Genomic DNA, 72,089 nt, shown 5'->3' on the forward strand with positions numbered 1-72,089 from the left:
CAGGTGCACTGGCACCGGGTGAGTGAGAGGCCACTTGGATCCCAATTATATGTCTTTTGCTAGCTAAATGAGGGAAGGGGGCCCCACTTCAGCTGCTTGTTTGGGGTCCTGTGGCTATGGCGCTATAGCTCTTTGTAAGAACCGACTGAGCTTTACATCGATGGCCCTGAGTCTCCTCTCTGCCAAAGCAGATGGGTGCATTTAGCGCAAACAACCAAAAAAAAAAGATGTACTAACATTAGGAATTGCGATTTCCACATTGCAATTTTTACCGAATCACAATTTGGAAACTGCAATTCCTAATGGATGAAAAGTTTAAATGTAAAATAGTGATGCCTGGTGTGTCGCAAATCTACCGAGCTAATGAATATTAGATATTAATGATGCAGATTGCTACCCATTAGAAATGATAGCCATCACAGGGATCACAGTCATGGTGGCCTCCTGAAATCAGCAGACCACCATGTCTGTAATTGCTTTTAAATAAAGCATTTTTTTAATGAGTCCCGTTTTTCAAAAGGAAGTGGGGATGCATTTAAAAACAGAAACATGAAAAGTGTAAATTTCAGAGTAGGCAGTTGTCTGTGGGGCCGACTACTCTTAAAAATATATTTTTTAATTTTCTCAAAGCCAAAGAGATCCCTTGTGGACCTATTCCTATTTGCAAACGTTACCACCTTCTGTGAGGTGTCAGTAAAATATCACGACAAACCACTACGATTTAGAAGGGACTCTCTAAACATGCCCCTTCCAAATACCGCATTGCAAACCCAAAAAGCGATTCTGTAGAATCGCAGTTTGGTATTGTCCACAACTAAAATATATTTTTGCGGTGGCAACAATGCTTTGCACATCTGGCTCCTTCTCTTTTGATACATTTCTTAGATTTCAAGAATCAACATCACCTGCAACTAGAGGTGAGGAGGAGAAGATATAGGGTGTGTTTGTGTTGCTCCCAGTCTGCTGAGAAGCCTAGTCCAGATTTTTGTTCTGATATGGCTACCGACCTGTTTTTATGAGACCATACCAGTGATAGAGTTGTAAAGTGGGCCGATAGAACTCACCCATATACTTATAATACAGTCAAGGAGTCCTGGTACTGGAGTGGTAGTTGTCAAATACCTTTATTCAGGCACAATGAACTCTGGTTGGGTAAACCATGGTAACTCACCTGCCCCAAGGGTTCATTGTAAATTATGGTCCGTCATAGTGAAAACATGATGAGAAGCAGTTCACTCATAAAAGCAGCTGACAGCTTAACTTTTTGCAGTTCACAGAAAGCTCAAAAACCAAAGGAAAAGGAGACAAGCATATTCAAGTAGAAAGCTATCAACCTCTAACATTTTCCATATCAAACAGGAAACACAAAGGTGATAGATGGAATGCTTGCAAATAGTGTCAGTCACTGGCAATCATACAGGCTGCATTTCAGTCTATCATTTTCCCCCCACAAACTACTGCAGATGTACACAAACTATATGCATATCAACGTTGGTCTAAATCCAGTACAAATAGTCAAGCTCAAACTACCAAGACAGTTCTCTTCTGTACAGGAATACAAGCAGCTCCAGAGTGATTTTGACCTACATAGGCCTCATCAATGAGGTATAGGTCTATAGCTTGAGTGCTGCGGCACTGTGAGCATTGGCCCACGTTTTGGGCATTTCATTGCACTCGAGAAAACATATAGGTGATAGGTGTCATTTTTGCGAATAGTCTCAGCCACAGGAAATCGCTCAACATCACATCCCAGTGCATCCTTTTTAACCCACTGTGCTACTCCAGAGAGAATCGATATACAAAACAACTTTAGTTCTTCTCCAATAGGAAGGAACCAGCTAAAATGCTAAACCAGATCTCCTCTCTACAGAAACACAAGCAACCCCAGACCAGTTCTGGCCAAAATATTTACTGTGGGACTTTATAGTAAAAGTAAATACATTGTGCCAAGCAATTTTATGGTCGGTAAGGCTATGAACTAAAAAACCCAATAACGATTCAGGAACATGTTAGTGAATTTTACTGAAGCTCTAGCTAATTGTGTTTAGAAATAAAAACAGATTTGGCATTTGGAAGGGTCTGTTAATGCCGTCCCTTCCAGGTATTGTAACTTTAGGTTTTGTATTATCATTTTGCAAATTAAATCTGGTTGAAAACATTTATATTTTACCACCTCCTCAAGTGAGATGCTAAGTCATTCTGAAATGGCAAGGCTTCCCCTTGGACCCATTTCCCTTTTGTGAAGGTTGGCAAAATCATTTTTTTATGAGCAGGCAGTGGTCTTGAGACAACTGCCTGTTCATAAAAAGGGCTTGTGTGATATTTATATTTCTTTTTAAATGCAGCCCACTTTCCTTTAACCCAGTGTGTGCGCATGATGGAATGGTTCCGTCACGCACCACGTTGCTGGTGTGTTGAGGACGGAACCATTCCATCCTCTGCACACGCCACCCAATCCCTCTGCTTTAAACAGCAGAAGAATTTCCTCTTCCTTTTTTCAACCTCCCAATGCTAACGTCATTACACTGAAAGTGAAAGTGAAATGAGCTGATTGGCTCTTTTCACTTTCACCACGTACGTGCTCGTAGGAGTATCTCAGCCCCCCAAGCACCTAGGCAGATGGTGGAGGTACCATTGGGATGTTTGGAGACTGATGCAGGAAGACATTCCCCAAACAGGGATCCACTCCATTAGGGACCAGGGAGGGGAGAGGGGACCCTTGGGCAAGGGCTTTTGCCCCCTCCATATTTTTGGCCAGATCAGTCTTCCTACCCCGCTGGAGGGTAGATGATCTGCCCCCTCGGGAGGACAGAAAGCCCACCAGGCCCCAGGGATTATTCTCTTTGTAAACATAGGGGTGGGGAGTGCACAAAATGGGCATGCCAATGCTCCCACCCCCAAAAAAACAAAAAGGACAGTCTTTCTGCCCCAGGGGGCAGAAAGCATACTAGGCAATAGGGAATATTGTTTTTTTTTATGAAAGAGGGGTGTGGGCTACCTACAATGTGTGTAGAAGTGGGGCTGCACAAAATGAGCATGCCAATGCCCCCAAACACAAAAGGGACAGACTTTCTGCCCCCCTGTGAGGCCGACGGTGGTTATTACCCTCGATCTGCCCGCAGGGAGGATAGAAAGCCCGCTAGACACCATGGATTTTATTTTGTTTATGAAAGAGGACTGAGGGCTGCCCAGAATGGGCATGCCAATGCCCCCCCCACCAAAAAAAATGTGCACAGTCATTCTGCCCCCCAAAGGCATATGGGGGCAATAGCCCCCTTATGCCCCTGGGGGGCAGAAAGCCAATTAGGCACCAGGGACTATTTTCTTTTCTTAGTGTATGGTGCAGTCTGCCCAGAATGGGCATGCTGTGTCCCCTCCTCTCCATACAAAATTGGCACAGTCTTTCTGCCCCTGGAGACATATGGTGTCAATAGGCCCTAATCTGCCACCCCAGAGGGGCAGAAAGCCCACAAGGCACCAGGGACTATTTTTTTCTTCTGCAGGGGTGAGGGCTGCCCGGAAGGGGCATGCCAAATTCCCCAACCCCCAATAAAATGGATACCGTCTTTCTGCCCCCCTGGGGTGGCAGATATAGGCAACAACCCCTGATCTGACTACCGGGGGTGCAGAAAGCCCAACAGGGACTAGTTTTACTTTGTGTATGGTAGGGACTGCCCACCCCCCCATAAAATTGGGCACAGTCTTTATGCCCCTGACGAGGACAAATGGTGGTTTTGCACCCCAGAAGAAAGTCCACTAGGCAACAGAGATATGCTTATGGGCATGTCAGGGAGCAGCCCCATAGTCAAGGGTCACTCCACCTTTTTTTAGGCACACATTATGGGGTGCCTACCCCTTGGGGGATGATCAGCAAGATGTTTAGGCTCATCAGCCTCCAAGGGGAGCAGAAAACCACTAGATACCAGTGAAAGCTTCTGTGTGTGAGTTCGGCTGACGGTCTGCATGTACTTGTATTTTGCTGGTGATGTACTTGGACTAACGCTTTGCTGGGGGTGCGTGTGCACTAGTGCTTGGTAGTGGTGTATGTGGACTAGCGCTTGCCTGGCTGTGTGTGTGGACTGGTTCTTGACTGGCGGTGTGCATTGGATGGTGCTTGGTTGGTGGTGTGCATGGACTGGCACTTGGCTGGCTGTGCGGGGGAACTGTCGCTTGGTTGGGGGTGTGGCTTGTGTGGATCTTTCAGCATTTTCTTACCCAGAATACACTGCAAATATCAATCACACTAGCACACATTTCCTACCACCCAGTGTTTCCCACAATCACCTGATTAACATGATACCTCACTTGTGTGGGTGCCAAAGCAGAGTCAGCCTAAAAACATATTTTAAAAAACTGCCCTTATGGACATGCTTTGGTTCCCCCTCAGGTTTTCATTTGATACATTTTACGCCAACTTTGCTTTGGGCACCCATAAAAGTGAGGTATAATTTTCATCAGGAAACAGAGGGGAACGCTGGGTGGTTGAAATTAGTGCTGGCATGCTGATTCCACATGGAAATAGGGGGAAAGTGTGGTTTTATTTTAGTTAGATTTGAGGTTTGCAGGGGATTTTGGGTAAGAAACATTGGGAATCCACACAAGCCAAACCTCCCTGGACTCCCCTGGGTGTCTAGTTTTCAGGAATGTCTGGGATGGTAGGTTTACCTAGATGGCCGCCAAGCCTGGCACAAAAACCCAGGTTCCCCTTATCGATCACAAAACAACCTGTTTTTGCAAAGGAGGCTCCTGCGTTTTAGTCCCAGGCTTGGCAACCATCCATGGAAACCTACCAAACCCAGACATTTCTGAAAACGAATACCCTGGGGAGTCCAGAGAGGTGTGGCTTGCGTGGCTCTTTCAACATTTTCCTATGGTGGATTTTATTAAGTATGGGCGAAATTTGCGAACTTGCGTTCCGCGAATTTCGCACGAAATCGAATTCGCAATCCACAAAATCCGCGAATTCGTGGATTCTTGTTTTTTTGCGGGTTCGAGAGGTTTTTTGCATGTTCGTGGGTTTTTTTGCGTGTTCGCGGTGCTTTTTGCGTGTTCGCGGGCCGCTTGCATGGCGAAGTTACCCATGCGGTCGTGTATGGGCACAGCACCCTCTGGTTCACCACTGCCACCCTCTGGTTCACCACTGCCACCCTCTGCTTCATCACTGCCACCCTCTGGTTCACCAATGCCACCCTCTCGTTCACCCCTACCACCCTCTGGTTCAACCCTGCCACCCTCTGGTTCACCACTGCCACCCTCTGGTTCAGCACTGCCACTCTCTGGTTCACCCCTGCCACCCTCTGGTTCAGCAATGTCACCCTCTGGTTCACCACTGCCACCCTCTGGTTCACCACTGCCACCCTCTACCGAGACCTTTTGTGACGCAGCGGCAGCACAAAAGATGCGCCATGGTGCTGGGTATTAACAACGTGACGCATCTGAGAGATGCGTCACGTTGTAAAGCCCTGCGCCATCAGAAGGCGTGCCGGCGCAGGGGAAGGCGATCCTGCGCAGGAACGCCTCCTAAAAGTGGCTGAGTGAAATCTATAAGATTTCACTCAGTCACTTTTAGGCCAATGCTGCGTCAAAACCCTGTGCCTGCTTGAAGCGGGGTTTGAAGATAGGGCCCCCCAGAGCATTGCTGGACCTGCGTCGCAAGCGCGATGCAGCTCCAGCAATGCGCTGCTTTTACGGCACAGATGCGTCACGCATCTGTGCCATTTTTGCCACATGGTGCGCCGCATTGTAAATGCGGCGCACCATGGGTGGCGGAGCTGCGGCGCACAATAACTGGCGCATTCCTGGGGATGCGCCAGTTATTGTAAATCTGCCCCTATACATTTAGCCAACAAGGGAGCACCTACTGATTAGACAGTAGAAAGTACTCCAGTTGAGTAGAGGTATTGCACAAAGAGGTGGCATCTTCGTGGACAAACACGCAGGGCGGGATTCATTCTGCCCCCTGTTAGACTCGTTTTTTGTGCCCTTCTGCCCTCTGCTTGACTCGTTTTTCCCTTGTTGTTCTGCCCTTCTGCCCTCTGTTACACTCGTTTTTCCCTTGTTTTTCTGCCCTTCTGCCCCCTGTTAGACTCGTTTTTTGTGCCCTTCTGCCCTCTGTTAGACTCATTTTTCCCTTGTTTTTCTACCCTTCTGCCATCTGTTAGACTTGTTTTTTGTGCCCTTCTGCCCTCTGTTATTCCCTTGTTTTTGTGCCCTTCTGCCCTCTGTTAGACTTGTTTTTTGTGCCCTCTGCCAGACTTGTTTTTTGTGCCCTTCTGCCCTCTGTTATTCCCTTGTTTTTGTGCCCTTCTGCCATCTGTTAGACTCGTTTTTTGTGCCCTTCTGCCCCTTTAGACTTGCTTTTTGTGCCCTTCTGCCCTTTGTTAGACTCGTTTTTCCCTTGTTTTTCTGCCCTTCTGTCCTCTGTTAGAGTGTTTTTTGTGCCCTTCTGCCCTCTGTTAGACTAGTTTTTCCCTTGTTTTTCTGCCCTTCTGCCCTTTGTTAGACTGCTTTTTGTGCCTTTCTGCCCTCTGCATCACCACATCATCACTCAGCGCTACCCCAGCATCACTCAGCACAACCACATTATCACTCAGCACCACCACATTATCACTCAGCACCACCACAGCACCACTCAGCACCACCACAGCATCACTCAGCACCACCACAGCATCACTCAGCACCACCACATCACCACTCAGCACCACCACAGTACCACTCAGCGCCACCACAGCATCACTCAGCGCGACCACAGCATCACTCAGCACCACCACATTATCACTCAGCACCACCACAGCACCACTCAGCACCACCACAGCATCACTCAGCACCACCACAGCATCACTCAGCAACACCACAGCACCAATCAGCACCACCACAGCACAACTCAGCGCCACCACAGCATCACTCAGCACCACCACAGCATCACTCAGCACCACCACATTATCACTCAGCACCACCACAGCGCCACTCAGCACCACCACAGCATCACTCAGCAACACCACAGCACCACTCAGCACCACCACAGCACCACTCAGCACCACCCCAGCATCACTCAGCACCATCCTAGTATCACTCAGCACCACCACAGCACCACTCAGCATCACCAAAGCACCACTCAGCACCACCACAGCACCACTCAGCGCCACCCCAGCATCAATCTGCGCAACCATTCAACAACAACTGGTTCAAATATGTTCTCTCAATGTTTCAAACTTTATTACAAATGTCACAAAAAGATGTTAATATTTCACTTCTGTTCTTGGATTTTCGTCACAATAAAATACACTGAACATAATCTTCACAAAAGTTATTTACAAAAGTTTAAGCTATTGCCATTATAAATTAAAATCTGTAGGACAAAAAGGAAAGCTAGAACTTTAGCGATAAAAAGTAAGGACCCCGTAGCAGTCAGTATGGCCAGAAAGGAGTATCGTAGTAGTATAAACTCAGCTAAAAAGGAATGGGAGGAGGAGCATTGGCAGCAGCTAAAGACTGCAGCCAGTGGCAAAAATTTGGTTATTTTTTGGAAACTGATTAATGCCCTTGATAGAAGGGGGGAGAGCCTATTTTAAATCATATAACAGAACAGCAATGGTTCTCTCACTTCTTAAATCTATATTGTGAAGAGAGTCTTAACAGTACAATAACATCTGCAGCCACTGATCTCCAAAGTAAGATGGCCATAGAGCAAAGTCCCACGGAAGGCCAATTTACCAAGTTAGAAGTGCAGGACGCCATTTCTAAAATTTTACCGGGTAAGGCGGCTGGCCCAGATGGGCTACCAGGAGATTTACTATTACATGACCCCAAATTATGGGCAGATTTTATAGCGTGTTTGATGAATCTTATTCAGCAGGGCCATCCCGTTCCAGAATCCTGGAAAGGAGCAGAAGTGATCACCATATTTAAAAAAGGCAATAGAGAGGACCCTGCCAACTACAGACCAATAAGCCTAATAGACACTATCCAAAAGGTAGTTGGCAGGGTCATAATAAATCGTACAGAATCATGGCTTATGGATGAGGATATTGTATCCCACTTCCAGGCGGGGTTTAGGCGCAATGTTGGTGCTATGGACCAGGTCTTTCGATTCTGTGCAGTCTATTGGAAGTCTGTGTTAATTGCCAAAGGTAGTTTATATTTGGCTTTCATAGACCTCAAAACAGCATTTGATGTCATTTAACGAGCCAAACTCTGGTCGGTCCTTTATGATATGGGTTTCCCCAGCTATTTGCTGCAATTCATTATTAAACTCCACGAAGGGAACTTCGCAAGGATTCGTTGGGGAAGCCAGGGCCAACTAACAAGGCCGATACCGGTCAATAGAGGAGTAAGACAGGGATGTGTGATGGCCCCTACTCTCTTTTCCCTTTTTATAAATGAGGTGGTGGACCACCTGAGGGAGGACCCTGCGGATGCCCCAGTTCTTGCTGGTGATAGAACACCAACACTCCTCTTCGCAGATGACACCCTCCTGTTATCTAAAACCCCGATGGGTTTGCAAAGGCTACTCGATCGCTTTTGCAGCTTTTGTCAAGACTGAGATTTGACGGTCAACACCAGCAAGACTAAGTTGATGGTGCTGTCCGCCAACAAAAAGATCAAGAGGGTTAACCTCTCTCTTAATGGCAGCCCCCTGGAGGTAGTGGCGGAGTTCGACTATCTAGGAGTAAGGCTCAGTAACACCATGAATTGGAATTCTCATATATCTAAAATGGTTCTGAACCTTAAAAGGTCATCTGGAGCTATTCTTAAAAACCAGCGCCTTTCCGTCAGTAGACCTGTAGCTCCTGCCCTGGCGGTCTACGGGGGAAAGGCGCTACCATTGGCAGTATATGGCTCTGAACTTTGGGGTGCGGAGAATACTAAAGCATTGGTAGTGGCAGAAAATACATTTTTGAGAGACATTGTCTCGCTACCCTCTTCGACCCCTCTGAAACCATTATTCCTTGACATGGGCCAAAAATCTATTTCTGATGTAGTTCAAATCCGCCCCTTGTTATTTTGGGGACGCCTCAGAAGGACCCCTGAACTATCTAGTTATGCATTAGTACTAGATGAACTCCTTAGTTTGAACACTGCGAATAAAATAAAATGGCTTAATAATTTAAAAAAATTGGTTGTATCCATAGGTCTGGGTGAGTCCTGGGCCTCCCAATCCCCTCCCCCGAAACAAACTTTTAAAAAACTATATTGGGATTGGATTGAGGCAAAGGATCAAATGAACTCGAAATGGGGATCCTTGACGAACAACTTCCTTGAACACAAGTCCTTAAGGAAGCTTGAGCCATTTCTAGATTTTATCCAGACTCATCGGGATAGAACCTTGTTTCTTAAACTAAGACACGGAACCCTCCCCCTTAATACTTTCAAGGAAGGGTGGAAAGATAGGAGGGAGGTAGACCTGAAATGTCCGGGTTGTTCGTGCTCAAAAGAATCACTTGGCCATTTTTTGTTTGCTTGTACTGCATATAAACAACCCAGATCTAAATGGTTAAAACCCGTTTGCAGAGTTCTTGGAGTAAGGGACCATAGATTAGCCATGCGTATTATTCTAACTAATGTCTCCACTATGTACATTGTCTGTGGGGTCGCTAAATATGTGTCTTGTGCCTGGCTCATCAGATCCAAATTGTTATCCAATGGGTAACCTGTATTAGCTGTTAATGCTTGCTTCTGTGATGCCTTTTCTCGCTTTTTAATAATATTTAACTATGGGAATGAAATGTTAGTAATACTGTTTTAGGTATTTTTATATGTGTGACTGTTTGTACTTTTATGGAATTTTTTTTCGAATAAAGTATTACCACATAAATTAAAATCACTTTTATTTAAGTATTATTTATTTAAAAAATTAAAAGCTATTGTAATTTGTAATATCAATACAGCTAAGTCACGTAAATACAAAACATGTTGCAATACAAATGCTATAGGTGTCACATTTGCGAAAGTTATAAATATTGGCATTGTAAATGACAAAGCTATTAATTTAGCTATTTTCAAAACCAACACATAAATAAAAAAAAATGTCATTTACAAGACCAATAGTTCAAACTTTCCTAATGCGATACCTATTGCATTGCAAATGCTTGTTTTTATATCTGTCAGTGCTTCCTGTTGAGGTTTAATTTTCGTGACCGGCGCCTCATTGCCTACTTGTAACTATTCTCTGACCCTGCTTCAAGGGTCAGAGCCGGGTCAGAGAATAGTTGCAAGTAGGCAACAAGGCGCCAGGAAGCACTTACAGGCTTACAGCAGCAGGCGCCCAAGTTGAAGTTAATTTCTTTGTAACCCTTTTGTAAAAGGTTACAAAAAATTAGCTTCAACTTTTGCACCTGCTGCTGTAACCCTGTAAGTGCTTGGCTGAAAATTAGTCCCCGCTGATTTTACCGCGATTTCGCAAATTCCGCGAGCGGAACGAATTTTCAGCCCATGCTTAGATTTTATGTACAACAGGGACAATTCACTTCACTGTTACTTATATAATGTTCATGTGAGATGGGATAAAATAATATCCTCAAAGACTTCATGTCAACATACTTTAAGTTCAGAGTACCTAGGTAGGACCCTGCCAGACCACAATCTTATTTTGGCAACTATGCAAATGAGAAGACCAATACAGCTGAGCCTCTCTTGGAGGTATCAACCTAGCCACGTTAAAGGTCTTACGTAGGAGGCAGAGGGTATGGCAGCAGGAGGACGATACAGAGTTGATCTGGCAGTCCATTTTGATCTCTGAGTCCAGGATGATTCCCAGGTTGCATGCGTGGTCCGTGGGGGTAGGCGGGCTTCTGAGGGTGGTGGGCCACCAGGTGTCATTCCTGGCATCGGGGTTTGGGCCCATGATGAGTACTTCTGTTTTGTTGGTGTTTCATTGTAGACAGCCATTTTTCATCCATTTGGCAACGGCTTCCAAGCCTTCTCAAAAGTTATGTCTGCCGGTGCTGTGTTTGTTGGATAGGGAGAGGATGAGTTGGGTGTCGTCTGCGTATAACACAATGTTGAGTCCATAGGTTCTGACAATGGGGGCGAGCAGAGCCATGTAGATGTTGAAGAGCGTAGGGCTAAGGGAGGACCCCTGGGGTACTCCACAGGTGGTTGGTGTAGGGTCTAAGAGGAAAGGGGGGAGTCTGACCCACTGCGTTCTGCCAGAGAGGAAGGAGCGGATCCAGTCGATGGCCTTGTCTTGGATCCCTGAAAGGTTTTCTTCAGGATGGGGTTGATCTCAGCGTCTTTCCAGTCGTCAGGGAAAGAGGTGGTTGCCAGGGAGCGGTTGATGGTGTGGCAGTGCATGGGTGCAATGGTGTTGGTGGCTCTGTTGAAAATGTGGTGGGGGCAGGGGTCCACAAGGGCTCCGGAGTGGAATTACTTCATCGTCTTCAGTGTGTCTTCAGTAGTGAGGGCTGTCCAGTTGTCGATCGCTAGCTTCAGGGTGTCGGGGTGTTTGTTGAGGGTTTAGTGTATTGGTTGTAATTCGTCAAGGTAGTCGTAGATGCTCTTGATTTTATGGTGGAGAAAGGTGCTGAGTTTGTCGCAGAGGTATTGTGAGGGAGGGATGTCGGTGGACTCGCTGGTGGGTTGGGAAAACTCCTTGATGATGTTGAAGAGTTCTTTGCTGTTATGTGCATGAGTGGAGATTCTGTCTTCAATCATTTTTTCCTCATTTTTCTGATGAGTTGGTGGTGAGCGTTGGTGGCGGCTCTGAAGTAGTTGTTTGCTGCTGTGGATTTGGTGTTCCTCCAGCCTTTTCGAGGTGGCAGCAAGTGCGTCTGAACTCTCGAAGTTCAGTGGTGAACCATCTAGATTTCTTGGTGTGGGTGTTGTTGTTTTTCTTGAGGGGGCCATGGTGTTGGCACTGTTGGAGATCCATCTCTGCAGGGTTTGGGCTGCGGTGTTGGGGTCTCCGTTTTCCGCGATGGTTGGGGTTGAGTTGCTGAGTGATGAGGTTAGCTGGTCGTCGGTGACTCTGGTCCAGTTTCTTCGTGGGAGCAGGTGCTGGTGTCTGTGAATGGTGGGTGTTCTGAAGTTGAAGTGGACGCATCGATGGTCAGTCCATGGGAGATTGGTGGTATGGCTGAAGGTGATGGAGTTTCCTGTTGTTAAGAGGGGGTCGAGGGTGTATCCTGCTGAGTGCGTGGGTTCGGTTATGATCTGGCAGAGTCCAATATTGTGGAGGTTGTCCAGGAGGGATGTGCTGCTGGGGTCCAGTTAGTTGTCGAAGTTGAATTTTGAGGTCTCCCAGTAGGGTGTAGTTGGTGGGTGTGATGGCATGTGGGGAGATGATGTCCTTGATGGAGTTGGCAAAAAGTCAGCAGGGTTCAGGGGGTCGGTATATGAGGGTATCTCAGAGAGTGGAGGTAGGGCTGGCCAGTATCTTGAAGTGAAGGTGTTACATCAGGTCTGTGGGCTCGTCGGGGAGTATGCTCAGGTGGAGGGTGGATTTGTAGACAATGGTGATTCCTCCTCCCGGGCGGGTGGGGCGGTCCTTCCTGGAGATCGTGTATCCTTGGCAAATGGCAATGGCGATGTCCGGTCCCGAGGTTGTGTTGGTCCAGGTTTCGGTAAAGAATGCTACGTCCGGGGTGGTGCTGTAGAGGAGGTACCATGTTTGTGGAGGGATCGGACTTTGAGGAGGATGCATTGCAGGGTCTTCGGTTAGGTTGTGTTCTTGCGGGCGGGTGGCGCTGGGTCTGTGGTCTTGGCTGTGAGACCAGCAGACATCCCAAACCTACCCATCTCAGGAGAAACTATCCAAGTTGTAGGAGTGTCAAATAAACAGATTAGAACCCCAGTTACAAGACCAATGGAAGTGCATATTGGAAATTTTAAAGTCATGCATTGGTTTGTAGTTTGAGGCTCACACCCAGTAAATTTGTTAGGAAGAGACCTACTGTGCAAAATGAACTGCACAATTTACTGTACGCCTGATGGTGTTGCTTTCCAAATACCTGATGAGGATGTTGTTTACAAGATGATGTTAGCTAAGCAAGTTGCAGAAGTGGATGAAATGTTTTCATTAGTTATTGAAAGTGAAATAACAAAGGAATTGAGAGACACTGTAAATCCAGAGGTGTGGGATTTTACAGGAAAGGATGTAGGGCTAATGGTGAATGTAGATCCTGTGAAAGTATTGGTAAAAGAATGTGCCATTCATCCATACACCCGACAGTACAAAATGAGCCCAGAAGTAAAAGCAGGAGTTGCTCAAGTAATTGATCAAATTATTAAACAAGGAATGTTGAAGGAAATAATGAGCAGTCCTTGTAATTCGCCATTCATGGGACTCAAAAAGCCTAGTGGAAAGTACAGGATAGTGCAGGATTTGCGAAAAATAAACAATATTGTACTGCCTTGTTGCCCAGTGGTGCCAAATCCAGCAGTGATTCTTTATCAAATACCATGGAATGCAGGTTGATTTACAGTGATTGATTTGTGTCAGGCATTCTTTTCCATTCCTTTACACCCAGAAAGTCAGTTTATTTTCGCCTTCTGGTTTGAAGATCGTGTTTTGGCATGGTGCAGAGCTCCTCAAGGGTACACAGAGAGTCCCTCAATTTTCAATAAAATCCTGAAAAAGTGGAGTCATTAGTAATGCCCGGGAAATCAGTTCTGGTTCAGTACATTGATGACCTATTAGTGGCATCAAAGACACAAGAAGATTGTGTCACTGACACAATTGCATTACTGAACCATTTGGCCAAAGGAGGACACAAGCTGTCTCCCGAGAAATTGCAGTTTAGTCAACAAGAAATTAGAGATTTAGGGTGTTGGGAATTAGCTGGTAATGCTTTCGTACCTTTTCCCCTTTTGTCCTCTTTCTATGGACATGCATCATAGAACACCAGGTCAGCTGGTGTAGCACCGTCGAATCAGCGTGCTTCATAAAGGGAGCCTTTTGCTGATGTTCCCTGCTGGGTTTCTATACCCGGTCTTTTTACCAGCAAGTTTTCTCCCCTTCTTCGTGCTTGTTGTGGACCTCGAATTAACTTGCCTCATTGGATTTTGTGGAGTCTGCAGGATTGCGGGCTTCGCCACGCGACGATAGTACGGGTTAATACCCTAGCATATCCTGACGTTTCTGGGATAGTTACGAGTCCTGTCCTTTTCTGCCTGGCTAAGCAGTGGTTAATTGGAGCCTTTCTAGTGCATGGCTGTGTGCTGGAGTCTTGGCGGTGCCTCGGCAGATTTTTTGGAATATCACTTCCTGGATTTTGGTATCCAGTCACCATCGTTGTGTGGGTTTTGGGTGATTTCACGGATTGGCTGTCCCAGTGGCATTTTTTGCACTATGTTTTAGTTTGTGGCCACATGTTATCGTGTTTTTTGAGTCGGAGCATACATTTATGGACATATGTCATTAAATAGGGTTTTTTGTGTCTTTTTCCCCTTCAATCCTTTGGTGGGTTGTATATTTGCTATTTTTGGTAACTTTGCCTTTATGTGAGGAGATTGGGAAGCGGCAAAGCACAGAAGGAATACTGGTAAGCAGGTTACGGTGCAGTTCACGCTAATTATTGTTGATGCATGTCCCTGGGGAGATTGACAAATATATGTTTTCTCATTAAGGTATAATGTTGTTTGTCCATTGATGCAGGTACAGAAGTCAAGATCTACTTGTGAGGATTGAACAGGTGGAGCTAAGACGAGGTATTTCATGTCTTCCCTTCTCATATTTCTCCCACCCTCTCCCTGTGCCCGAATAGCAAGTCTACTGGTAGTTTGTTCAGTGACTGCTTTCGGAGTGGGGGTAGGGGACTGTGCTCATCATCGCTTCCACAGTGTGGGCAAAGGTCGGGCGGTAATCTGATATAGGGCATAAAAAGAAAGAGGAGTTAGAAAAGTGACACCGGAAAAAATAAAAATAATCAAACAGATGCAACTACCTCAGACACAAAAAGAGATGAGAATGATTCTAGGAGTAGTTGGGTATTGTAGGCAGTGGATAAATAGCTTCTCCCTGCTATCAAAACCATTAATACCATTGACTTGGAAAAGAGCGAAAGATCCAATTGATTGGAATGACGAATGTTTGGAGGCATTTGCGAAATTGTGAAATTGTCTGTTTGAGGCCCCTGCCTTAACCATGCCTGATTATTCAAATAATTTGCGCTGCTTTGTTGTGAGAGAGAAAATTATGCACTTTCAGTTGTAACACAGACATGGATTGAGCCGATGTCGAGTGGCGTATTTCTCTGCCACCTTGGATCCAGTGGCTTCAGCTTTACCTGGCTGCTTAAAAGCAGTAGCTGCTACTTGTATGAGTCTGGACCAAAGTGAGTCATTTGTGATGGGACATCCTGTAAAGGTATATGTTCCACACTCAGTTGAGATTATTTTGACAAGAACGAGAACACAGCACCTCACTCCTAGTTGAATGACTATGTATGAAAGAGTGATTTTGGGAGCTGAAAATGTGACAGTGATAAGAGGTACAATACTGAATCCTGTCACATTATTGCCAGATCCATGTTGTGAGGAAATGAAAGATGAGATTGATCATGATTGTTTGGATGTGACTGAATTATGTACTAAGCCCCACCCAGATATAAAAGAAACTCCATTGAAGGAATCTGATCATGAACTGTGTGTGGATGGGTCATGTCTGAGAACGGGAAGAAGGAGGGGTAAGTGCTGCATATGCTGTTTGTAAAATTTCAGGAGTCATTGAAGCATCCTGTTTACCGGGAGTCAAGTCTGCACAAGTAGCGGAATTGGTGGCCTTAACCAAGGCATGCATAATTGGGAAACATTGGAGAATAACCATATTTACGGATAGTCAATATGGTTTTGGGGTTGTGCACGACTTTGGCCAGCTTTGGATGCAGAGGGGATTTCTGACTTCTTCTGGATCTGCTATCACAATTAGTAAACATGTAAAAGATGTGTTGGAAGCCTTACAATTGCCAAAAGAAATAGCAGTGGTCAAATGTGCTGCACACCAGTCAGAAAATGACTATGTGACGGCGGGCAATAGATATGCCGACTAAATTGCTCGATACTGTGCAAAAAATAAAATGGCAATTAACAGAAAAGTGGAAACAGGTGAAACCAGCTGTCAACTTATGTTTTTCTCAGTTCCAGAAACATGGGATGAGGCCAGACATTTGCAGGAAGAAGTTGAGGAAAAGGAAACCTGGATAAAGTCAGGTTGCACAAAAAGGACAGAAGATGAAATGTGGGTGTACCTAGATGGCAGACCAGTCATGCCAGATTGCTTACTCTCTGATCTGACTATTCACACAGAGTTGGTATAACCCGAAGTTTAGGGTAGTTGCAGAGAGCTTTTGCCAAAGATGCTTGATCTGTCAACAGCAAAATCCAGGCATTAAGACAGTGGTCTGTTGGGAGAAAATTGTAAAGGCAGAAGGACCATTCACCAGGCTGCAGTTAGATTTCATAGAGTTGCCTCCGTGCAACGGATTGAAGAATATACTTGTCATAGTGTGTCAAGATGGGTAGAGGCATACACCACAAGAAGAAATGAACATCTCACAGTTGCTAAATGATTATTGAGGGAGTTGATACCTCTCTTCGGTTTTCCATTTACTTTGGAATCAGATAGAGGACCTCATTTTAATAATGAGAGAATTCGATTAATCTGTGCTACATTTGACATTGAACAAAAACTACACTGTGCTTATCATCCAGAGGCCTCTGGAATAGTTGAACAGCTTAATGGCACAATCAAGTCCAGGTTAGGGAAGGTGTGTGCATCCACAATGCTAAAATGGCTAGAGGAGTTGCCTCTTGTATTGATGGGTCTCAGAAGTATTCCTGACAGGAACACAGGCTTGAGCCCTCATGAAGTGCTCATGGGAAGGGCAATGAGGCAAGCATTTATTTCTGGAAATAAATTAATGAATATAACTGATGTACTGGTATTGAACTATTTTGAAGTATTGGCTGAAATGGTGTGTTCTGTCTCTCATCAGGTTGGAGAAGATGCAGTTGCAAGGCAGCCATACCAAGCACGTGATTTGAATTCTGGAGACTGGATGTTAGTGAAGAAACACGCAAGAAAATTGTGTCTAGCACCCAGGTGGGATAAACCATGTCAAGTCATACTTGTCACTTCCACTGCAGTGAAGTGTGCAGGTTTACCCAATTGGATTCATGCTATCCATACCAGAAGAATTCCGAGACCATCTGAAGAACAAGAGCAGCAATTGACCGAACCAGCTGAGACACGAGAAGCTGAAGGTTGTGAAGTCAAAGAATCTAAGGTGACAGATTCTGAAAGACAAATAGATGATGAACAACCCAGTAAAAGTCATGAAGACTGGATACCAGAGATTGAAATACCTGAAGTTGTTATCAAAACACGAAGAAGAAATAATCTAGAAAGACAGGAAAGTAGAAAGGAAAAGACAGGGAAAGAAGAATATACTCAGGAAAAAATAAACAAAGCTTTTGAGAATCCTGAGCATGGACAGGAAGGAGAAGAAGAACAAGTTCAGGGGGAAGAAGAGCAAATTGAAATAAGACCTGAACAGGATCAGATAAGGGTAGAAGAACAAGTTCAGGAAGAACAAGAGTAAACTATAGAAATACCTGAACAGGACCCGTTAGATGTAGAGGGACAAATACAAGAACAAGGGAAGGAAGAAAAAAATTCCAAAAACACAGAGCAAAGACAATTAGAAAGTGATAAAGAACAAGATCAGATTGTCCTTAGACTTATTGAAAATAAAAGAACTTTAGAAAATGACAAAGTAGGTGAAATGCAGATCAGGTCAAAAGTTAGAAAATGAAATAATTGGACAGGTGGAGTTAAAAGATTAAGATACTACCTTAGAAAATCAGGGGAGAAACCAGAGCAAGTGAAGTTTCAAGTCAAACTTGACCCAAACAGCCAGCAGTAAAACTAACATGAAGAAGCCCAAGATTGAGAATTCTGAACTGAAAATACATGGGACCCTGAGTGGACCGATGTAATTCTAGAGAATTTGAAAATTTAGATGTACGTGAGTAATCAGAGGAAGTTCATGTTGCACAAAGTGATGACAACAGATTAAGACCACCTTAGAAATAAAAAAAACTTTAAAATATTTGTGAATAAAGAAAGAAAAGAGAAAAATACATTTTCTCAAATTAAAATGGCAGAAGTTGAAGTCACTGCCCAACCGAAAAGAAGGATTAAATGAAAATGCCTTAGGTTTTGCTTATGTAGTATTATATTAGTAGTATTAGTGTGGTTATTTCTAACAGTAGGAGTACCTTTATTAATTGAAACAAGTAACTAAAATAATACAACTACTAATAAAAAAGTAGGTAGAATAAAGGGAACTAAAATAAAAATAGGGGTAGAAGATGAGATAAACTATCCCCATAATGAAACACAATAATTTGTCTTTAAATGTGTTTACTAAGTTGGTGTTTCAGTATGTTAATACAATGGGGATTAGTAATTGTTATGTCTGTATGAAGTTACCCTCATCAGTGTCAGAAGGAGTGACCTAGCACCATATACCTTTAACATATAGTGTATCAAGTTTATTTTATGCAACCGGAAAGCTTCAGTATTTTTATTCAAATTTAGATGCCTTCATAAATGAAGCGTTAGTTTTCTACACAAACCTCGATCTGGCTATCTTAGTAAATCTGGATTTATCTCCAAACTGTGGTTCTGTCTACTGATTTGCCTCAGTATTGTCCCTTTGATGGGAAACAACACAAACTGGTGCAAAGCATCCTTGTATTTCTTTGCTCTGAGAAAAGTGTGCCTTTCTACTTTAGTAAATACCATGTGTTGCTCTACATTGCTTGGCGCTGGTGAAAAGCCTTAGTAAGACTGGCGCTAAGACTTTGTGAACGTTTGGATGTTTATGTTTATCTTTGTTCACTTCTTGAGGGAGAAAATCTAGTTCAGAGAATTAGGATTAAATTAGATTAAGAATGGTGTTATGAGCGAGTGATATCATAGACAAGACTGTGTTATGTATATGTCAATGCAGATGAGAGAGTGAGAATTGTGTTTACATTTTTTATTGCTTTCCCCAAAAAACTTTCAACATGATGATTCTGGATGTCTTTTGATATTTGATGTAAAACATCCTTTTATGCTTAGGAAATACTATAAATTAGCATTTTTGTAAATCTGCATCAAAATTAATTTTGAGAACAGATGGTTGCAATAGTTTCTTATTGTGTAGGACAAGTAGTACACAAGGCCTTCGTAACTGGTGTGTCCAGACCTGAATGTACCAATACCTCCATGCAAGGGAGGAGCCAGAATATTAAAATGCCCTCGCTTGAACCATTCCAATAATCATGCCCAGCACCTGAAGCAAGCAAGCCCGGCCCTCAGGAAAGTTCACTTCACTCTTTCATTCTCCTTCCAGCCTTTCTCCCTTCAATCTAGTAATCCATTAATTTGTCCATCCTTCAGCTGTCCATCCACCCATCCATCGATTCTTTCATCCATTGGTGTATGCATCCACCCTTCCGTGCAATTGTCCATCATTACCACCATGTATCCATCTATCAATTCTTTCACTCTTCCCTAGTTGTCCATTCTTCATCCTTTGATCTATTCACCCTTGCACCTATGTGCCCGTTTACTATTTCATCCACCCTCTAACCCTTACGTCCCTTCTCAAGCCTCTTTTCATCCTTCCATGCGACCTTTGTCCTTTTGGGCCAGATGTACAACTGTTTTTACGGTCGCAAAGCGGTTTAAGGCCCGTTTGCGAAAGCCAAAAACGTGTGGCCAGTGTACCAACCATATTTTGCGAGTCGCTAAACAATTAGTGAATCGTAAAATAGGGTTAGCGACTCGCTATTAGGAAGGGGCATTCCAAGGGCGTCCCTTCCTAATGCCGACTCCAAAACTTATCTATGAATGTTTTGTGACCACAATTGCCGTCACAAATAAGTCGCAGTTTACCAACCTTTTCAGAAGGGTAGTAAGGCACTCGCAAATGGGAAGGGGTCCCCAAGGGACCACTTCCCCTTTTGGAATGCATGTGCAAATATTCTTTAAGGGCAGGCAGTGGTCCCAGGAACCACAACCTGCCCCTCAAAAAAATGTAACTGAAAAGTTTCATTTTTATTTTTATTTTTTAAATGCATCCCGTTTTCCTTTAAGGAAGACGGGTTGCATTTGTAAAAAAATGCTTTATTGGCAAAGCAGTCCCAGACATGGTGGTCTGCTGCTGTCTCAGACACCGTTGTACATAGTATTTTGTGACTCACAAATTGCGAATGCTATGGCCATACAGCTGGCCCTTTATTCCTTATTCCAGTCATATTTCCTTAATTTCTCCTTCTATTTCTTTATTTATTTATTTGAACAATTTATAGAGCCCACAACTACCCGTGTCTTGGCGCTCAGGAAGTGTGTAGGTAAAAAGCAGACTGCTATTATTGAGTGAATAACCAGGGGGCATATTATTAAGGGATTTATCTCCGCATTTTTGGCTTTAAAAGCCAAGAAAGCGGAGATAAAATTATCTCCCTATTACCTAGCTGTCGCTAACACCAGTTAGCGACAGCTAGTAGGAGATAGCGACCATCTTGGGCCCCGATTTGCATGTCAGAGATATTTATCACTAATGACATGCAAAGTGGGCGTGCCAAGATGTTAGCGACTGGAAACAGTCACTAACATCGCTATCTCCTATTACCAACTTTTGGAGATATTCGCGCTAAGCGCGAATATCTCCAAAAGCTAACACCTGCCCTGAGCAGTTCTTAGCCATGTTATCCAATGGGAGGTGGATAACATGGCTAAGAGCATTAGCTCGGTAATGCATGAATATCGCTGACTTTACAGCGATATTCATGCATTTCAGCCGATTTTTATCGCTTAGGAGATAAACCTTGATAACAGCAAGGCTCCTAAGCGATAAAAATCGCCGCAACACGGCGATAAAATTATTGTCGCTAAGCCAACATAGCGATAATTATCGCTAGTTGTTGGTAATAGGCCCCTCGGTCTTTAGTAGCTTTCTGAAAGAGAGTAGGGTGGGGCAGGTTTTGATTTGCACCCATCTTATGTCTTTCACCTTACATCTGCTTTTTTTCTCTCTGATGCTCACTTTTTCTATTTGTTCTTTTCTATAATTTACCCTTTGTCATCACTTGAGAATTTCTCGTTGGATTGCCGTGCGGTACAGGCAAGCATATTTCCCACTTGTCATGGTTCTCCCTAGCAATACTGTTTATGAGCACTTTTTTTCAGACAGAAAATGCCCATCAACATGTAATTAACGTTTAGTGGAACCTAGTTAACCCATGGCACCAGTTGCTGCCCCTGCTTAAGTTGCTCAAGTGGGGGCTTCACTATTCCACTGATTCCTTGTAAGAATACCATTCTATTATGCGTTTTGCTACCATAAGTCAAAAATAACAACTGGATTCAGTATTTCCGCACTGATCCCAATATGTTTTTCCGCCTTCCAGGCCTGTTATCAGTGAAAAAAGCTCTCCTGCACATTTAGCTTGCGTTTAGCATGCGGATATATGGGTCAGAACATTTGTTTTCTGGAGACACCTAAAATTGCTGGTTCGGCTTTTAATTCATCTTATTGAATTTGGAATAAGCCCTGTTTTACGATGCCTACAGTTACTAATCAGGTTTTGCTATAAATGGGCAAAGGTTCTATCAGTCCAAGCGGGAATATTGCATAGCATGACATAGTTCATCTTTTTGTTCTCTAAAACTGTGCAGCAGTGCTTAATTTGTAAAAAACATAAGTGTCAGGGCCGTTGTGAAGAGACGACTGCAGCTTACACCAATCACTGCCCCTGCCAGCCCTGTCAATGACAGTACTAACACAATTGATAAAAGTGTGACAATTCTGACTATTCCAGGACCCCAAATCTGTAAGACAGTTTTTAGGTTGCAGGCATTCATCTCATTGTTAATGTATATTGATTTATTACATTCCAGTTGTTGAGCTCATCGCAAAATTAAACAAACCGCACCACCATGAGGCAGATTGTCATAAGTGCCGAAGTTCACAATTAAGAAAAGGTACAGAGCACCAGAAACCACCAGCTCAAATGAAGCACTCGTTAAGGCATTCTGAGGGTTCTTCATTTCAGAAAGGTAGATATGGGTTCATGGGAGTGATCGGGAAAGAAATACAGAGCAACTGCAAGCATTTGTAGTACTTCTTACTTTTTTAAGCACTTTGGGGACCTTTAGAGTGCAAAATTACATTTTAGGAGTCAGGCTGGTTGGAAGAATTGTTGGTCTGAAAAGTCTTTTTTGTGCGGCTTGTCTTCTTTTATATCACAGCCCGACCCACCTCAAGGCTTAGCCCCCACCCTCAGAAGAGACTGCTGGCATATTTATTTATTTTCTTACTTATGTTGTTTTATATAGTGTGGACATTACCCAAAGGTTTTAGATCGCTTTACAAATAGAACAGGAGTGGTACATAAAGTTCATGATTATCATTACGTAGGGCATAATTATATTGCACAAGGTGCATGATTATGATTACAAAGGACGTAGAGTTACATTAGGCTGCAGGGGTGGTAATACTCATAAAGTATTAATAGCAGCAGTACTAGACTGAACACAACAGGATTTTGATTAGAGTCGAATGTATGTTGTAGTCTATTGAAAGTGAGGTAGAAGAATAAGTATCAGAGGTACAATTATTGACCGAAACTGGGGAGGAGAAATTAGTTAAAATGTCTTTGAAAGAGAAGAGCTTTCAGTTTACTTTTAAAGACAGTGATCAAGTTCAAGTTCAACTTCAAAAGACCATTATTCGAATTTCATAAAATTCATAAAAGTACCACAATAAAAACAATACATTTACACAACAAATACAAGTTTACAGAAATTCATGAATTATTAAGATCTAATACATTTCTTCATAAGACTGTTTTCAGGGGTTTTCCATCATTTTACGTGCGCGTGTTATATATCTCAAAAAAGTGCTAGTGCGGTAGATTAATTTGTCAGTGTCCAGGGAAAGTAACATTAAATAGGACTCCCCTAACGAAAGGGGTCTATATTTCTAAAATACGGAGTTAAAAACCAGTTAATATATTTTAAATAAAATTTACAGAGAAATAGAAAGTGCAAATCATTCTGTTTACTAATACCGTCACACGGGCATGGATTATGATCTGTTGTGTGCTGGTAGCCCAAGGGAAAGCCCAGCAAAAATCTGATTGAGCCCGCCCTTAGCCGAAACAACAATGATCTCTCCCAGTTGGACATGGGTAGGGGGAGGTATTGTGCAAGAGTTCTCCTACTTAGATCATTCCTCAGGTAAGTCACAACAGTTGATTTGAGATTTTCCCTTTCCATTCGTTCTGAATTATAAAGTGCATACATTGCATGTTTGACCTCAGTTTTATCTTTAGGTTCAATCTTACTTGGATCGGAGAAAAGATCTTCCCTGTTCACGTTGCTTAGTGTTTTTAAAACTCCCGCGAGCCAGGGGATCAACATGCCGTGGTCGCATTTAAGACAGTCTTTTATGATGTTTTGCGTTAAGACGGCTGAATTCTTCCTCCAGATCCTAATCCAGAAAAAAACTGGTCTAGATCTAATAAATTTCACATACGTGGGGGAGATTAAGTTCCTCATGGCAAATCAATTCGGAGGATGAGAATGGGGCACCCAGTATTTTCCTGCAAAATCGGCCTTCTTCTCGCTGGATACTGGGGCTTTTTCTCAGTCCCCAAACCTCAGCCCCGTATGTGACTACTGGTAGGCACTGTAGCTTAAATTTTTTTAAAATAGCTCTAGTGGCACCTATTTTCTTCGGTCGGGGCAAACTCAAAATAGAATTGTTGGCTTTCGAGAACTTGCCCATGGCGTGGGCTGTATGCCCACTCCATGAGCCGTTCGCAGCGAAAGCCAAACCAAGATACGGGAATGAGGTTACAGATTCTAATTTATCTGTCCCTATGTGTATAGTGTTGAGCTTGCGTTTCCCAGGGCCACATGGCATAATAAAAGATTTTTTTAAATTGACGCGCAAGTCTAAGCCCTCAATATGTTGAACAAAACCTTTAACAAGTAGGCGGAGGGCATTTGGTGTTCGTCCCATCAAGACTGCATCGTCTGCATATAATAAAACTGGCAGTGGTTGCCCCTGGATATTTGGTACATCACTAGTCACTTGTTTAAGAGCTTGGGCCAGACCATTAATATAGATAATAAACAGCAGGGGTGCTAAAACGCACCCCTGTCTTACCCCTCTACCGATGTTAATGGGTCCAGATACTTCTCCGCCCGCCCCAATCCTAACTTGTGCTTTGTGGTCAGTATGGAGGTATGCCAGGAAATTGACAAGAACCTCATCTAGTCCATAGTTCAGAAGAATTGCCCACAATTTGGATCTGTTCACTAAATCAAAGGTGGATGAAAGATCCATGAACGCAAGGTAGATAGGGGACGATCGGGCAATGCTATACTTGTCAATAATCAGTTTCAGATTCAAGCATTGCTCGACCGTCCCCACCCTGCTACTGAATCCCATCTGGCACGGGTTTAATAGACCCGTGTCTTCAGTCAACTCTACCACCCGATTATAGATTATTCGCCCCAAAATTTTTAAGGTGTTATCCAAGAGGGAAATCGGGCGATAGTTCACTGGGTCTGACCTCTCGCCCTTTTTAAAAATTGGAACTATGGTGCTGGTAGCCCAAGTGGTGGGCATAGGTGCTTTAGGGAGGCTGTTAAAAACATTGAGCAGGATTGGTGCCCATAGGTCCGGACTGTGCTTAATTATATCTATGGGCAGGCTATCAGGGCCTAGGGCCTTATTTCCGAGGCTCTCTTTGATGGCTGTCACCACCTCATAGAGATCAATTTCCTAGCCGTGGAGCTGACCACAGGAAAAGGCAGATAATTCTTCAGGTGGGGCGGCGTATATTTTAGAGAAATGGGCCTCCCAAGAGTAGCTAGGTATGTTGCAGCTGATTGGGGTTAGTTGTTTGCCCATTTCGCGCATTTTTCTAACAGCTAACCAGAAAGGGTCTCTGTTTTTCAGGTTGGCGCTCCCAGCCAGCGACTCCCATTGTTCTGCTAGTAATGCCGCCTTCCTTTCAGCTATTTTAAATTTATAGAATTTCCTAGCTGCCTGTACCTCTAATATGCACCTTGGTTTAGTGGTTAATGCCCTGCGCAATTCCCTGTTCGCTAGTGAGCAGGCAGAGTCAAACCACCTGGGTTCTTTCTGCTCTTTTGGTAATGGAACTGACAAGGAGGTTTTTATTGCTAAACACAGTTTACCAAAATCATCAATTGTCCTATGGCAGTTCCCATCTGTAGTTAGGCAAGAGTTAAATAGCTTGTGATGTTCCCTATTTACGCTTTCTAATATTGCCCCACTATCGACTCCCCTCCATTTCAGGCGCAGGCCGTCACCTGTGGGGGTAATATCTCTTGCCCCATTTAGATTGGCGTATACCTTGTTAGGGCCTAATTTTAAGGTCACAGTGAGAGGATTGTGATCACCAAACGAAGTTTCTACCACTGTAGATTTTATCACGCAGTCTAGTAAATGGGGAGACATAAAAATGAAGTCGATTGTGGAGGAACAATCCCGCCCTCTGAACGTAGGAGCATGAGGTACACTAAGAGAGTGGGTTGTGTCCATAGCATTACTGAGAGTATACTCAGTTAATATGTTAACTAGTTCAATACCCCTGCGTTCAGCTTGGTCTAGGTGATTCCTAACCTCAGTCCTACCATTCTTAGGAATTTTCGCGTTAAAATCCCCCCCAATTAGAATCCCTGTTTACTCCCCAATTGCAAAACTAGTTTCAAGGTTCCGTAAAGTCTTGGTGAGTGCTTCTAAATTTTTATTGGGTACAGAATAAAAGTCATTGTTGTAACAATTAATTGAATAAATCCAGGTCTTTCGCTTGAACTCTAGAATATGTTTGTTTGGGTTTCCTCTTAAAAGATCTGTAATTATACCACCGGCCAGTGTCCTGATACCAATAAACAAGCCTCCTACTGCACGCCCTGAGTCAGGCTTGGGTGCTGTCACGCTGAAGCAATGGTAGCCATCAATATATAGGTTCTCCACAGCCCATGTCTCCTGGAACATGATGTTGTCTTTACCATCTAGTAACTCAACCCATTCTGGATTTGACAATCTTGACTCTAGCCCAGCCAGATTCCAGCTAAGAATAGACAAGTCACAGTGATTACTATGTCTAATTAGTTTACTTCTGTCATTCTTAGCTGTACTCTGCATAAGGTTAATTGGTGTAGGAAACACAAACTCTTGTGTAGTTGCAGATGTAACGATATTGTGTTGTGCTAATGTTTCCTGAGTCAGAATAATTGATATTGAGGATAAATGTTCCTCATTATCAACACTTTCATCTTGACATCCATTGCGGCTTTCCCTTATCCCTAGTCAGTCCTGATCTTCTAGGTTTGAGAGGGCATATTCAAACCGATTGTGGGTTGGGACGTTATATAGGGGCCTCAACTCATTCTGACCAAAATTTAAGTTTGAATTAGCACTGAGGTGTGATCTCTCACTATAAATATGCGGAGGCATAATAGGGAAATGTGGGTGTAGCATAGGGTGTCCCATGAATTTAGCCTGATGGCACTGGGCTGGGCCGTTCCTAAAGTCAAAATCTTGGTCCAGTTGGAAAGCTGGATATAGTTTCCTGATTCCAAGGTTTTGTTCCTGATGCCACGCGGCCGGGTTAGTCATGGAATTAGGCATTGGGGCCAGATGTCTATAAATATAACCCAGGGGGAGCAAGGTCGTATTGAATTCCCATGGTGAGGGTAATGGCGCGTTAGCAAGGGTTTTTTGGGCCCATTGAGGGGACCAAAAGTTTATAACTACGCAGTCTCCCTCAAACTTTTTTCTCAGTGGGCCCACCCATCCAACTCTTTGTGTTTGAATGATCTCCCTTGCACCTTCCATTGGGAAATTACAATTTGTGGATAACCAATGGAGAGTCCTATTTTTGAGAATTGAATGATTTTCCTCTTGGTCATTCTTTAATTTAGGCACATTGACCAAAATCAGCGCATATGCCCCGCATTCAGGCGGCAAATTGATGCGGGTGGGGATCTTCCTCGTATTGGTTGTCATGTTAAATACAGGTTGAGCTGTAGGGCGGTTTTGGGGATCATTCTTAGATTGGTGGGTTAGGACCCTTTTGCTTTTATCAGCGTTAGGATCCGTCCTTGCCACACTGGCTACCTTAGTTGTATTTAAATTGGGGGCATGTTTAACTAGAGGTTGGATTTTACTTGTGCTAGGTGCAGGTGGTTGGAGTTAATTTGTTATGGCCAACTGTTTTTAAATTAGTATTAGCACCACTGTTTTTAGCCTTAGTGCAACCTAGTGTCCCAACATTAGGTTTAGTTATTAAGGTCTGCCCTATACCCAATTTTGATACATGATCGTCCAGCGCTCTCAACCTCTTATCCAAATTTAAAATTTGTTGATTAATTGGACCTAAGAGGGTGGACAATAGAGTCTCCATTCTCCCCCAGAATACCTCATTTCCCAATGCCGCACTAGCTTCTGTGGGTGGAGTGTTGGTTGCCAAGAGTTCATCTTCTCCCTTGTCCCTTTTCCGCTCTGGGGGGGCAGGGATCCTCCAAATTCGCTTGCGCCCCCCCTTATTTCTATGTGTTTTTGGTGGTAACTCAGTGTCTAGATGCTTCAATTTTTTTTGGGCTTTTTGGCCCCGGGTTCGACAGGAATGCTATCGCTTTTGTCACCCTCAGAATTTGACATATCAGGATTCACATATGAATCGTTACCATCTAAATGTAGATAGTCATTTCCCAATAGTGCGCAGGAATCTTGACTGATAATCATGTCAGACCTGAGCAAGGTGGGTGTTGATGATAACCTACTACCTGGGGTGAATTGTGCCAATGGGGCCGTGTCCAACAATTATGCAGTTCTCATTAGAATCAATACCTGGTAGACCTGCATAAGAAGCAGCAAGTAAGGAATCCACTGAGTTATCCTGATTTAAAAGATGCGGGGGTAGGCTTGATGGAAGCGAGAAACGCCTTTCAGTGTTCTGAATGGCAGTAGCAACAACATCAATTGTCTTCTGAAGCATTTTATCAATGGCGGTCAGTGTTGGCCGCGGGGTGGTAGTAGTTGTGGTTGGCTGGGCCGATTTGTGCACGACTTTTGGCCTGGGTATTGCCGGTGTCCTTTTCCCCATGATTCTGAACTGTTAGTTTAGCCACTAAAATAACTTTGTCACTGACCTGGTGTGAGTCCCAGGGATGATGTAAGGGGCTGCCAAGAGATGTGGCCCAGCCAAGCCTCTTCTGGCCTCTGAGGGCCACAGAGGGCCCACCCTTTGCCCGGGCTTAGCCCGGCGCTGCCCGCGCGCGTCCCACGGGGCGGGAGGCGTTCCGGTGCTTTGTAGCGCCTCCGGTCACAGGTGGTGTCGTCGGGAGTGCGCCGCGGGTCCCGGGGCACCTGGGGCTTGTAGTTCTCACAGCCGTTTCCCTCACGGCGCGAAAATGGAGCCGCTGTCCCCCAGCAGCAAGGAGGGAGCACTGCCCGCAAAGCCGTTGCCCTCACAGCTGGAATCTGCAACTGGACCTCAGGTAGGTCCCCCCCACAGACAGTGATCAAATTATTGGTGCTGTCTGGAAGTGAGGAGTTCCACATTCTCTTTGTGCTTCCTGAGAAGGATGTTGACATAAGTTATTCCTTTTTTTAAATTGGAGGATGTAGCAGCTCTACTTCATCATTCTGTGATGGCCTAGTTCCCCTGGATAGCTTGAGTTTGTCATCCAGGCATTGTGGAGTAGATGTATTCAGGGCTTTGTGAGTGAGGAAAGCTGTCTTGTATATGTCCCTGGCTTCAATGGTCAGCCGGTGCAGAATGGTCATTATTGCTGAAATATGGTTGTACCGTTTGGTTCCACAGACAAAGCGTCTTGCCAAGTGTAAAATTGACTTAACGGGGGTGAAATGAGTTTTGAGGAGACCAGTCAAGAGCGAGTTATAGTAGTCGATTTTGGACGGCATCAGAGATTGTAAAAGAATGTTTAGGTCATATGCAAGAATATAGCAGCACATTCCCCAGCAAAGACACAGTTGAAAATGGACATTTCAGGCCGTAGTGTTGATCTGTGATTGTAGGCTGTGGCCTGCAATGTAGGTGATTCCAAGGGATTTTGCATTGTCAATAAAGATGAGTTTTCTGTTGAGGATTTTGAGTGTGTCCATCTAGGATTGTACCCGCAGTGGTGATTTTGATGAGGAGATGAAGAAGAATTCGGTTTTGGCAGAGTTCAATTTTAAGAGAAGGGAATCCATCCAGTCTTCAAATGGTTTTAGGGTGTTGGCAAGGTGCAGGATGTTGTTGAGAGAGGAGACCTTTAGACCTTGGATGTCAGTCGTACAACAATTAAGCCATTCATAAAATTCAGAATGAATGTCTTTACTACCCTGATCTGGCAGGGTAGTAAAGACATTATTTCTGAATTTTAAGAATGGCTTAATTGTTGTACGACTGACATCCAATTTACAATGAAGTTTGATAACATGAAGATAGACTTTTTGGACATTCAGATTAAGGCAGAGTCTGATACGTTGTTCACGAGTCTTTATAGAAAAAGTAGTGAACGGAACACGCTTCTAAGGTACTCAAGCCATCACCCCCGCAACCTCAGAGATAATTTACCGTTTGGTCAATTTCTGAGGTTGCGGAGGAATTGCACTAAAAAAAAGAGGATTTTTTTGATGAAGCGTCTCTGCTGATTGCCAGATTGAGTGAACGTGGATATCCAATGCGTCTGTTGAAAAAGGCACGGAAACGTGCGTGGCATAATCACCGTGAGAATCTTCTAACGATTTCAGAAAAAGCCCAGAAGAAAGAAAGATTGGTATGTGTTACCACTTTCAACACTAAGAGTAACGCTACCAAGAAGGTGATCAATCGCCATTGGCATCTAGTAAAGGAAGCAGTGGGTGGTTTAGAAGCACCTCTACATGCATTTCGCAAAGGGAGAAACATCAGAGACCACTTAATAAAGTCTCTTTTACCAACACCGTTGAAGGAGACCCAAACTACATTATGGGGGTTTCCCCCAGTATTGGGCCATAAGAGATGTGGTACTTGTAAGGCGTGTGGACTCACCAGGGAATGCACTACATTTACCTATAACAATCGAACAATCAACCTGAAGGAACACAGTAACTGTAACTCGACAGGGGTGATTTATGCGATCATATGCCCCTGTGGCTTCCTATATGTGGGGCAAACGATCCAAAGGGTTAAATGCCGTATCCTGCAACATACCAGTAGGATACGTTGTAAGACAGTTGGTGCCCCTCCAGTTGAGCATTTTACGTCCTTGCAACATGCGCCAACTGATTTTCAGTGGTGGGTGATTGAAAAGGTTATGGTCAATCCCAGGGGTGGCGATTTCAGACAGACACTCAACCTTAGAGAATGCAAATGGATACACCTTTTGGATACCGTCAAGAATGGTTTGAATGAATTGGAAGAAACAAATAGACAGGTGTCACTACTATAACCAAATACTATGACTCTGTAAAAGTATCAGATCAAATGTCCTATACTCTGTGTCTAATGATTCTGTGTAAATATAAATGTAGAATGTAATGTTTCTGTTGATATGTTTTGTACATATGTATATAATCCTAGTTGCATCGCACGACAATTGAAAATGTTGAGGCAAATGGTCTGTTAACATACTATTTAGAAACATTTTTATTCTCTGGGTCAAATGATTTTGTGTAAATATAATATGTATAATGTAATGTTTTTGTCAATATGTCTTGTACATAGGTATATAATCTTAATTGCATTGCATGGCAATTCGAAAATGTTGAGGCTAATGGTCTGCGAACACACCATTCCGATTCGCTGTCCATCATGAACCATTCAAAGATGTCTGCCACAGTTCTGCCAAAAAAAGTTGTATAAGGACTATGTACAGATACTGGATCTAAATCTTTACAACATGCTTGTGTTTCAAAGAATCTGTACTAATGTTTTATGTATATATGCCTTAACTAATGAAGTGGCGATAGAAAATTAGAATAATTTTTGATAATGTACCCATTTCAAGATGTCCGCGATATTTCGGCACGAAATTAATGTGTGGTTATATAACGTTGTTATCCGTAATAGTTCTAGTGATGGGGGTACCGCCGAGGATCTCAATACTCATACACTCGAACATCAATAATAACGAGCACGGTGATATAAAAATAAATTTTTTATTTTTATTTTTATTTTTTTTATTTTTTTCGTGCTTCGGTAACCTTGCGTATACTTGGTTACGTTTGTCCTTTTTCTATACCCTTCATCCGATTCAGCGTCTTCAGTGCGGATGCCCGGCCACAACGTGTTGTTCCGGTGTATACAAACCCCCCCAAGACGCTCGACGGTGAGTGTTTATACCTGGGTCCTGCCGGTTCGAGATAATTTACTCAACCATGAGGCGTCCGTTTTAATTACGGTATTCCTTTCCCTTGCAGCACATTGATACGACGCAAAGGGACTCTCAAACTACTTTTGGCAGTCAAGCATGGAGGAACAGTTACTGCATTAAATTAGCAGATAACTTTGTGACTCCGCTCTGTTTTGTGTTAGGATGGGTACAATTAGTTTATACGCTGTAATATAATTAATTAGTCCCACATATATCCTTACAGGACCCTTGAAACACTACCCTCCTAGAACCCTTTGGTGCCTAACTGGAATTGATAAGGTAATTGAACGGTTTTATTTCTTAATGGCTTTTTATGTACTTTGGTTTTTACTGACCAGGATGAAACTTAGGTCTCCTTATCCTTTTTATAGGATATAGTGTCACCAGCTATCAGCGGTGGACGTTTGTTAACCTGAGACCAGTCAGGGTAAGTTCTTTGTACCCAGTGGGTTTACTTTGGAGTTATTACATAGGGACAACAGTACTAAGCATATTTACTCTTCTTTGTTACGTTACGTTAAACGTTACGTTAAAAATATTTATACCGCGCACTTTCACCAACGGTTTCATGGCGCTCTTTGACAATGAACGGTGACCAGGGAGGAAGGGTTATTCGAATGCTGACTGAAATAGCAGAGTTTTTAACAGTGTGCGAAAACAGGCATAGTTGGAACAAAGACGAAGAGCCCTTGGGAAAGAATTCCACGTGGAGGGGGCCAGATAAGAAAAGCTCAGTCCTCCATGCTTTTTCCGTCTGTATTTGGGTACCACAAGGTAATTAAGAGATGTGGAACGGAGAGCTCTGTGAGGAATGTATCGTTCCAAGCTAGAAGAGATAAAGGCAGGGGCCGAGTCAGAGAGGGCCTTGAAGACGGTGCTTCCAAGTTTAAAGATGCAGCGTTTGGAAACAGGGAGCCAGTGAAGATTGCGGAGAAGGGGAGTAACGTGCTGATGTTTGGGCTGGTGAAAGATCAGGCGAGCAGCCTGATTCTGCACTAATTGCAGCCGATGAAGGTGGTAGGCGGGAATCCCTGCATACAAAATGTTAGCGTAGTCGAGTCTGGAGGTGATGAGAGCGATGATGACAAGAATCAAGGCCTCTCTGGTGAGAAACCTACTGATTTAGCAAATCCGCCTAAGATGAAAAAAACAGGATGAGGTGACAGAATTAATTTGTGGTCTCATCGACAGATCTTCAGAGATGATCACCCCCAGACTCTTCACTGTGCTCACAGGAATGGGTGCCGTCCCAAGTGATGGAGGCCAAAAGGCGGTGTTCCACAGATTAGCAGAGCCCCCCACCAATACTAGCTCTGTTTTTGTAGGGTTCAATTTCAGTTGACTATGATACATCCATTCTGCAATGGCCAACATGGTGGACTGAAAATTAAGACAGGAGGAGGGAAGGGAGTCGATGGGAAAAATTAACTGAAGATCATCCGCATAATTAAAAATTGTAACCGGGGTGTTTCGAAGGGAAGCTAAAAGGGGTTGCAGATACAAATTAAATAATAAAGGTGATAACGCAGAGCCCTGAGGGACCCCACAGGTTAAAGATAAAAAAGGTGCAGCAAAAGTGGATAAATGAACTGCCTGGGATCGGTTGTCTAGAAAAGATCTTAGCCAATCAAGGGCTACCCCCTGGATGCCAGCATTATTGACACGGTCGATCAAAATCACATGATCGACCGTGTCAAATGCCGCCGACAGGTCCAACAGGACAAGGGCCTGTGAGGTGTTTTTGTCGGCACCTTTCCTGAGGGCGTCCATGACGGCTACTATGACCGCCTCGGTGGAGTGGAAGGGTCTGAAGCCAGCTTGTTGGGCATCCAGGAAGGAGGATCTCTCGATGAATGTACTGAGGCAGCGGGTGACATGCGCCTTCAGGATCTTTCCTAGATAGGGAAGGAGGGAAATGGGTCTGTAATTACTTAAGATAGTAGGATCTGCATTTGTTTTTTTTAAGATAGGTAGAACAGCTGCCTGTTTAAAGGAGCGAGGGACTTCTCCAGTAGCTAAGGAGTTGTTGAGCAAGGCTAGTGGGGGACCGGGGCAGGCCAAGAAGGCCTCTCTCAGAATCTGAGGGGGGCATACGTCATTAGGTGAGCCTGAACTGACTTTGTGGAGCAAAGAAGAAAATTCTTGTAGTGAGATTGGCGGAAACTCTGTCAACCAACTAGAGTTCATAGGGGAGAGAGGAAGGGGCAGAGTGGACGAGGGAGAAGGAATATTATTTTTAATGATAGCAATTTTATCAGAAAAGTAAGCATTAAGGGAATCACATAAGGATTGGGTTGGTTGGGGTTGAGGTGTAACCCTGTCAGGAAGGGAGAGCTCATTGACAATGGCAAAGATGTCTTTGGCTTTATTATTGGACTCCATTATTTTATGAGAAAAGTAGGCGGTTTTAGCTGCCAGAATCGAATTTTTGTAAGATTTTAAGGAATCTACAAAAATGATTCTAAGCTGGGGGTCGTAGTTGCGTTGCCAACGGCGCTCAGCTTGTCGGAGAGCAAGTTTGTCCGCTTTAAGTTGGTCAGAAAACCATCGCTGGGCGTCGTGAGGACGCTTGGCTTTAAGTGTTTTAAAAGGGGCAACTTTGTCACATGCGCGAAGAAGCCATTCTTCGAGGTGAGCCGCCTGATCGGCTATCAAGGTCGAAGAAGTAGGTGGAGAGGAGGCCAGTGCGGCATGAAAATCAGCCAGGTTTGCTTTTTTCCAATTACGAGCAGACAGATTATTGACAGGGGGGGAAGGGCAAACAATATGAAGATAAAGATGAAAAGAAATAAAGCAGTGATCGGACCAAGAACAGGGAAGGACAGAGGGAGGGGAAAGGTCGAGATTGGACGTCCAAATTTGATCTAAAATGTGGCCCTTGTGATGGGTGGGAGTATGAACGTGCTGGGAAAAGTTCATGCTAGTTAGCAGCTCAGTAAACTCCGTAGAGGACTGACTTTCTCGAACATTAGATGGCCAATAATTGAAGTCGCCGATAATCATGATGTTAGCATGATTAATCGCGACATCACTAATCCCCTGGTTGCCCCTTTGTCCTGATGAAGACTCGCACGGCCCAGGCATAAGATTCCGCATGGCCATAAGACGAGTCGAAACGTTGACACTTGAAATATATATAACCTGGACCCCAACCATATTCTCTGAGGGCCCGATTCACAGAACTAACTTAAGACAAAATCCTAAACTTACTACCATTTTGGTATTCACAGAAGGCACTTACTCATTTTGGTATTCACAGAATGCACTTACTCATTTTGGTATTCACAGAAGTTAGGAGTCCTAACTTTAGGACTCTTAAATGCCTTCTGTGAATACCGAAAGTCTTAAAGTTAGGATTTTTCTCAATTTAGTAGTAGTAAAGTTAAGACTCCTAACTTTAGGACTCCTAAATGCCTTCTGTGAATACCGAAAGTCTTAAAATTAGGATATTTCTCAATTTAGTAGTAGTAAAGTTAGGACTCCTAACTTTTGGACTCCTAAATGCCTTCTGTGAATACTGAAAGTCTTAAAATGGTTTTTTTTCTCAGTTTAGTAGTAGTAAAGTTAGGACTCCTTACTTTAGAACTCCTAAATGCCTGCTGTGAATAATGAAAGTCTTAAAATTAGGATTTTTCTCAATTTAGTAGTAGTAAAGTTAGGAATCCTAACTTTTGGACTCCTAAATGCCTTCTGTGAATACTGAAAGTCTTAAAATTGGGTTTTTTCTCAGTTTAGTAGTAGTAAAGTTAGGACTCCTTACTTTAGAAGTCCTAAATGTCTGCTGTGAATACCGAGGGCCCGATTCACAGAATGAACTTAAGACTCAATCCTAAACTTACTACTATTTTGGTATTCACAGAATGAATTTACTACTTTTGGTATTCATAGAAGTTAGGATTTTGTCTTAAGTCTGTCTTAAGTCTCTCTTAAGCCTGTCTTAAGACAAACTTAAGACAAAATCCTAACTTCTGTGAATACCAAAAGTAGTAAGTTCATTCTGTGAATACCAAAATAGTAGTAAATTTAGGATTGAGTCTTAAGTTCATTCTGTGAATCGGGCCCCGAAAGTCTTAAAATTAGGATTTTTCTCAATTTAGTAGTAGTAAAGTTAGGATTCCTAACTTTTGGACTCCTAAATGCCTTCTGTGAATACCAAAAGTCTTAAAATTAGGATTTTTCTCAACATTACTACTACTAAACTGAGAAAAATCCTAATTTAAATACTTTCGGTATTCACAGAAGGCATTTAGGAGTCCGAAAGTTAGGAGTCCTAACTTTACTACTACTAAATTAAGAAAAATCCTAATTTTTAGACTTTCGGTATTCACAGCAGGCATTTAGGAGTTCTAAAGTAAGGAGTCCTAACTTACTACTACTAAACTGAGAAAAAACCCAATTTTAAGACTTTCGGTATTCACAGAAGGCATTTAGGAGTCCAAAAGTTAGGAGTCCTAACTTTACTACTACTAAATTGAGAAAAATCCTAATTTTAAGACTTTCATTGTTCACAGCAGGCATTTAGGAGTTCTAAAGTAAGGAGTCCTAACTTTACTACTAGTAAACTGAGAAAAAAAAACATTTTAAGACTTTCGGTATTCACAGAAGGCATTTAGGAGCCCAAAAGTTAGGAGTCCTAACTTTACTACTACTAAATTGAGAAAAATCCTAATTTTAAGACTTTCGGTAATCACAGAAGGCATTTAGGAGTCCTAAAGTTAGGAGTCTTAACTTTACTACTACTAAATTGATAAAAATCTTAACTTTAAGACTTTCGGTATTCACAGAAGGCATTTAAGAGTCCTAAAGTTAGGACTCCTAACTTCTGTGAATACCGAAATGAGTAAGTGCATTCTGTGAATACCAAAATGAGTAAGTGCCTTCTGTGAATACCAAAATGGTAGTAAGTTTAGGATTTTGTCTTAAGTTAGTTCTGTGAATCGGGCCCTACGTTGTTGTGCAAAATGTAGTGCTTGATTCATTTATAATGTATGAGATTTGGTTTTTTGATTGATTTAGTGGTCAGGTTTTACAGGTTGGGTGATTAATGACCCTCTGCTGTACGCAATAATCTGTTTATAGTATTTATTTTGCCACTTTTCTATTGATTATTTCTTTTCTCTCTTATTCACAACCCCCCCTTTTTGCACTCTTTGCTGTGTTGCACGCTCTAGTGGGGCAACCACTTTTGGTACTCATTTAGTTATGTCAATGAATTACTATTGATTAAATACAACTATGTAGCAATTCAATAAAGGATTGCTTGAACCTACTACTGTTGTCCAGTCTATGCCCACACCTTGGTCTTTGTAATATGTGCATTTGTGTTTTGAGCTGATTTATACTGCTTTTTACTAAGTTAAATTAATGATGACATACTGATAAATTCAGCAAAAAATTAGATTAGAGACTAGCCTGGAGGGACTCCTCTGCACAGTCCAGGATCCATCCTTCGCAAGCATTGGCCCACACACAGCAGGTACCCTGTGGGATTTTTAAAAGATTGCAACAACATGCATCTGAGTGTAAATCAAATTTTTACACGAGTACTTTAAATTATCCAACCTTTGTGAGGGCAAAGCAAGCAGCAAAAGTTCAACTATCCAGCAGTAAAATAACATAGTGTGACTTCACACATCTGTGTGGTCTCTAAATCCATTTAGGCATTTTGAGGGTTTTTCATCCAGTAATGTTTATTGGGAATCGAATCAAGCAGGAAAATAATGCAGCACAACCATGAATGTGTTGTGTTTCATTTTTTGAGGGATTTTACATCACAAAGTATGGTTTAGAAGTCAGGCTAATTGGACATCATTCGGTGCAGAAACGTTTTGCTGTACATTTTGCCTTCTTTCACCTGTTTCCTCTTCAGAATTTGTTCGCCTCCATGTCAACTATCCTCCTGGCCTTAGACCTCCCCGTCCTTCAAAGTCACACCAGGACACAGGAAAAAATTCAGCATTCAGGTCATATAGGCCACATAATTGGTGCCTAACTTAGTTTTAGCCCATCCTTCTAAGACCCCCCTCAATCTATTACAGTCACCTTCTTAGCCCCTCCCTCCCGGCAATGAAGGCAGAATATTATTGGTGTCTTCCTCTACATCAGAGGTCTTCAATCTGTGGGGCACGACCCCCAGGGGGGTCGTGGAGTCCTTGGAAGGGGTCGCAGGTTCTGTCAGAGCATGCCGTTCCTGGCGTTGGGCTGATTGAGGGTGCTCACGGCGGAGGCCTAATTCACACCGAGAGGTGAAAAACATCAAAGCCTCATTAACAAGTAAAAGGTCTTTTAAATACCTGTGAAGTACTCGGGTGTGGCTTTGTGTGTCCCTGAAGCTGTTTCAGCCTGGCTCACATACACGAGCTAGGGGGGGGCTGGGGGAGGAGGCTGTAGTGTAGCCCTTTGAGTTCAATGGACTTTGCGCGCCTGGAGCCGTGGGCCCCGTGACACGTCCCATAAATCATTGGTTCAAGTCCCAGGAGCCCTCATACCTGGCGCCTGTGCAGGAGAAATGTGCCTGAGAGTCAGTTCTTCGTGGTGAGATGTTGTTACAGCCTATCTGCCCCCTCCCCCCCTGCCCCAGCAAGGGGGGGGAGGGAGGGGGATGTCCTCCCAAGAGTGGGAAAGAAGAATGAAGAAGGAAGAAGATGCAGAGAGATACTGACCCCCCCATGAGAGAGGCACAGAAAAGGTTAATGATGGGTGGATGCATGGATGAAAGGGTGGACTGATGACGGATGGATGGATGTAAGGATGAAGGATGGATGGATGTGTGAAACGTGGGTGGATGAATGATGAGTGGATGGATGAAAGGGTGGATGAAAGGGTGGATGGATGAAGGATGGATAGTTGGAAGGATGAAAGGGTGGATGGATGAAGGATGGATGGATGTATGGATGGATAAAAGGTTGCATGGATGAATGATGGATGGGTGGATGTGTGAAAAGATGGGTGGATGAATGATGGATGAATGGATGGATGATAGGGTGGATGGATGGATGAAGGATGGATGTATGGATGGATAAAAGGTTGCATGGATGAATGATGCATGGATGGATGTGTGAAAAGGTAGGGGCATGAATGATGGGTGGATGGATGGATGAAAGGGTGGGTGGATGGATGTATGTGTGGATGAAAGGGTGGATGGATGAAAGATGGATGTATGGATGGAAGGATGAAAGGATGGATGGATGAAGGATAGATGTATGGATGGAAGGATGAAAGGGTGGACGGATGAAGGATGGATGGATGGATGAAGGATGGATGTATGGATGGATAAAAGGTTGCATGGATGAATGATGAATGGGTGGATGTGTGAAAAGGTGGGGGGATGAATGATGGGTGGATCAATGGATGAAAGGGTGGATGGATGAAGGATGGATGTATGGATGGAAGGACGAAAGAGTGGATGGATGAAGGATGGATGTATGGATGGATAAAAGGTTGCATGGTCGAATGATGGATGGATGTGTGAAAAGGTGGGTGGATGAATGATGGGTGGATGGATGGAAGGGTGGATGGGTAAAGGATGGATGTATGGATGGAAGAATGAAAGGGTGGATGGGTGAAGGATGGATGTATGGATGAAAGGATGAAAGGGTGGATGGATGAAGGATGGATGGATGTGTGAAAGTGTGGGTGGATGAATGATGGATGGATGGATGTGATGAACTCTAACAGGCGCATTTATGGTTGTCAAAAGTTGATAATGAGGAGTACCAGTTTCTAGAAACTTTTGTCAGAAGGGGGTCCTTATGCCTAAAAAGGTTTTACAAGGGGGTCTCGGCATCAAAAATTTGAAGACCTCCGCTCTACATCTACCTTAGCCCAGAATCCCTTCTCCTATCCTTCCCTGGCCCTTCCCCCACTCACTCCAGTCTAGATACCACATAATACTCCATAGTTGATTTAACAGTGCTTCATGGGGATGGCCCTCTGTGGCTCCTGGTTACACTATCGTTAATACTCCCTAGAGGCAGGCGCAGATTCTCTATTAAGGCGGAGGGGCATCGCCCTAACAGAAAGTGCCCTGAGGGATAGAAAGAAAAAATGGTAATAAATTAAAATTGTATTTTTCAAACATCGGTCCGAGCCAAGCATCAGGCCGGGGGGCTGGGCTTTCTGCTGCTGCCAATCAGGCTGCAGCAGAAATCAGTGATAGATGCATGTCTCTTTGGACAGCCATCTTGCGACAGCCAGCCAGACATGCCCAGTTGAAACCTCTCTTAGACAGCTGGGTTAGAGACAACATAGGGCTCCAGTGCCCTCGGGAGCAGCGAGAGAGGCCGCTGCCTCCAATCCTGGTGCTGCTCTCATGCAGCATGAGAGTAGCACCAGTATTAGTTACTGCAGCTTTCTGGAGCCAGCCTGCTGAAGACCAGAGCGAGGAGGGGGACATCGCACATAGAACGTAAGTGAGCTTATTTTTTTAATTTATATTTTTAATTTTATCCCCCCGCCTCACCACTTTCCTTACATGCCAGCCTTGAGCCTGAACAGTGCTGCCATTGTGGCTGTTCCTAGCGCGCCCCTGGGTGGACTCGATACAGTACTCTCTTGGTAGTTTAACAGTACCTTTAATCAGTTGAGTCTTTCTACACTGCTGGGTCAATATCTTGTTCTCTAGCTGACCCCGCTGATGCACAGCAACAGCGGTTGCTAGTTATGCTACTGTCTGTTCATTTAAACGGCAAACATCTGCTTTAGAGAGCGCCCCTTTCTTCACTCTTTCTGTAACTCCCCATGTTTGTGCACAGTAATATTAGATGCCACATGCTTCCACCACCTCGTCAAACCTCACGCAACATGTCCCATACCAGCCAAAGTACATCACGAATGGCAAAGGACAATTACAAACACAATGGAAAATACAGCAATTTATGACCGAACCAGTGGTATGAAGAATTATGTAAACGAAATCAGACCACAGAGAAATCATTTTGGGCACCGCAGGGCGTAGGAGAAAGTGATACATAAATACCAGTGAAATACAATACAATTTAGTTTTTGCATAATGCGTACCGCTGTACAAATTGCATCTAGTCACAAATAATATTGATACCGCTAAAGGGCATCACTTGATGTTTATTGTTAAAATATTGTTTTAAATCAAACAAAGTGCCATGGCTCATTCCACGTCTATAGCCTTTTATACCCCCCAGGCCATTGTATAATTATTGTGTTTGTGTCTGATTATAATTCCTATTCCATTTATTTTGACTGGCACTGAGACATTTATCATAAGGCGAGATGTCATTATTCCATTTTTTAAATTAGTATTTTTACCAAATGGCATTTTCCAGTTGAGGCACAATTCCTTTGTAGTCTTTAAAAATCAAAACGTTTTAATTGAGGTGATAATTTGCAATATGCAAGCGCTCAGTGGTTGCACTGAAATCACACAGAGGAATTGGTAGGCATGAAAAAAGCTACATAAAAGTCACACAACATGGAATAGACAAAAAACGATTATGATTCGTATGAACTTTCTTCTGCTTAGACATTAACAATTTGTTATGCACAAAAATGTCTGCAAACTTTACTCGCAGCATGATTCACATTTAAAACAAGACATGCAATTCCGCAATACCATTTTCTCTGACAGAAACTGATGAAACGTATGATATTCTACTCATGACTGAGATTAAATATCAGAAAAACAATACAATTGTTGGCAGCGGCGTTGAATGTTATCTGTGGCGTTGCCTAGTTCCCAGCCCTGTCATATTTTCCTTTTTATATGCATTGCATGCCCTTAATGATCTTTTCTCTCATCTGAGTACTAGAGGTCAAATATTTGTTAAAGGCTCCAAACTACTTTTCATCCCTTGCGGTGACCCAATTACACCACAAACATATTTTCACTTTAATTGAATGTACTAAATCTATAAGACCCCTTGTCAAGTTAGCAGACAATAGAAGGCCATGAGGGCAAGTGAAAGGGAATTTGTAGGTATTGCCCAAAGACAGCTTTAACTGTGTGCCAAGAGCTATTGCCCTCCAACACCACAACATATCACAAAACACTACATGCAACACCTATATTTACAGAAAAGGGCTTTTGTATAGCCCTTTTTAGCCATTGGCTACTGTTGCTCAGTTGATATTGGCCAGAAAGCATGGCCATCAATGTACGAACCAGCACTCAGCATTTCATGGATATAATCATATTAAAATGAGTGCCTCTCATTCTTATATACACACACACACACAACACACACACCCACCCACACACATATATTTACATAGTGGCTGCCACTTTCCCCACCTTCTCCACTCCCCCAGCTCATCTTTAGGTCTTTGGTGCTGCCATCTTTTCCCTTTCAGTTCAAGCGCTCCACTACCACTCTGCAGTTTGTTCTGCAGTTTTGTGGCCAAGCAGCTGCAAAATACTCTTAGGATGCTCCCTTCTGTTTTGTGAATTCTTGCTCTATTTTTTCATTTTTTTTTTCTTTATCGTAAATAGCCACTGGTGCATCATACCTTAACTTATGAAAGTGCATGTGCCACAATGAAGACACATGTATCTATAACCATTCCAGCCATCTTGATGTGTTCTTCTTTACCAGTTCAAAATGGCCCTGTGTGCGAATATGATTGTGCTTTGTGAGGCATGTGTACGTATGGATAGTGAGACCTACCGACTTCACTGATGCTTTCCGTCATATTATTTTCTTTTCCCCAAGTATGCAGTGGCAAAGTGTGGCTGACTAATCAAGCAACACTGAAAACTGAAACTAAACACTACAACAAACATTATAGTCTTATAGCCCGCCGTAGCGGGCTTTTCCGGCTATTAAAGGCCCGCTACCAGGTTAAAGGCCAGGGTCTTTATTAGCCGGTATAGCCCTGCTATGAAGGGCTATAAGGCTATTAGAACATTCTGCCACTAGAGGGCAGAATGTTCTAACAAATAAAAGAAAGGCCTCTCGAAGCTCGAGGGGCTTTAACCCCTTCCATGCGGCCGTGATTCTGCGCTTGTGCGTCAAAATCGCGAGTGGGTGGGTTTATGACGGCCCCCAGCTGTCATCAGCACACGAGCCCCGTAGTGCATGACGGCTGGGGGCCGTCATCAGCATGGAAGGGGTTAAATCCCCTCGAACTCCGAGAGGCCTTTGTAAAACATTGTAATGTTGCTCTTTACCTGCCCTTAGAAGCATGGAGCACTCCATTGTCTACAATGGAGCTCCCAACATTCCAAATTCTAATATCGAATATTATGTGTGCTTGGATGGAATAGATATAAAAAAAATGGTTGAGCTGAAATTCTCAAATACATTGGCAAAGCTAATAAATCTGGTCGTAGCATGTTGGTGTAATGTTTATTTTCTTAGTACAAGAGGCCATTAATAATTAACCATGAATCATATCAATCTTTAACAATAACTTCAGATGAACACATTTCAGTGCAAACTTTAAAAGCCACTGTATTTAGATTTTTCCTAAACTGCCTATTTCTTTACAAGAGTCAATTCAGGCAGCATCAATAATTGTCACAACATTGAAGTGAAATTCACCCATCTCCGCGAATATGCTGTACAGTTACACTACAAATCGCATAACTGAATACATGATAATATGTATATACACAGTGGCCCACATGCATCAAGCATTTTTGTAGTCGCAAACGGTGCGATTCCTTAAAATCGGCCGTTTGCGAATGCAAAAGTGCTTTTTGGGATGCATGAAGCAATTTTAGAATTCGTAACATGTTTGCGAGTTCTAAAATTGCGGGTGCTTTTAAGAAGTCGCAGATGTGCGATTTCTTAAAAGCAATGCATCATTAAATTTAAAACTGTAAATTCGCAATTAGGGTGCCAAATTTACAGAGTGGTTGAACCACTCGGTAAATTTGGAAAAAGTGTTTAAAATGCTTAAAATGTTTTTTTTTCAACATTCATGTTTCACACACACATGTCCTTAGGACATGTGTGTGTGAAACATGATGCGAAAAATACATTTCAGGGGTGCATGGGGGGGTCCTTTGGACCCCCCCCTGCACCCATGAAATTTTCAAAGTGCCACTCGCAATTCCCATTGACTCCTATGGGCCTTTTGGCCCATAGGAATCAATGGGAATTGCGAAAATTAACTTAAGAATTCGGTATTCATTTGGGATTCGGTAAAAATTGCGATTTTTACCGAATCACAAATGAATACCGAAAACAATGATGCATAGCATTTTGCACTTCTTAATTTGCGATTCCTTATTTTTCGCAAATTAGGAAGTGCAAAATGTCACGATGATGCATGTGGGCCAGTAACACTTAGCTGTTATTCTCCATTTTACCTTGTTTCTTTTTCAAAGGAAAGAATAATAAGGAAATGAATAGTAGATGTTTTAACAATATATATTCAGGAGTCTATTCACACAAATTCCATGGTCTAACATGCTTAACAGTACTGCAATAGTACTACTAAAGTACTGCAAAAATGCTATTCATAAACCCACAAGTGTAAATCTCCACCTCCGCATCTGCTGTCTTTTCTATTAGGAGATCCTCATACATTTAAGTGTACTACTTAGGGGCCAATTACGATGTCGTCCGGAAAACAGTCCGACCGAATCGGTTTCGGAATGCTTTCTGAACGACTTGGGTTAGGTGAGTCCAAGTGACCGATTACAGTGTGTCCAAACACTCTTCGGTCGGACTACCATTGACTTCAATGGAAGTCTGTGTTCGGAACGAAAATACAGACTCCAATTGAAAAAAGGGGTGGTTGGGGAAAATTGTGCACTCTGTGGCAGCCACCCCGTGGTGATTGCCACACTGTGCATGCATGGAAAGGGGGGACCCACGGGTACCCCCAAGGGCCTGAATCGGAGGGCCCTGTGTGAAGGGGGTCTGCTACAGGCCCCAAACGTCAGATTGCGACAGCAGATCTGTGTCGGAACAATCGATTTGGAAAGGCTGTCCGAATCGGACATCCTAATGGCTCATTTGGAAATGCGGTCCATAGCTACAATGCGGCTTCGACCGACTCTGTTTCTCCGAAAGCTGTTTGGAACTGAGCCGGACAAGTCAGGACAGTTTCCGGACATCCTAATCGGTTGTCCTGGAAAGTTGCAGAGTTGTTCGGAAACATGGCTTCTGAATCGGATTCAAACATTTTGAACACCATTTCAAGCCTTTCCGGAAGACATCGTAATCACCCCTTGGAAGAAAGTATTGGAGCGGACAGGGAAGTGGCTGGAAAAAGGGGCATATATACTAATTGATCGGAGGGCTTAATTGGAGGGACATGCACCCATCTACAAACGAGTGAGCCCATTGCTATTCTCAAATTACACTTCTAAATTTAATACAGCCAAAAAGAGATCCAAACAGTAGTAAATTACTCCAGCTCAAAGCTGAAGTAAGTCCAGCACCACACATTGGCAATTACTGGTACTGCAACACCCTTCCTTGGAGAATAATGTAGGAGCCATTTAGGACATAATGTTAAATAAAATTATTTAAAATCATAAAAAATATAAATGAATATACTTATATTTAAGAAAATATCTAAAAATAAAACATTTAATTTCAATTAGAACATATGTTAACAAGCTGTTTTATTAAAAAAATGAACGTAACATTACTTTTATTAAAATATTATTTAATAACTTTTGATCAATTCTATACATCACATTTAATAATGGAGTTTTGGGAGTTAAACAAACTTCTTGGCTTTTCCCCATAATATACTGTAGGTAAACTCCATAGTTCTGGGAGTTAGGGGTGGTCTACTTATGGAAAAGTATAGGGAAAATGAAAAAGCTTAATAACATTTATAATAAATTTGTAAAAACATATTGATGTTAAATATTAATGTAAATTATTTCTAAATACTTATTTTAAAAGTAAAACAAAATAAAAAGGTTACATCACTGATAATGTATTGTTGAATACAAATTTCAAATATTGAAATATATTAAGGGGCAGATTTACAACTGCTGGCGCATCTCTGCTAACAAGCAGGGATGCGCCAGAACAGTTGCGACATGCCAAACCACCTGTGCGCCACCACTAATGCGCTGAATTTACAATGCGGCACACCGTGGCGCACGGATGGGCAGATGTGTGTCGCATCCCCTGGCGGAAAGGCGGCGAATTGCTGGAGTTGCGTTGCAAGCGCGACGCAGCTCCTGCAAGGCTCGGGGTGCTCCTATACCTAACATGCTGCGTCAATCCTTACACCTGCTTCAAGCAGGCGCAGGGTTTTGATGCAGCATGGCCGTAAAAGTGACTGAGTGAAATCTTGTAGATTTCACTCAGCCACTTTTCAGAGGCGTTCCTGCGCCGGAACGCCCCCCTCTGTGCCGGAACACCCACATGTGGAGCAGGGATTTACAACGTGACGCATCTCCCAGATGCATCTTGTTGTAAATACCCCGCAGCATGGCGCTGGTTTGCGCCACCACTGCATCACAAAAGTGATGCAACGACGGTGCAAATGTGCCGTACGGGGCTTGTAGATCTGCCCCTTAGTTGTTAATGATTTCTGAAGCTTAAATGGAAAGATAAATTCATTTATCTCTTCGCCTGCGTTGCTAATAGGAGATAGCTGTGTTAGCGACTGCTTTCAGTCGCTACCAGTTTAGGTACACCCACTTTGCTTGTTATTAGCCATAAATATCGCTGACATGCAAAGCGGGCCCCAAACCGGTCTCATTCGCCTGGAAGCTGTTGCTAACTACTGTTAGCGACAGCTTGCTGAAAGGGCGATAGAAATATTGCCGCTTTAGCGGCAAAAAAGTGCAGCTGAAGCGGCAATGCTGCCCTTGCTAATATGCCCTCTCATCTCTGCATCTCTCTAATCCATCTCCATCTCCATATCTCAATCAAATTTCCATCCCACATATCAATCTCCCCCATCTGTCTCCCAATCTGCCTCCCCATCTGTCTCCCCATCTGTCTCCCCATATGTCTCCCCATCAGTCTCTCCCATCTGTATCCCAATCTCCACCCTCTCCCCATCTCCCTCTCCACCCTCTCCTCCATCTGTCTCTCCCTCATCTCCCCATCTCCCCATCTCCCTCATCCCATGTCCTTCTCCCCATCTGTCTCCCCATCTGTCTCCCGATCTGCATCCCCATCTGTCTCCCCATCTGTCTCCCTATTATCTCCCTATTAGCTACCTTTTAGCTCCCTAATAGCTCCATTATATCTCCATTATATCTCCATTGTATCTCATTATACCTCCATTACACCTCCTTTATACCTCCTTTATAACTCCATTTTATCTTCATTATATCTCCATCCCATCTCCATCCCATCCCATCTCCATTCCATCTCCATCTCTCCATTCCATCTCCATCTCTCCTTTCTATCTCCATCCCATATCCATCTTTCCATCCCATCTCCATCTCTCCATCCCATCTCATCCCATCTCCTCCCATCTCCATTCCATCTCCATCCCATCTCCAGCTCATCTCCATCTCTCCATCCCATCTCCATCTCCCCATCTCCATCTCCCCATCTCCATCCCATCTTCATCTCTCCATCCCTTAGGTGGCTGTAGCTTATGCCCTCGTAATGCACTGTTAATTACCCCACATATTACATCACTCATAACATCTTCTATGACATCACTGATGATATCACTGCAACATTCGGAGTAAAATTATTGATGAGAAAACTGAGCCTGGCGGGGCACCCGTTATAGTCGCTTTAGGCACGAGCTGCAGTTATTTGAGATGGCTGTAGCTGGTGAATGTCTGTGGTTTTAAAAGTGTAAAACATTGCGTTGGTACTGAACTTTTCACCTAACTATAACATTACTTTACTTTTTTTCAGATATTATATCTGCAGAGTAAAGACCAGTGTTGTAACATCTGATATTCGCATTGTGACACAAGAGTAATGTATTGTTCTCTGTTGTACATCATTTGAGTCCCCTTATCACAACGGCAAAGTTCTTTTCTCAACTGAAGTTTCAAAATCAATAGATAAGAGACAACACAAATTCCCTTTACAGATACAAGATTTTTTTTTAAATAATTAATTTTAAGTTTTTAAAGGCAAAAGATATTTGAATGTTCAGAAATTCTTTATAGCTTCTAAGTTTCTATACACATTGGTGATTGAAATGGAGTCCTTCACCCTGCATTATTGTCATTGTGGGAATATATTTTAATTTGTCTGATGTGTGCTTATCCAGTTGTAACTGTGTCTGTAGCAGTATAATCTTGCAGACTGAGATGTTGTTCCTGCCTTTGTGTAGCACTTGACCTCGATGCTGGACGACAAAAAATGGTCTGGAGCTCAACCTGGAGATACGCGCATTCCAGACAAAGACTTGGGATCATTCCTCGAGGCAGTTTCGTGGACCAGGCCTAATTGTGTCACCATGAATCCATCTTTATTTGAGAGCAAATCTTCTCTTTTGCAGAGCATCATTATATAAGATTCAATAAACTATTTGACTTTCAAATGCAGTTTGTCACATATTCCGCTCGTCCTCCAGCATTGGTGCATTCAATGCTTCCTTTACTGTAGCCTTTTCACAAATGCCAAATTCCCCATTATGCTTGTATTTTGTGGTTCCTGTATACCTAAAGCATCCACTCAAACGCTACATTGACTTGTAAAGTCTCAGTATAAAACCGAGGAGGGTTGCACTCAATTTAAACACTTTCAGCCACCCTGTTTATTAAAAACATTGGATAGCGTAAAACGTAAAATTACTATTCCCACCCCAGACAATGTAAAATTAGGGAAAGCATTGTATAGCATAGAGATAAAAATTACTATTACCACTCCTGAGAGTGAAACAGTAAAGAAAACACTGGATAGCGTAGGGGTAAAAATTACTATTCCAACTACAGAGAGTGAAATAGTAGGGAAAGCGCTGGATAGCGTAGGGGTAAAAATGACTATTCCAACTCCAGTGAGTGCAACAGTAGGGAAAGTGCTGGATAGCGTAGGGATAAAAATTACTATTCCAACTACAGAGAGTGAAATAGTAGGGAAAGCGCTGGATAGCGTAGGGGTAAAAATGACTATTCCAACTCCAGTGAGTGCAACAGTAGGGAAAGTGCTGGATAGCGTAGGTATAAAAATTACTATTCCAACTCCAGAGAGTGAAACAGTAGGGAAAGCGCTGGATAGCGTAGGAGTAAAAATTACAATTCCCACTCCAGAGAGTGCAACAGTAGGGAAAGCGTTGGATAGCGTAGGGGTAAAAATTACTATTCCAACTCCAGTGTGTGCAATAGTAGAGAAAGCGTTGGATAGCGGGTGAGTAAAAATTACTATTCCCACTCCAGAGAGTGCAACAGTAGGGAAAACGTTGGATAGCGTAGAGGTAAAAATTACTATTCCAACTCCAGAGAGTGCAACAGTAGGGAAAGCGTTAGATAGCATAGGGGTAAAAATTACTATTCCCACTCCAGAGAGTACAACAGTAAGGAAAGCATTGGATACCATAAAAATTAAATATAACATACTTAGAAATAATTTTTATATTTAAATGTATTAATCATTTAAAAAACTACCCATTAATATAAAAAAATAGATTTGAATAAATAATTAACAATAAATTAACAATAAATATCAATTAATAAATAATAGTTACCAAATAATAAATATTAAGCAATAAAATACTGTAAAAAACTAAAAAAATATTATTATTAATTGATTACCAATTAAAAAACATTAAACAATAACATTATTTGTATACCAAAAAAGACTTTTTATAACACATTAATTACCAATTATTTACAAATAATTTCCAATAAATATTTGTTTAATTACCAATTACAAACATTAATTACCAATTACAAAAATTAATTACAAATTAAATACATTAATTACCAATTACAAACATTAACTACCAATTACAAACATTACCTACCAATTACAAACATTAATTACCAATTAAATAAATTAATTACCAATTACAAATATTAATTACCAATTAAAACAATTAATTAACAGTTAAAATTATTAATTGCCAATTAATAATTAATTAAAAATACATACATTATCAATACCAATAAATAAAAATAATTCATTACTTAATTACAATTAAAATACTTCCCACCCAATACCCCTATAAACCCACTACCCGCTATAGAACTTAAACGCAAAAATTAATTAAAATTAATTTATAATTCCTAAAAAGTAATAATTAATTTAATATGATTAAATTACTTCCCACCCTATTCCCCTATAAACCCACAACCCGCTCCGGTACTAAAACATAAAATTGACTTAAAAATAACATTATAAATATATGAAAATAGTTCCCATATAACTTAAAAAAAGTAAAATACTTAACAAAAAACATATAACACATACATATTAAATACATACTAAAATACCTAACAATAGTACAAATATCGATATTAGTAACATCGAAATTACTAACAGCGATATATTTGTTATCGATATTACTGACTTCGATATTACTTACATCGATATAAAAAAATCGATATTACTTACCTTAGTGTCGATATTCTGTCCAACGATATTCTTGACATCGATATTTTTTACCTTCGATATTTCTAACTCGATATTTGTGTAGGTCGATATTTACAACTCAATATTTTGACTGTGTACCATCAGGACTACCATGGACAAGCATATCCCCCATGCACTCCTATGGGAGGGCAGGCCAGTCTCACCACACGCACTCAGAGAGCGCACGCACTTTGCACTGGTCCACAGTGCTAAAGTGCGCAGAGACCAGAAATCAACTAACATCATATCATATTAAATGGCAAAAAGTTCAGGGGTGAACCTGTCTAAAGGGCCAAGTCCAACAACAGCATAGATCTATCTGCTCCCAACCCAAAGGTATCACTTAGTACAAGTAAATGGGTAATCCAGTGTTAGTCAATGGGAGCAATAGGCTGGTGAAAAATTACTTTAGGAGTTTTTGACTTCCAGGAGATGTAAAACGTAAGTACGCATTTCCTACTTTTTAAATACAATGCACCTTGCACTATGAGCATTTAGGGTCTACCGTAGGTGTGAATTCTATGTAATAAAAAGGAAGGTTTATGTCTGGCAAAAGTTTTATTTTGCCAGGTTGAAATGGCAGTTTAAATTGCACTACTGGCTGCAGTGTCAGGCCTGAACCATTTTAAAGAGCTACTTTAGTGGGTGGCACAGTGAGTGCTGCAGGCCCACTAGCATTATTTGAATTACAGGCACTGGGTACATATAATACCATTTACTAGAAGCTTACAAGTAAACCAAGTGTGCCGATTAGGTGTAGGCTAATTTGCCCATGTTTGCAGGAGTGAGCACAAGCAATTTAGCACTACTTAGCAGGGGTAAAGTGTGCAGAATCCTAAAGCCAACAAATTCAGCAAACAGCAGTGGTGAAGGCAACAGGTATGGGGTAAATCCACATTAAGCATGTCACAGCTAACATAAACTATGGACATACAAATACAAAATAAAACATGCTTCAACTTGACAATCATATCCTTGTAATAAAAAATGTATATTGAAAAACTATTGCATATCACTTTAATACAACTTTATGGAGATTTCCTATTTCCTAGCATACTGATGTAAAACAGGTTTTGAGCTCTGTTGGAATAGGCCCTTTTTGCAGGGTCATCCCTGAACTTTTTGCCTTCCTCCTAGTCTTTCTTCTGACCTGATGTTGGTGGTTTTAGGACTCTGCACACTTTAGCACTGCTGTCCAGTGTAAAGTGTGTGTGCTCGCTGTGGCAAACATGGTAAGATTGGTCTACACCTGTTTGGCTTATTTAATTTACCTATCAGTCCCCAGGAAAGTGGTATCTAATATAACCGGGGCCAATAAATTAAATTCTACTGATGGGCTTGCCGCACTGCTTGCGCCACCCACCAAAGTAGCTTTCAAACCTGTCTCAGGCCATTGCCATTGCAGGGCCTGTGCGCACAGAGTTACTGCAGCTGTGACGTGACACCTTAAGTGAGTGCCACGTCTGTGAGCTCCCTTTTACTGCATTTCAGTCAACCCTAAGGTAGGCCCTAGGGCAGGGTGCATTGTAGTAAGTAAATTGATACTTGTATAGCGCACTACTCACCCGCAAGGGTCTCAAGGTGCTTGTATGAATACCGCTGTAGAACCCATCCTGGCTATCCCTGTGAGGTGTCCACTCCTGGGCACCCCCAAGGTGGAAGCCAGGCATCCTTAGCGTTGTGGGGGCCGTTGTGGATATTAAGCAAGCTATTGCCCAGAGTTGCAGAGTGGGACTCCATGATTGGAATAGGCACCGAGGCGAGAATTATCAGGTCCGTGGAATTTATTAGCCCAAGACCTGCCGAGGGGGGCAATTGAACCCTGGTCCCGGGCTAGACCTCTACATCAGGGTCTGCCGCTCTAACCACTGAGCCACACTTCTCCACGTAAAAGGTAGGACATGCACCTTAAGTTAGTGACATGTCCTGGGAGTGATGAATACCCATTTTGGTTTCTCACTGCTGTGAGGCTGCCCTTTCATAGGATTGCATTGGGGATTCCCTGATAAGTGTTTCAGTGGTAATTCATGATATGAGGGGAGCAGCGTGGTCAGGTTTGGTATGTTTGGAATAGTGTTAATAAACGCTACGTAATGGTGTGTTCAGATTTATCATCACTATTTTAGAAATGCCACTTTTAGAAGTTGGCATTTCTGTGTGCTATGTGTCTCTGCCTGCCTGATGTGTATTGCATGTCTGGCTCTGGAGTGACAGGGGCTGGTGAGGTGTATGGCTCCAGCAGGGCAGGGCGAGTCAGCGCTAGGCTCAATAGGAGATCTGCATTTGGAGTAGTGGAAGGAGTAGTCCCCTGACCCTGAATATGTATGTGCCTGACTGGTGTGTCTGAGGACTGAGCCCCCACCTGACAAAGGGGAGTAGAAGCACTGTAAACAAAGTGCTCCAGTACCCCTCAGAACCAGTTAAGACTGGTTCTCCAAGCCCTGTGCCAGGGCAGAACAAAGGGAAATGTAGTATATATACTGGGGCTGTGACTCCATGTAAGGTGTGCTGTTCTTGGACGCTGCTTGGACCTGTTGGGCCCCAGGAGGTACTGCCACAAGGGACTGCCCCTCTGCTGGAGGGCCCTGTGAGCTGGCCTGCCTGGGCCAAGCTTTGCTTTTGGACTCTGGTCCTAGCGCCTCTTGAGCGCTATATCTTAATTGTTGGAGCCCGAGAAAGGGTGACTCCAACCTTGCCAGGACAGTAGGAGTGCTTGTGCCCGGCAGCGCTGGGCTGTGAAGTGTCCTGAAGGGAATCCTAGCATAGGGACCCCACACGTGGTCTAGGAGTGAAGCGGGAACCTACCCCGAATTTTGGTGCTTCAGGTGTGAAGCGGGAGCCTACCCCACATTTTGGTGCTCCAGGTGTGAAGCCGGAGCCTATCCTGCATTTTGGTACTCCAGGTGTGAAGTGGGAGCCTACCCCGCATTTTGGTACTCCAGGTGTGAAGCAGGAGCCTACCCCGCATTTCCGTGCTTTGGGTGAGCCGCCGCTAACAGCGATCCGAGCCGGAAGTCAGGCAGAACCCAGTGCCTGGTTGTGGGCGGAGCCTACTGTGGGGAGGAAGACCGCGAGAAGACGCCACCAGAGGAAGTCAGGTAGACCTGCTGCCTGGAGGTGGGCGGGGCTCCCGTGCCCGTGGAAGCCCCGCATATGGCCAAAGACGGAGGGGACGGCGCAGACAGAGACTTCACTCCTTATCCCACTGCTCCCGTGCCCTGCCAGAAAGAGACCACCAGGAAGGAGGAATGGTCCCGTGAGGAGGGCCTGCCAGTCGGCATGTTGAGGGCTTGATTTAGCCTTCGAAAGAGAGCCCCGGTGAGTGGGGCTGAAGCTGGTGAGAAATTATTAGTGCTGACTGAGGGCACCTGGAGGAGCCTGGTAAATGAGGCTCTCATGGCACAGTTGGTGCCAGCGCTTGGTTGTCTTCACAGCTGCACTGCAGGATCGTGGGCAGCTGCAACATGGGGGCAATTGTGTTGCAAGAGTCCTGGAGCGGGGCTCTCAAGGCACTGTAGTGCCAAGGTTCATTTTCTCAGCTGCAACCTGAGAGCGCGGACAGCTGCTACGATGGGGCATTTCTCCATAACGAGGAAGGGGTGAAATGCACCCTCGCCCCCAATGTGTTGCGCATATTTGTGGCGGTTGCATTGGCAGCCGGAGGGCCTGGTGAAAGGTCCTATGTTTAGAGCGACCTGACTTTTGGGCAGAGGGCTTTTGGGACAGCCCGGACGGGCCCCAAGGAAGGCCAGTTGGCCTGGAGTCATTTGGTGTCCTGGGGTGGCGTAAGGCCCCTAGATGATGTGTGCACCTTCCTAGTGTTACTGGGGTGCACTGCTGGTTATTAGGATGTAAGCCTAATGTGATGCCTAATGCATAATGTGTTTATGCCAAAGATGATTGTGCATACTGTGTTTATGCATAATATGTTTCCACTGAGTTCATTATTTTACCAGGAGTTACTGGTTGTGTTTTACTACCTGTTCTCATGGTTCTGACAGTGGCCCTATTGGCCCTGTCATGTATATAATCCCCTGTAAATTACTGCCTAGTGCCAGTTGGCACAGTGTATTTGTGTGATTATGATTCTAATGTGTTTTGGATAATACTAATGCTATTTTTTCTATAACCTTGTGTGGAGTTTCTTTTGTAGAGTGCCGCTGCTGTGTGAGTGTGTTGCCCAAACGATGCACAATTGCACAATGCCTCTGGGATTAGCCTGACTGCTCGTGCCAAGTTTCCAAGGGGGTTATCTTTAGCGTGTAACTCCCTTGCCCTGACTAGAGTGGTGGTTTCTGACTGGCTTTGGCGCATGCCCTAGCCAACCAGAAATCCCATTTCTAACAAGCTCCTTTTTAGTTTTAATGCAGATCACTGAAATGCATGATTTATATTGATGAATAGAAAAGGCACTACTGACTTGAATTACAGCAACCAAAAGACGTAATTTAAAGATTAAAGATGCATGGATGACTATTGGCATTGGCAAAGTAAGGTATAGGCTCATCAATCTTTGCAATGAAGTGCACTTCATTACCGGCGGATATGCATATGTTATCATAAAATGTTGTCACTAATGGTACAAGAGTGCCAGTGGATGAAATGTGTTAATGCAATGTCCCATGATACATCATATAGTGGGTGAAACCAAAATTTAAATGGCAGCTGAACCAATGGATGAAGAGGGCTGACTCATAGCCCTCTATGTAAGCACAAACGTTTACGTATTTTATTTACATGAGGCTGGCCAAATATCTAAAGCTGTCTTTAGAACAGACCTAAAAATTGTAGTTTTCAGTAGTAGTTCCTGAATGTTATCTCAGTTTTTCAAAGCAGACTGCAAAATTAACCTGGTAAATTTACAGGACTAACAAACTTACTACCCAAGGCAAAATATGTTGAATTTTATTTCACTAAAAATGGGGTTCCAGTGGGTTAAAGGTACAGGTGACTATGGTGGCTCTAGTTGTCCGTCTCTTTCAGACTCAGTTTTCCACTGCATTTGAAACATGTTCATGCAAGCATACTAAAATGTATGTTTAGAAGTGCTTGTTAGAAGGTCCTTCAAAATGCTAACTTGCAAGATTCATTAAAGACTATAATGCATAATTAGTAGTGTTTCTATAAAATATTGCACTGCATAAAGTGAATAGGTTTGGTGTGTAGTTATGCAATCATTTTTCCTTAGAGATGCTGTGGTTTATTAGATGCTATTTTTATGCTATTCGTACATAGTCTTCCCTTGTATTGTGTGACTTATCTAAGTGACTATTGTGGAGTGTTGTTTAGAGCTGTCCTGAAATAGTGCGTACAGTGATTTGCCAGTTTATAATTAGTGGTAGGTCTTCTTCCCTCAAGCTTAACAGCTGAGGGGCCAATTCGATATCAGGGGGAATTGATTCCGCTCGACACTGACTCGATCCTGGGACTGACTGACACCCGGTGAGTGGTTCCGACCACCTAATTCAGGATGCAACCATTCACTGTTCAGTCGCATACCTACATTTCCCTATGGGAGCATGTATTACAGCCGTAAACTGGCCATAATGCATGCTCCCATGGGGAAATGGGAAAAGTGGTTCATCCCTGCACCCCGTGGCGTGCCCTTTAAGGAGCCTGCCACAGGATGCATGGATCAAAAGGCCCCCAACCGGAGGCCGCACACCCAAGGGGGCTTGCTGGGTACTCCCAAACACCCTTCCTGACATGGTTTCCACGTCTGACTGGCCGGCCTGGAAACCATGCCGGAAACCGTGTATCGAAATCCCAAGGGCAGAAAGGCTCGCCCTTTGAGACTACGAGCCGGTTCGGACTGGCCGACGGGCTTGTCCGAAGCCAGCCAAAAAGACTAGTCAGTTTTAATTCATACCGGCTACATCTTTACCAGCCAGTCAAAATAGAAACCGACAATGGCGGTCGGAAAGCCTCTGACCTTTGGGCCGGAGGCTTTCCGACCACCATTGTAATAGGCCCCTATGTCTTTAAAATGGATACTAGTAAATCCTATTACTTAAAGAGCTTAGAAAACTGCAGAAGTGTGGTATGGCCTGCTAATCAAGAATAAGTCATAATAATAATAAACAATAACACGCATAATAATAATAATGATAAAAATAATAACAATTATTCTCATCATCGTTATTATTATTATTATTATTATTATTATTATTAATAATATCATTATCATTGCCATTATTATTATTATTATTACTATTATTACTTTGCGTGAAACATTGGCTGATGTGGGCTCAATATTCCTTCTGCCTCCATTAGCTTTTACTTATAAGTAGCGTAGGTTGGTTCACAGGTCTGTAGGATATCTTTATTCCAGTATATATATAATTGAACTTTTACAAATATGACACCAGACTAAGGGGCCTATTATGATTGCGGTGAATCCGCATCCTCGGGGCCGGCGGAAGCCACCGCCGGCCCGAGGATGCGGATTCACCGCTGCGGTGCTTCACAAGACCCCCCGCCAGATTAGGATGGCAGGGGGGTCGGGAAGTCCGTACGCAGCTTTTCCGCCGTGGTCCCGCGGCGGAAAAGCTCTAATATGGTGGCGGTGTCTCTCAGACACCGTCCACCATATCAGGAAATGCTTAAAAACATGCTTTTCCACGGCGGATTTTCCGCCGTGGAAAAGCATGTGGAACTTCACTGCGGGGGCCCGTTGCGGGCCCCCTAGGTGAAGGGGGGGTGGGGGGTGCTCATGGGGGGTACCTATGGTACCCCCCTGCATTTGTATGCAGAGATCGGCAGGCACCGCGCGGTGCCTGCCGCTTTCTGCATACAAATGCAAAGTATGCTTTTTTAACATTGCGGCGGGTTCAGCTTGAAGCTGCACCCGCCGCAATGTTAAGGATTGAGGATGTGACCGCCACCCTGGCGATCACATCCTAATCTTCACGGGGGAAACGCCGCTGCCCATGCGGACGTTCCCCCCTACTCTATGGTGGTGGACGGACTCAGGTCCGTCCGCCATCATAATCGGCCCCTTAATTCTGAAAACATTCAAATAACAAATAGAGAATCACTTGAATATTCAAACAATATATGAAGCATAAATCCCTGTTTGACTTACTTTAGTTAGTTTAGGCACTACAAACGAGATTACCCTGGACTGACATGAAAACGAATCATTACAGGTTCCACGTCTGGGCCTCTGTCTTTTATTAATTGACCCATAAGTACAATAATCGTGTTGGCTGCAATGAGCCACCTAGGACAATACTTTTTTTTGTTTACCCTAACTGCTCCATGAACAGACATTTGTTTTCATTGTGGAAGTGCGATGCAAATGTTATGCAATGTATGAACAGTGAATTTTGGTGTGTATCTATTCCGTTGTAAGAAAGAAAGAAAGAAAGAAAGAAGGATGAATGTTCTCTTACACAAAGATTTCTATGTTTGTAAGACTTGGTAAGATTTCCCAGACTACAGCATTTTAAGTGGTAAATTGCGATTGCTGCATTCTTTAAACACAGCAAAGAGAGATCTTATCCTGCTCCCTTTGCACAGAGGCAAAAAATAAGACAGGCGGCCTCAAATGTATAGAAGAGGACATTTGTGGAGAAAAGTGCAGTGGATGATTTAGACTCTGGCTCTTTCTAGTTTTACAGGAGAGGCCACACTTCTGCTCTTCTAGAATCTCCTCTTCCATCTTCATTAATAGGGAACAGCATTTCCAGGGAAAAAGAGGGAATGTGGTGACCAAAGACACCATTGAGAAGTCTTCATCCCGCTCCTTCAACACATAGACACACAGAAAAGTGTTTCAGACATGACAGGACCATGACGATCACTCAGATTCCCCTTTCCAAATGCCTTGAGGTCAACGGAGGCAAAGACACACGTTTCCTCAGTGCATCGCCCGGAGCTAAGAAAACTGCACAGTGTAGCTGAGGAGAGGTGACCAAGTCACAGAGGGGCAGCAATGCACTGGAATCTGCGGTGAGGCTGGGTGTTTACTCACAAACTATAGCTGAAAAGGAGTATGGGAAAGCAAGAGAGCAAACCCAGGAAGCAATAACGGGACGAGTCTGGGAATAAAATTGGCAGGAGCAGGGATCCAGCTACGCTCAGCAAATACACAAACTATTCTGCAAATCCCACCAATGGATGCTCATTATCCCCCGAGCCACTAAAACCCAACAAGGATCCAAATCAATACAAATAGAGTCCCTCAGTGACGGCTATATGGAAAGAAACATCATTATCAACACCTTACTCTTTTAATACAATACAAGTCTAGTGGGGCCAGGAATGCAGAAATGGTGTTAGAGTTGTAGAATCAAAAGTAAACTATCACTGTGCACACTTTACTTGTCCCACTCAATTCAGTGGTGACTGAGACAAATGATTCCTCCCACGATTCACCTGAAATAATACTACTCAACTCTCTGTTGTAGCCTTCAGTTCCGAAATGACACTTCTCCAAAACAAATTCCATATTCTTACTAGGCCTGGGAGGAATTTTATTACACCAGCAAAATGTCCGAATTGTGTGACATTTTTTTAACTTCTCGAAATTACGCGTTATGCAATTCTCATGCTTTTGTTTACCCAAGCATGCACCTCACAACAAAATCTCTTGCCAGACGTCATTTGGAGACTGTTTCCCGCGAATAGAGACATTATCTGCTCCTAAGAAGTCTCCTTTCCTGCCCTTTCGCAAGAACTTTCCAAGTGAGGTTAAAAAAAAAATACAGGGGGTACTGACAAATCATAGTTTGCAATGCAAGAATAATTTCCTATACTATTATCGTGAAATTTTGTTAAAAAAATTACACGATTGTGCCTGTGAGAAGTTGGCTTGGCATATGCTATCCACTATTCTAGTGGGCACCTTGCACCAGTCCAAACGACCCTTATTGATGGTAGGTTAAAGACAACCTTCATAGAAAGCTATCCTAGTGGTAGCTGTGGAGAGCAGCCTTCAGGCTAAGTCGTGAAGGAATGTAAAGCAGCTTGTTTTACCAGTCTATAATCTCGTGAATGATCAAATGAAAGGAAAACCACCCCAGGTATATATATATAAAATATATGTATCTATTCTAAACACATCCCTCTAGTCTCTTTATGAGGCGAGAGGAAAAATTACATTCAGTAAACTCAATATCACACAGTAAATTAGCACACTATACGTTGAGCCCTAGGGGCGCACCAAACCATATATCAATAAAGAACCACCCAAGGTAGTGACACAGGGGACCCACGGGGGACGCGTGCAGTGTCTAAACACAGCCACAAATCACCATTAACTTCTATGGGAAAGTCGCGGTTGAAATTTTAAAGATAAAGGACACTTAGAAGAAGACTTGGAGCAAACCCCTTTAGAACTAGGAGGTTCTAGAGTCAACACCCACGGGAGCACCAGAGTACTCGAGTTACCTCACCCAGGGAAGCCAGGTGGATAGGTGTCTTTTCGTGTCGGGTTTCGTCGTAGTTTTCAATGGCGATCTGCTGCAAAGTGCTGCTGGCGTCCAAGTGGAAAGTGCCTGGTGTGATCCAAGCCTGGATCGAAGATGAGTAGAACCAGAAAGCAGAGGTGACAGAGTCTGGGTCACTTGCCAGTGACCAGGAAGACGATAGGTTGATGCCCACTGATGTTGGGTGATTTTGGGTGAAGAACGTGAAGCTTGACTCTTCAGCCACGAGGACCAGGAGTTGTCTATGACAACCAAGATCTGGAATTGACCTGTCCTACAAAGGATGTTGAGTGCTGTGGTGTCAGTTTCCGGATTGGACCCAACAAGCCTTGGCAACAGCAACCCATGCAGAAAGCAGAGAAAGGCTTAGGTGCAGACCAGCATGGTCTGAGGGACTCACCACTTGGTAGGGAGTCAGGGCACATCTGGAGCAACCAGGGAAGCCCAAAGAAAAATAGAGTTACCTTCAAGGAGACCCACCAGTCGACGGACCAGGGATCGCAAAGGAGCCTCAAGCGGAAATGCTAGAAGCAGACCCACAGAACACTCATGAAGTGTAGGCCCACAATTTTCAGTGCAGATGGTGCTCGGGACTTGGGCTACAAGTAACCAAATGCACAACTTCAGTTAAGCTCGGAAATTTTATGCACTAGCAAATGTGCACGGTGTCCAGGAGTTCCAGTTCCACGTCACTTGCGAGAGCTACAGGTCGCAGCTTTGCTGGGGACTCGGGTCAGCCTTTGAGAAGTCTGGAAATCTTCTTCCTGGGCTGCAAATACTTTGGAGTCCGGCAGGAGCGTCGGAGATACAGACCAGCAAATGCTTTGTTGGTGCCGGTTTGAACAGGGGAGCCACTCCTTGACCCCTGTGGAAAAGTAAATTTTGCCATGTTCTGTGTCCCTACGTGTCATCCATCATATGTTATGTGTGCATGATTAATATGCATATGTTATTTCCCATGTTCGATTAAAAGACGCAATTACAGTTGTGTCCACCTCTAGTATGTCAGTTTCCAGTTCTCGTGAATAATACGAGTATTAGGCCTATGTAAAGTTATGTTGCCACGTTTCTCAGTGTGCACGTTATTTCACTGAAAGTCCCCGTTTCCAGGCCTCAAAAGGGCCCGGACACCAGATTCAGCTCCTGTCTCCTGAAGCCCTCGCTGAGGAGCGACACGGCCCCCACCTGTATCCTCGACCCTTCACTTACTTCCTGCCTCGCAGTGCCCGGTGCAGCCTGGCTCTGCCTCTGAGTCTGCCAAGACTATGTTATGATTCCAGTTATCAGTTCAGCCCTCCTTCCCTGCATTCCTAAAGCTACTGAATCGCATCAATAGTTTCCGTCATTGTCTAGCCTTCAGGGCTCCATGTTAGAGAATACTGTATTTAATGGTCATTTAATATTCTTCATCACGCACTACATGTAGAATAATGCATGCTCCAGTCTTAGAGTCTGTTAGCCTTTCCCCTCTTGACTTCTAGTTTATATCAACATGTTCCCTAAACATCAGATACTAGATAGGGTTTAGGTACATGTCGCTCCGACCCTCCAGACTTCAGTCTCTGCTCCTAGCACAGAGTTCATAGCCCCCAGCTTCTCCTAGTAATACGTCATTGCCAGTTTGTGCGCACCACTAGGTTAGAGGTCCCGGCTCCTCAGGTAGCCCCCTCCATGGTTTCCGCCCCATTCATGACATATTCTGTTACGTTTGCATCACATGTCTATGTATACGCCCTGTTACACCTTCTTCTCACCCTTATCTTTCGCGACTGCTACGCGTCACACCTACTGCTCCACCCACTGTTACGCCTATTGCAATGTAATGCTATGTGTTTGCGTTATGTATATATGCTCATGTTTTGTTATTAAAAGTTATCCTTCCCTTGTCCAGATCCTGCCCCCGGCAGCGCTGCCATCCTATTCCTGTGCAGGTTGTCCTGATCCTGTCCTTATGCTGTAATAAACCTGCAAAACTCCCACTACCTCGAATCTTGACTCTTATTTTATTGAGCTATCTGTTATTCATTCATGCACTCAAAAATAGGGTATTATTTATTTATTTACCACATAATGGCGCCCGAATAGGGACTTGCCCTTTCCCCACGCGTCGGTGAAGCCACGCCGACCCCCTGACCCTCTGCAGTCGTGACGGAACTCTTCTGCGCAGTGGCAGATATTTCTGCTCAAGTATCCCTCAGGCCCACGGAGGAGACGGAGGAGGCGGTCCAGCATCCAGACGAGACGGTGGAGGAACGCGGCGAGTCCCGACCAGAGCCCAAGCCAAGAGTCCAAGGTCCGAGGTATCCGGAGGTCCACCCGTAACTGAAGTCCGAAGTCCGAAGTTCGTCGTCCGTCGTCGTAGCAGTCCAGTCCAGTCTGAGGCTTTCCGTTCTTGCTGCCCGGTGAGTACCGTTACTGGGGTGGTATCTAGACAGGGTCAATTTAATTGACTCTGGTCTGTGGGTTGGTGGTACACAGTCCCACAAACGAAGTGTCCACTTCGGTGGATGCGGGTCCTGACGTGTCTCTTTATGAGACCGGTAAGTTTCGTACTGTTTCAGCAGTGAATCTAGTTTCTGTTCTAGTCAGTTTCTGTTCTCGAGAAAATTTATGTGTTCTGTTCTCAATATTTCCAGGTAGTATTTTGTTCGAACTGTTATTTTAAATGTTTTTCATGTATTTTAATGTCGTGGTATGAATGGGGAATAAGTATCGTGTTCATTGTGTATTGTATTGTGTCTAGATTACAGTTCAGTCATGCCCATATTTTCCAAGTTACGTCAGTTAAAAACTAGAAAGGGTCCGACCAAGCTACGTCACAAACCGACCGCAGCTGATATTTTTATTTCGTCCTATCTGGACGACACAGTCCCTGAATATTCAAATCCTGTTCGCGCTCCGCCAGTCCCAGTAAATCAGGCACATCCTGCTTCTCCAGACACCGGGGCACCCCATGCAGTACCTGCTACGGTACCCCCGGTCCAGCCAGCATTTCAATTTCCCGCTCCGCCACGAAGAATATCAGTCGACGATTCTAGTCTAGGGGCCGCAGGAGGAGGTCCTCCTCAAACCCCGCCGCCACGCAAGCGTTTATCAGCACTCGAATTACATGCTCAAGCATCACAGCGTACTCCCAAGAGTAATAAGTCTGTCGCAGAAATCAGGCAAGCCCTTGGCGAATGTGCCTATGACCCAGTCCCAGGCGAGAATAATATGGTTTTATATTCAGTACGCGTAAGGAGGGTGACCGAGTATCTAGTCACCCTACCCAATATGAAAGAAGATCTAGACAGAATATATCGTTTCATCCGTACAGGGGATGATCCAGAAAGTATTAGTGATGCCATGTCTCAAAGGAAAGCTGAGATCCAGCGTATGATATTAAAGTTTTTAATTAACTGTCTAATAAGAGAACAAGATTACCCGTCTAAAGATCAGGCCGAAATGAAAATCCTGACAAAGTGGAGTGATAATATAGCCGAGGGTAAGCACAATACCATTAGTGCCATGGAGAGTATGTACAAGAAAATCCGTAGAGAAATAATAAAGATACACGAACAACGTAAAGCAGCACAAGTAAGCGAGAAAGAAAGTAACTCTGATCCTGAAGAGGAAGACGACGAGAATACCGCCAGGATAGCGTATGTAGGAAAATCTAGATTTCCAGATCGCCATTTACGCCTAGAACACAAGTCAATTTTCCATCATTCAGCACCAGAACAAGGTTCCCTAGAACAAGTGTTCCAAGCTACCGATCACATTCTGAAATCACGAATCGGTTACAGTGAATTAAGTACCATGCATGAGCAGGAACTAGCCCGATCAGCAGTCCGATGGATTACTGATTCTACCACTTTTCCAGACGAAATAGTGGCACAAATGTTTCTGAAATTGCCCCCAGCCGAGCAACGACTGGTGGGTATGTATATGATCCAGCACCTCATTACTTTGTATGAGGGTCAGCACTCTGATCCAGGTCCGTTACATGATGTCCTGAACGAGTTACTCCAGTATAGATGGAGAGGTTTAGGTACCGATTTAATTAGTGTCATTCTAGAACAGCGTCACAAATATAGAACGTTTCTGAACCCGCATTTTGTTCATGTCTCACCCCCAGAAAGTAAACCATTTTACATGGAAAGACAGAACCCGTTACGAGAAGTGCATCCAGTTAAGACAGAGGACGGTGAAATGCAACGAGTGTTTGTTTACACCCCGATTACAAAGATGGAACTCCTCGAAATGAAGAAATTAATTCCCTGTCATGACAAAGATCCAGCAGGGTTCCATAGAGAATTAAAAGACATGCTCCGTATGGGAGAATACACTTACCCAGATATCATTAAAATGTTAAAGGTCCTGTTGCCCGCAGGGGTGTATGAAAAGCTAAAGGAAAAAGAATGGGAGGTGGGAGAGAAAAAGATAGATTGGACAGTTCTAGAAGCAGAAGATAAGTCACGTGTACCAGGTACCGGTCTAGGAGAGAAATGTAAAGAATTACCAGAATGATTGATTCAAGTTTTACCCAGATTATTAACAACGAAAAAGGAAGACTGGGATGCAATCTCAGCCTGTAAGCAGAAACAAGAAGAAGACATTAGTGATTTTTATTCTAGGTTTGAAAAATGCTTTAGCATCAATAGTGGCCTCAAGACAAGTAGCGAGTCATACCCTCATCTCTTTGTTACTAAATTAGTCGAGAATTCAAGTCCACAAGTTAAAAATCGAGTTTTGAAAGTCGAAAGTACCTGGCAAGCTAATACCCCGTCCCAGATGCTCCAGATGCTCCAGTACCACCAGAATAGAATCAGGGAAGAGCAAGAACACGAGAGAAAACGTATGAAAGACACGAAAATGAAAGTATTAGTTGCACAATCCGTTCCTCAAGACAGTCAGAAGAGGGGTCCGAATCAAGTCAATCATCCTGCGGCTCCCGTTAAAGGGAACTGCAACTATTGTAAACAGCCAGGTCATTTTATAAACGAGTGTGCAGTTCTGAAACACAACATAGCTACCGGTAAAACAAAAGAAAGACCACGTCCGCCTAGACAAGAGCAAGTTTCACAGACTCCTCAGCCACATAATGCACAACAGACAGTTACAGTACCGCAGCCTATTGCTGCAACCCAGCATGTCACACAGCAGATGTACCAGTATGCACAGTCTGAGTATCCAGAGTACCAGCAGTATTCATGAAACAGCCTAGAGAGGGAGGTAGGCTTGCCTCTCATCGAGATACCTGTAGATCAAGAAGGTCCCTATGTTCATAGTCAAGTATTAGGGAAAGACAGAAAGTTCTTAATTGATACAGGGGCAAGTAGGACCACAATTAGTCACGCCGAAGTTCCAGGGGCTCCGCTCTCAGGCTCAAGAAATGTTTCCCTTGGATTTTCAGGAAAACCTATCGTAAATGAGATTTCAAAGCCAGTTACTCTAGAAGTAGGTCCATTGTCCCGTACTACTGATCTGTTACTTACTAAGTCATGTCCAGAAAATCTATTAGGCATTAAAACACTGAAAGAGTTAGGTGCAGTTATATGTTGTTCCCCAGAGGGAATACGTCTGTTCCTACGTGACTTTAAGGGTCACTATGTTTTACGTGATTTTGATCCCAGATTGTCTAATGTTCCGCAGCATTTATGGGCGCAAGGTCCAACTGATGTAGGGTACATGCAAATCACACCCCATCGTGTGACCCTGAAACCAGGTGTAGTGTTACCACGAATCAGACAGTACAGATTGCCACCTGAGGCTGTAGCAGCCTTATCCAAAATTATTGACGAGCTCATCGCTCAAGGAGTAGTTGTAGAAACTGACTCCAATGTATGTAATTCTCCGATCATTCCAGTCATGAAACGTACTGATCCAAATGCACCCCCAGTATATCGATTAGTGATCGACCTACGAGAACTTAATAAATGTATTATTCCTCAGTACCCAGTTGTCCCAGACATCTCTTCCCTATTGACAGCCATTGATTCTGAAGCCACGTTCTTTACAGTAATCGACCTCAAGAATGCATTTTTTAGTGTTCCAATTCATCCAGACAGCCAGTTTCTTTTCGGATTCTGTTTAAATGGAAGGAGCTATATGTTCACACGCGCTCCTCAAGGTTTCACAGAAAGTCCTAGTATTTACAGTCAAGCACTTAAGAGACAACTTGATAATGTTCACATGCCAACTGACACTGCCCTGCTCCAGTATGTCGATGATCTACTGATCACAGCCTGTTCCGAACGTGACTGCGAGCGAGCGTCACTGACGGTTCTGTATTTCCTAGCCGAGATGGGGCACAAGGTGTCCCCTTCGAAGCTTCAATTCTGTGTCCAGCAAGTGGTCTACTTAGGACACTTACTGTCCAAGAGGGGTAGGCAGTTGACACCAGACCGTATCCAGTTAATAGCGAGTCTTCCTCAGCCCAAGACCCAGAAGGAGGTACGTGCCTTTATCGGCCTTACTTCTTATTGTAGACAATGGATTCCTCAGTATGCATTTCTAGCCAAACCACTGATACAATTAACGACACAGGAGGCAGCCGCATCGACTGTTCTCCCTTGGACATCTGAACATACACTGAGTTTCAACGAGTTAAAGAAAGCTTTATGCCAAGCTCCAGTTCTAGCCACACCGAACTACAGTAAGCCTTTTACACTTTTCGTCACAGAACGTGAAGGTACAGCATTATCTGTTCTCACACAAGATCAAGCAGGACAAAACAAGCCCTGTGCTTATTTTTCGAGCACATTAGATCCAGTCGCCCAGGCATTGCCTGCGTGCCTCAAGTCAGTTGCAGCCACAGCACTAGCTATTAGACAAAGTGATTCCATAGTCTTAGGACACTTCTTGACAGTACAAGTTCCACACTCCGTAGAAGTTCTTCTGAACCGAACACAGACTCAGCACTTGACAATTGCACGTCTAACAGGTTATGAATTGACACTGTTCCAGCCACACATAGAAATCAGACGCTGCAACGTCCTGAACCCTGCTACACTGTTACCATCAGCTAAATCAAATCCTGACCCACATGACTGTGTGGAAGTAGTTAACATTACGACAAAGCCAAGACAAGATCTGACAGATATTCCATTACCAGACCCTGACCTGACACTTTATGTGGATGGTTCATGTATGAGAACTAGTACAGGAGAACTAGTCGCCGCGTATGCAGTGACTACTGACACTGACGTTATTAAAACACACCGTATTGACACTCTGTCCGCTCAAGCAGCAGAGCTAGTTGCTCTGACACAAGCCTGCATACACGCCAAGAACCTGAAAGTTAATATTTACACAGATTCACGCTACGCATTTGGAGTCGTACACGACTTTGGAGTGCTCTGGCAGGAGAGAGGTTTCATGACTTCTCATGGAACCAAGATTCAGCATGGTCTCCTTATCCAAGCTCTATTAGATGCAATACATTTACCGACATCCATTGCCATCATGAAGTGCAAGGCACACACGAAAGTCACTGACATTATTTCCCAGGGTAACGATCTAGCAGATCGCACAGCCAAGCTTACAGCCCAGACTCCAGACATTCCAGTTAACATGACACATACTCCAGATCCGATTACATGTATGACAGTTAAGGACCCTACTCAAGATGTCATAGATATCCAGTTACATGCTACTCCCGATGAAATCAAGAAATGGTCCGAACAAGGAGGGGTCCAGACAGATCAAGGATGGGTAACGAAGGGTAGAACCACATGGTTTCTCCCCGACTCTATGGTTCAAGTCATTATTAATACCGCACATAGTCCAGCACATTTAGGAGAAAAAGCTATGTTAGATAGTATCCAGAACATTTGGTTCAACAAGCATTTACGAGCTGCAGCTAAGCAGAAAGTCCGTACCTGTATGATATGTTGTCAGTTCAATCCAGGTAAAAGTGTCCCGGTGGAACAAGGTGGTTTCCAGCCCCCTGACCACCCTTTTGAAGTCCTCCAGATGGATTATATTCAGATGGAGCGATGTCGAGGTTTCAAGTATGTCCTTGTAGTTGTATGCGCTTTGTCCAGGTGGACAGAAGCATATCCAGTCCCAGATTACACAGCCGCGACCACTGCCAAGCAGTTGGTTCGTGAATTCTTCCCTCGTTATGGACTCCCTAGAGTCGTATATTCTGATAACGGCCAGCCATTCTCCTCAGAGTTAATGAAGCACGTTTCCCTTTTGTTAGGGTACCAGTGGAAGTTCCATTGTGTACGCCATCCTGAAGCAGCCGGTCTCGTTGAGAGACATAATCAAACCCTGAAAATCCGCATCGCCAAAGTCTGTCAAGAAAAAGGTGTGGACTGGCTAGTAGCTCTGCCAGTTGCTCTATTTTACATGCGCATGGTCGCACATTCCAGATCAGGTCTGTCCCCGTACGAGGTCGTATTCGGCCGCCCCCCAAATATGTGGGGTACTCCTAGACCCCGAAGTATTACCGATGTTTCAAGTAATATGCTGACAGATTACCTAGCTTCCTTGATGTCTGCCCTCAACTCATGTCGTTCACAGGTTGCCGCCGCATTTCCAGACAATACCGAGGTGGCACCGCATGAAATCGTTCCAGGATCCATGGTGATGGTCCGCAACTTTGACAGATCAAGTCCGCTGGAGCCTCGCTGGAAGGAGCCCCGACAAGTCCTCCTCACCACCCGTACAGCCGTGAAGTTGGAAGGACGCAAAGGCTGGGTGCACCTTTCTCATATAAAACAATTTAATGGACTGAAACCCGTCTTTAAGAACATTTCCCAGGATTTGAAGGATTGCCAAAGCATTGTTCTCAAGGACTGTCCCGCAAATGACATTGATTCAAAACCCCCCCTGTTAGAGAAAACTCCGCAGCAGGAGTATAAACAGAAACTCCGGTCTAGTAAATTAAGTCAGCCAGTTTGATTGTCTAAGTCCTCCCCTAGGTGAAACGGTTAGACTGTTTCTGACATGTATAAAATAGACCCCCATAGTGAGAGAGTCAGTCAAAACTCAATCCGATGTATCGTTTTTCTATGTTTCATATTGTTTCTCAGCATTATGATTTCCTGCACCAGTTATGCATTTTATCTGTGTTTCCCAGTTCTTCATGTAAATAAGTCTTCTAATGTTACAGCAGAGCACATGTTTAGTGATCTGCCCCCTCATGAACTCTCTTACCGCCTCGCTATGCGTAATAACTCCTTTATCCGCATGTTACATTACTCACACCAGACCAGCAATGCCACTAATTGTTGGGTATGGGGTCGACTCCCCCCTTTCCAGACACCGAAGGGAGTTCTGCCACTCTTTCCTTATCCTTTTTCACATAATGGTTCGTGTGGGGCATGGTCCACGTTAACGTCATCCTCAACAGATATGTCTTTTCTTAACAATACATGTTTCCCAGACAAGCAAGGTCTTCCCCACAGAACCGGGTTAGATCTAGAGAATGAAGTTTACAATTTAGGTAATTATTCTTCGAATTTTATGGTCCTGAATGTTCAGTCTGATACTACTCCAGACTTACCTGCTATTTCAGTACTACCAGTCAAAGGCGAATTATGTGTCCGAAATAATGGTTCCATACATGTAGGACATAGTGATTGTACTACTGTTGTCAAGTATAGTGACAGTGGGAAATCTATTTTCAAAGCTTCACGTCATTCATATTTTATTTGTGGTCAGACCGCATATGTTCGTCTGCCCCTCGATTGGGAGGGAACCTGTTACATTGCCTTCCTACTGCCACCAGTTTTTCTAGCCCCATCTGATTATCATAGAAACACACGTCTAGTACACATTAGACATAGAAGGGAGTCCCCGATTGTCGATTACACTGAAACTACTCTAGAACAATATACCGATTTCAATAAAGGTTTCTTCTTCTTTATAGGCCCTGTCCAGAATAGTAAGTTAATCCGTAGATTAACAAGAACCCTTGAAGCTGTAGTAAATGAGACTGCCTCTGCTCTAGGTAACCTAACCGAAGAGCAATCTGCTATGAGATTTGTCGTTTTGCAAAATCGTCTCGTCCTTGACGTCATACTGGCCGATAGGGGCGGGGCCTGTAGAGTCATCGGATCTAGTTGCTGCATTTTCATTCCAAATAACGCGCCGTCTGTTTATTCAGCTATAACCAGACTCCATAAAATTGCCCATCTGTTACACCAAGATCCAGGCACCTGGACATGGTCCGGTTGGTTCTGGAATATAATTTCCGCATGGGGATGGAAAGTCTTGTCCTTTCTAGGTATAGCAGTGGCGATCATATTCAGCTGCTGCCTCTGTATACAATGTGGCCCTGCGATTTGCGGCATGTGTGCTACATCCTGTATTCCTAGTATAACTCCTAGTCCCAAGTCCCGTTCTAAATCCCGTTCTAAGAGAATTCTAGATGAGCAAATGATACTGTATGAAATGATAGATGGTATCATGAATATTGATGTTTCCTGATGGAAACGTAGTGACAAGGAGGGAATGTGGAAAAGTAAATTTTGCCATGTTCTGTGTCCCTACGTGTCATCCATCATATGTTATGTGTGCATGATTAATATGCATATGTTATTTCCCATGTTCGATTAAAAGACGCAATTACAGTTGTGTCCACCTCTAGTATGTCAGTTTCCAGTTCTCGTGAATAATACGAGTATTAGGCCTATGTAAAGTTATGTTGCCACGTTTCTCAGTGTGCACGTTATTTCACTGAAAGTCCCCGTTTCCAGGCCTCAAAAGGGCCCGGACACCAGATTCAGCTCCTGTCTCCTGAAGCCCTCGCTGAGGAGCGACACGGCCCCCACCTGTATCCTCGACCCTTCACTTACTTCCTGCCTCGCAGTGCCCGGTGCAGCCTGGCTCTGCCTCTGAGTCTGCCAAGACTATGTTATGATTCCAGTTATCAGTTCAGCCCTCCTTCCCTGCATTCCTAAAGCTACTGAATCGCATCAATAGTTTCCGTCATTGTCTAGCCTTCAGGGCTCCATGTTAGAGAATACTGTATTTAATGGTCATTTAATATTCTTCATCACGCACTACATGTAGAATAATGCATGCTCCAGTCTTAGAGTCTGTTAGCCTTTCCCCTCTTGACTTCTAGTTTATATCAACATGTTCCCTAAACATCAGATACTAGATAGGGTTTAGGTACATGTCGCTCCGACCCTCCAGACTTCAGTCTCTGCTCCTAGCACAGAGTTCATAGCCCCCAGCTTCTCCTAGTAATACGTCATTGCCAGTTTGCGCGCACCACTAGGTTAGAGGTCCCGGCTCCTCAGGTAGCCCCCTCCATGGTTTCCGCCCCATTCATGACATATTCTGTTACGTTTGCATCACATGTCTATGTATACGCCCTGTTACACCTTCTTCTCACCCTTATCTTTCGCGACTGCTACGCGTCACACCTACTGCTCCACCCACTGTTACGCCTATTGCAATGTAATGCTATGTGTTTGCGTTATGTATATATGCTCATGTTTTGTTATTAAAAGTTATCCTTCCCTTGTCCAGATCCTGCCCCCGGCAGCGCTGCCATCCTATTCCTGTGCAGGTTGTCCTGATCCTGTCCTTATGCTGTAATAAACCTGCAAAACTCCCACTACCTCGAATCTTGACTCTTATTTTATTGAGCTATCTGTTATTCATTCATGCACTCAAAAATAGGGTATTATTTATTTATTTACCACACCCCAAGGGAGATTCTTCCATCCTCTAGTCTTTAGTAGAGCATCAAAGTTCTAGCATTCAGTTTCAGAGGTATGTCCAGGTGTAATTTAAAGTCCTTCTACCAGGGTTCCCTTACTTGAACATACTCTGTGGAGCCACGTATGGGAGGATTTGGAAATAGGGGTGGCTACTCCCATTTCCTTTGTCCATTTTTTCACCAGAGCAGGGGTTGGTAGCCCCTGCAACCTGTTTGGACTGGACTATGCACAGGGATGCCAAATGTGCCCCCAGTGCAGACATCAACGCACTCTCAGAGTGCTCCCATCCAGCCCCAATACACTAAAGCCTGTCTGGGAGGTGGTTACACCTCCCTGTGACAGGAAACCTATTTCCCATGCCTCCCCTGCCGGAGTTTCGGTCAGCAGCAGGAGGCTATACCCCAGTCTGTGGCTGCAGCGTCCATTTTGTGATGCTGGGGCTCTTTTAAACTATTACCGGGTACGCCAGTGTGTACATGTCTCTGCCTGTAGAAGGGTGGAATTCTACCCCTGCCGCTAGGACTGGCGGGGGGGTAGGATTCCAAAGTGTTTGACACCAAACACAACATGTTTCCATGCAGCAATTCCAAAGTAAAACACACAAGATGATGGACAGAATGTTGCACATTGGCAAAACATTCACCCCCAGTCACAGATCTGGGTTTAATCCATTGTTATTTTGCTCACCACGGCACCCAGTTCGGACATGGCCATATGCAAATCAGTCTTGACCCTGTGCCTCATGGGAACAGTTCAGCCCGAACTGCCAAGCCATGCCTTCCCTGGACCGTAATCAAGCATCCTAGGACCGGTTTCGGAGTTTCACCCCTCTTCAGCCAGGATAGCTTGACTCCAGTGGCGTAGTGAGCACGGTACCCATGTCTGGGCATACTCTTTACACATAGGGCGAACAGCAAAACACACAAGATGATGGACGGAATGTTGCACATTGGCCAAGCATTCACCCTCAGTCACAGAACTGGGTTTAATCCATCGTTATTTTGCTCATCACGCCACCCCAGTTCAGACATGGCCATATGAAAATCAGTCTTGACCCTCTGCCTCATGGGAACAGTCCAGCCCGAACTGCCAAGCCATGTTTTTCCTGGACCGGAATCAAGCATCCTAGGACCGGTTTTGGGGTTTC

This window comes from Lissotriton helveticus, chromosome 2_1 (assembly GCF_964261635.1).
Source record: "Lissotriton helveticus chromosome 2_1, aLisHel1.1, whole genome shotgun sequence".
In the NCBI taxonomy this organism is placed as follows: domain Eukaryota; kingdom Metazoa; phylum Chordata; class Amphibia; order Caudata; family Salamandridae; genus Lissotriton; species Lissotriton helveticus.